Raw genomic sequence first — 72,089 nt, 5'->3', positions numbered from 1 at the left:
AGGTTTAGCAGGTCATCTTACATGTTCTTTCACATTTAAACAAAAGTAATGGCAAGATAACCTTAGGCTCTGGTGCTTTTTCTGGCAAATCAGCTATAAGACTATCTTCATCATTTACTGTTTTTCTACACCAACAGAACATAGGAATACAATTTACCACTGGCGATATTCATAGATAAATGTTTAAAGAAGATTAAATATGACTAATTTTTCTTCCACTTGAGAGAAGGTGGTAACCAATTTAAAATGAATCCGTTAATAGTACATTAAAACAGCAGATAGAAGAATGCATGTGTTAGGTATTTGACCACGAAAGCAACAGCAAATTCTAGGGTGGGATTTCAAAGGAGTTTCCAGTGTATGTGAAATTTCAGCCTGCAACCTGATAGTTTGACATATAAGGCACTGCTTGTAAAAACAGTCAGTCCAAACAGCAAATGCCCAAATGAACATTACTTTCCCTAGCACAGAGGAGCTTGCACCTTAACTTATTGATGTGACTCATACCAACTTTGAAGCCCTATATAAAGTCAAGTAAAAGCCTGGATCTCCTCATCCAACCAAGAAAATAAGTCTCACTGCCCTTTGAACTGCTGGAATATCCCTCAACAGGTTGTCTCAGGATTTTCAATTGAACAGCCCTTCTACAATGTGTATCGCAATCTGTGAATACTGTGTCAACTAGGTATGTGTAAAATGTTTGCTCCTAACCACTATCACTATACTTCCTGCAAATCTTTTTCCCACTTTTTGATACATTTGAGAGTGCATCAGATACAAAAGACAAGCACAACAAGACTGTGCTTTCAGATACAATTATTACTATGTCACAGTAAGTCTGTGATGACTGTAATAAATGGAAACTAATTTAAATATTTGCTTCCTCCTGTGCTCATTTCAGCTCACCCACGTCCGCAATGGAGCTTTCAGGTATCCTTTAACATGTATCTTCCTGTTGGGGTTAATGAAGTATTTATGACACGGAAACTGTTAATTGATGAATTTCCTTTATGTAAACATTCACTGTAGATCTAAATTGCCTTCAGAATCATTTGTATGCATAAAGTCTGCAGCAGTGATTAGGTGGTACGATTTTACCACTTGGAAGTAGATACGTTTTTATTGGTGCCACGATAGGCTACTGGATTCTTGGCTTTATGCATGGAACCATAGAGTTCAAAAGCAAAAAAAAGTTATGCTAAACCTTTTAATATTATTGGTTAGTTCTCAGCTGCAGAATTTTCTCCATTTCTGGGCATTGCACTTCAGGATGAATGTCAAGGTTGTGGAAGTGTCACAAAGGAGATTTACCAGAATTGATAACAAGGATGTGAAACTTCAGTTATTTGGATTGAATGGAAAAGTGTTCTTCTTAGAACAGAGAATGTTAGGGGGAGATTTAATAGAAGTGTTCAACATTTGTTTTAATAGAGCAGATGGAGAGAAAATATTTCCACTGTAAAGAGGATTGTTAGCCAGAGGACACAGATTTGAGGCAATTGGCAAAGGAACCACAGGGGAAATGAGAAGAAATTCTGTTATGTTGTTCAATTGGTATGATCTGCAATGCACTGCTTCGAGGGTGGGTCTGGGGGTGAGGGGGGTGGATGGTGGTAATGGTGGAAGCAGATTCAATAGTTTGAAAGAAGAAATTTTCAAAAGGAAATTGGATATACAGTTGAAAAGGATATGTTTTCAGGGTTATAGGGAAAGAGTAAAGGTTTGGGACTAATTAGATAGCTCTTCCATTGAGCCAAAACAAGCACTATGGGTCAAATGGGACAATTACAGGCTATGCTGTAATATTCTATGACAAACACTTAAATGTTAAATGACTTCCCCACATTGAAAGAGGATGTTCCAACTCCTCTCCATTCATGAGCCAACACTTCAAGTGCGGTGTTCCAAACTTCAGATCCTGTCTGTCCCCTTTTCAGACATTTCTGTAAAAACTTCCTTTCTTCAGATTGCGCCTCGCCTTTATGAGGTTCATCATGCCTTCATGCGGCATCATGGATGTTTAATAACCGTCCCTTGCAATAGGATTGGAGCCAATGAGTAGCACAGGCTCCATGCACATGTACTTTAAATAGGTAGCACAAATATCACACGTTGCTTACATCTTTTCAAAGTAGCACATGCAGTCCATGCTACCCAGGCCCAAATATAGTGCCATCTGGTTTCCAGGCCAGAATGTCTTTATTCACACTTTCTTCCAATATTTAGCCAACTGGGATTTTCCCCAAATTATTTTCTGATCCTATTTTCTGAATAAAGAAGAACCTGCTGGTTTCAATAATTCTTGAACTATAGAATGATCGGCAAGTCAATGGGACATCTTTGCAGCTTGTGCAAGTCATCATTGGATTAGATGGGTGAATAGTCCATCAGCCTGTTTCCTTGTATTGTTGCTCTCAGCAGGTCCAACAAAATTTCAACACTGATAATATAGGGCATTGAAAAAGCAGAAAGAGGTTTGCATTTTGCAATGTATTGTAACTGTTTGTATACTTAAATGTTCATAATTGTGAAATTATTTTATTTTATACTTTATTTTTATTTTAATGATTGTCTATAATCATGCTTTGAATTATGATGACTTGTTTTATTTATATTGCCATCACAGTTCGATAATTGCCATGATAATTTTTCAATAAACCAATTATCTATCTAACTTTGCATAAGTGACTGAGGCACTTTCCAAAGGGTTCCATTGTTTGCACAAAGAAGAAGCTCTTGACAATGTCGTAGGCCTGAATTTTACCCTTGGTGGGTGTGCGCAATCAGTGGGCCGAGGATCGGTCGGGAAACAGGCCCCTCCCCGCGATTGACCCCTGATCGTAATTTCACACTGGTTGGCCAATTAAGGCCCACCCAGCGAGAAACACAGCTTCCCAATGGCCGGGAAGACCTAGGTGGGCTGTCAGGCGCAGGGTCCAATGGCAAACCAATGGGCTGTTTAAGAACGGCACAGGGAGCTCCTTGAAGGCTGCCAGGGAAGAACATATCTTCTACCTTCTGGAGAGTGAAGCAATGGCTTCAGCAATGGATGGAGATGCCAGGTGGGAGGGCAGGTCAGGTGGTCACTTGGGGGTAGCTCCCCAGAGATGGAAGGAGGAGGCCACCACACCAAACCAAAGAAGCTTGGGAGGAGCCCAAGGTCAGCAGCCATAACATAGTACGGTGCACATGGGTACAGTGCCGGAAAAGATTCAATGACGTGCTGTGCTTGGCAAGGGTGAGTACCGTGTTGGCATGGATCAGTGTGGTGAAGTGTTAAGGACTGGCTGTCCTCCCGTGGAGCTCAGGGATGTTAGAGTCTGAGTGCCAACTGTCAATGATACTGGAGCTGGCTAAATGGGTGAGCCCTGGCTGCCTGGACTGAGTACCTTGTGGCTCGAGGACCATGACTTGAATGTGCCCTGCAAGGTGCTGCTCAAGTGTGTTTGGCCAGGCTGCAATGGTGCTGCAGGTACAGAATGTTCCTGTTTCCTTTCAGGAGAAGATGAGCTATAACAACATTGGAGGTCACGGACAGGAAGAGGCCCCCCAAACCTCCAAATCCTGACAGATTTGAGCAGGATGCCTTGGAGCTTGAGCGGCACCACGGTCCTCGTTCAGGCAGTTGTGCAGAGGCTGGGGCGTCAGACGAAGCTAAGAGTGCAGTGCATAGAGGTGAGAGTTTTGGACGGTGTAAACATTCTTGTGTAGTCTCATCACTGATGCGAGTCTCAAAATTGGAGTCCCCATTGATCATTGAAAGAGGATGGCATCATGATGGAGGTCTCCACTATCTCACCAGGGTGCCTGGCATGCACAAAGACAGAGTGATGACTTACACTAATGACATGTCATTCTTCTCCCTTAGATTCACCAGCAGGCTCTTCTTCGCAGGACCTTGAAGAACCACCCCTTATGCCAGAGGACCACCAGGCTTCAGGTGCATCTGTGTCACACCTGCTCTCTGAACTAGGCACCAGCGCAGATACCAGCAGCTCGGTGGGCGTTAGATCTTCAGCTAGAATGTCGATGCACAGTAATGAGAACACTTCACACTCGCTTGAAGTGCAGATGGAGGCAGAGAGTGCCCAGGGCGCCTGCAGTTGGGGGACTGCTCGAAACCAGGACGATGCTCAGTCAAAGGCTCTGGAGTCATCCATTAGGCGGCAGATGCTGGATGTTCAGCGGAATGTGCGGGAGGATCTGGCGGAGATCCATGAGGGTATGCATGCCATGGTCTTTGTTGTGGAGGAGTCCATGCAGAGCATAAGCACTGCAGTTACACTCATGGCTCAGCACACTGCCTCCTCCATTGAGAAAGTGGCAACACTCATGGAGAGGCAGTTCCAGGTGTTCCTGGGTTTGCGCTTAGCCCTGAAAGCCTCAGGTCGTCAGTGTCAGTGTGGGAGATAGATCAGGCACCTAGTATCTTGGCTAGGTGCCCATCCATCAGTGGTGAGCAGGTAGGTCCAGAGTGAACTCATGTTGCCGCATGAGCAGCTTGTGGTTGCTGCAGGCTCCTCTCAGGGTGCTCTGGGTGATGGCAGCAACTTCTCTGCCCCTCTGCCAGTGTCCATGACACCTGATGAGGCTACAATGAGAGATGCCAGCCATGGCACTGGCCACTCCCTCCCAGGTGGGGCCAGCACAGCCTCCACTGGCCAGAGGATGACAGCAGGCTGTCTCCAATGCTGGTGCCAGCGAGGGGTGGGGGGCACCAAGACTTAGCACTCGTATATGTAAGATTAAGGCACCATGAGCACAAGAGGGACTGGTCCACGGGTGATCTTCTGTTCTATAATGTTTTGTTTGTGTTCACTAGCATGAAAATGAACACCAGAGATGGTCATGTTGCTTTTTTTTTGATTATGAAAAGTACACAAATTTTGTATTTGTCATAAGAGCCTGAGCGTGCTTCACCCTTTTTTTTCTGGTGCAGAGTACGCCAGTGTGTAATGCTGGGCGTGAGTGGCTATAAACTTTATTGCACGGTATTGAGTGGACTTTGGGTTCAAATGAAAGGGTCATTTCAGACATCCCGGATGAAGGCAGCAGCCTGGCATGAGGTGGTAGCAGAACTTTAGCAGCCTAGCTGAAGGACCATTGGATCGAGGCGTCCCTGCTGTCCCTGCCTTCCTGAAGGATACAGAGATCTGCCACCACACCCTCAGCGTTCACCTCACCATGCTCCTCTTCTGACTCTCCGCTGGATTCATCATCTGTGGCCTGTGGAGCTGCGTCAAGATCCCCTTTCTCCAGAGGGTTCACCCTTGCCAGAGCCAGATTGTGGAGAGTGCAGTATGCAACCACTATCAGTGACACTCGCTCTAGGCAGTATTGTAGTGCTCCCCTGAATGGTCCAGGCAGCAGAAGTGCATTTTCAAGACCTATGGTTCTCTCTATCACCATCCTGTGGAGGCATGACTCCTATTATAATCCTGCTGTGCCTCAGTCCTTGGGTGGCAGAGAGGCATCATGAGCCACCTCTTCAAAGGATAGCCCTTGTCACCCAACAGCCCAAATATCCAGTCAGGTTGCAGCACTGAATAGCCTTGGGACTGTCTGAGGATATAAGTGTCATGGGAGCTGCCTAGGCTTTGCACAGACTTGCAGAATCTGTGTCCTGTGGTCGCAAGCTATCTGTATGTTCATGGAGTGGAATCCCTTCCTGTTAACAAAGGCACCCAGCTGACCCGTTGGCACCTTGATGGCCACATGTGTGCAGTCAATTGTACCTTGAATGTGGGAGAACCCAGCAATCACTGCAAACCATCTGGCTCGCTCAGCCTGGCTGGCCTCATCCATATGGAAATGAATAAATGTCATTAGCTGCCTGAACAGAGCTTCTGTCACCAGCTTGATGCAAATATGGACAGTTGATTGGGACACCCCCCACAGATCCCCCACTGATCCCTGGAAAGAGCCGGAGGCATAGAAGTTGAAGGCCACTATGACGTTCAGAGCCACTGGCATGGGGTGTCCACCTACTCAGTTGGAGATAGTCTTAGGGCCTATCATCTGACAAATGGAGGTCACTGTCTCCCTTGAGAGTTGGAGCCTCCTTCATCATTGCACCTCAGACATATTGAGGTAGCTGAATCACTGCCTGTAAACCCTGGCAGCAGGATAGCGGCATTTTCCTCAGCCCTTTCCGCCTTGGGCTACCTGCTGGCCTTATGGCCCTTGTGCCTGCGTCTCTCCTCCCATAAGTTGCGCCCCTGAAAGCTACATTGGGACACCTGGTCTCCTCTCCCGCCCCTCTCTTTCTCCTCAGAGGAGGTGCCTCCAGGGTAACAGAAGGTTGCCCGATAGTTGGAAGGGTCCACATGATCAAAATCTTCATGGGGCTTGGAGACATCAAGGAGTCCTGAAATGAAGCCTGGAAATGCTAACAATGAAGTTCAGAACTGAGATGAAACTGTCAAGTACTAATAAGCAACCAGCAGCAAGCTATCTCCTAAACTCCTCACTACCCATAGTGGCTGCTGACCCTTTTTATCCCACCCTTGGATGAGGTTTTGCAAAATGTGGGCTGCCCAAATGCCTGTTTTGCCCGTACGACGAGCCCAAAATTGCATGGGCAATGTAAAACATTTTTGGTTCTTGTTCTTTGATACCCATTATAGATATAAAACTCTTTATGTTGAAATTTGAAGCCTCTTGTCTTCAGGATCCTTAGCTCCTCTTGCATCTTGCGATTTTCATTGGTAAAGACATCAAATGGCAATTTATTAGAGAAGGATCCTCCGTCTGTCATTAGGAAATGTACATGGCATATTTTCCTCCTGTTTCCTGTGAACATGTTTCTTTGATGAATCTCATGTTTTGTTAAAGGAAGATGATTTTATCAACACCACTGGTCTGCGAGTCAGTTCATTTAACCTTATTACTCAAGGGCGTACAAAATCCCAGCTCTCATAAGACTAAACAACACTTTGTACTAATCATTCTCTCCTGCTGGTAGTAGTGTCTTTCAGGGTCTTCTTTGCACAAGTCACAGATATTATTATTTGAAGGACAGCCCTTTCTTTTGTTTGGACAATCACAATTACATGATTTTTGACAACATTTCTTAGCTATTTTAGTCAATTTCTGTCAAGGTTTGTTTTGCCTGTAATGGATGCTGGAGTTAAATAAAGAGTTATAGTATAAATAGATTGAACTGAAGTGTATTAGCCTAAGAGCCAGATCTGTGCCACCTGAGGGTAGAAGCGGTGAGATTAAAGCCCATACCAATGTTATCCTGCAAATAAATTATACAAATGCAATCTAATTTTCATTTAGCTATATCGACTAAAATCAGATGGCATTCTTGTTATCAATGTGCTTTTCTATGGAAGCTTTGCAAGACAAAGGATTGTAAAGGCTAAACATTTTTCTTTTCTCTTCTGAACTTCCAACTATTTGCCTTTCTCAGCCTATGCACAGGTCTTTGGACTGAAGATATGATACTTAATCTTTCAGTAGCAACAGATTGCCTGATAGATCATCTTTGGACTTTCCATTGCTTCATGCACTGTAGTCTTATGGGATTATGTGATATGAAAGGTATTTAACTCTGTGACAATATGTTGTAATGTTCATGCATCCAGATGAATATATCATTTTGAATCTGGCAAACTTTTAGGAAGGTGTTCCAGGATTCAATATCATTAAACAAACCAAACAGGAGGTAGGTGGGTGACATGCAATGGAAAAGATTGGATCAAAATGCATCTCACCAAAATAAAGACAACTTATTTACATATACCACAAAATTACTTCCTTAATAAAAGCAGTGATTATACTAACTGGAATATTCATAGTAACTGGTTTCAGCAGATTAAGTTCTTCATTAGGAAGGGTTATAAAATCTAGATTGTTTTAATTTCATTGCATGAAAATAGTGACATGGATGTCACTTCCTTACACACATACCCAGTCTATCCTCCCATCTGAGTCAGAAAGTTCTGGGTTTAAGTGCCACTTCAGAGATTTGAGTACAAAACTCTAGGTTGACAAAATGGTTCAGTGCTGCGAGTTGCTACACCGTCAGGTGTGTTGTTTCTCGGATGAGATGTTAAACCAAAGTTCTGTCTGCTCTCTTTGGTGGATGTAAAGAAAAACCCTGGCACTCTTTTGATGAAGAGTAGCAGAGCTATCCCAGAGTTCTGGTCAATATTTATCTCTTAATCAACATTATTAAATAAAGCTGAACTTGCTGTGTATAAATTGGGTGCACATTTCCTACATTACAACAGTGAAAGCCCTTCAAAAATACTTCATTGACTGTAAAATACTTAGGGACATCCTGGGGTCATGACAGGCGCTATGCAAATGCAGGTTGTTTTTTTCTGGTTCAGAAACTAATACATTTCAGTTCAACCTGTTGGTGCTGTTATGCTTTATTTGATGATGACTTCAACTGTAGCTAAAACCAAATTGAAAAAAAACAGAATAAAACCATCCTTCTTAACATCCAGATGTATACATCATATAGAATAGCATGTATTGCAGTGAGGTCCATGGGCATTACATCTCGCAGGATTGAAATTAAACAGATTAATTGCTGGAAATGTATTCTTTATGATGTCAGTATTATCCGACTGTAGCCCCATGTGTTACTGGTTTGTAATGCTCTCTAGCTTGTATTACTTTACCAGGGAGACTAATGAGGTGCAGATGATATCAAATGAAAAGACCAAATAAAAAGATATAAAGGCATTTAAGATAGACAGTGGGGGGATAATTGATAAACTAATCAAACTTAAGAGAGATTCGGAAGTATCATGCTGGAACATGACATCTTACAGCACCATCGACACTAAATCCAGCAAGTCCTTTGAAGTAATGGGGAGGATAAGGGCATGATGCTATTTGTGTGAAGCAAATGGTGGGGCGATGTAGATCAATCAGCAATTTATGGCAATTCACAGCTCGTGGCCCATCCCTTAATCCCCTGAATTTACTGATCAATTTTTACATTAATAACAACATGTGTTGTTAACATACCATTAATTTTCCAGAAAGATCTGGCCTGACAAAGAAGTTAGGGAAAATATAGTATGACTACCGATAGATAAAATGTAATTAGGCAAGGGAATAATGCCAGCAGACTTACGGACAGCTAATATGATTTTTAAAAAACACAGAAATTTGTTGGTACAGGACTTGAGTATTGCTGAAAAAAAGACATTTTGTCAAAGCTTTTCACCTTGCACTCATCAGGACAATGGCAATACAGTGGTATTCTTGAGATTGTCCTGATGAGTGCAAGATGAAAAATTTCAGCAAACTGACTTTTTTAAGTACTCAAGTAATATGATAACCTATATTTAAAAAGAGAGATTGCACATGCACAGGGAACTATAGGCCAGTTAACTTATTTCCAATTATTGTCACGCCCCCATTACCACTGCAATTTTCTCCCCTTCAAGTACTTATCCAATTTCCTTTTAAACTGTTAAATCTACTTCCAGCTCCCTTTGAGATCCTGAATTCCAGACCATAACAATATGCTGCATAAATATCGTCACCTCATCTTGCTTCTTTCTTTCATCAATTACCTTATCTTACTGAATTGCTTGAAGGAGTCAAAGACAGAATAGATCAGGATAATGTAAAAGATGTAAACTATTTTGATATTTAAATGATAAATTAATGACAAGATGAAAACAAGCTGGGTAAAAGAACATTTGACAGAGATTATGGGTTAAGGATAGTTACAAATGGTGGGAAGTGGTGTTCCAGAAGTTCTGGGGCCACTGTTGTTCACCATTTACCTAAACAATTAGAATTTTGGAACCAAGTCTACAATTCAATATTTGTGGGCAACAACAATTTGAGGTATATCTCATTGCTTGGTAGTACAGAACTTGAGTACAGCTGAAAAAAGAGATATGCTGCCGAAGCTTTTTGTTTTGCACTCAGCAGGATAGCTTCACAAGAATGTCAAATTTCAAAGGGAACAACAATTTATACTGCATGAGAAGAGGGTGCAATGAGGAATTGTTGTCAAGTGGGCTCTGATTGGTAGAAGCACAGTTAACTGTCAAGCTTTTCTTTAAACAAAGCAGGCAAAGTAATTCCTTGCTCCCAATGTGGTCTCCTCTACATTGGAGAGACCAAACGTAAACTGGGCGACCGCTTTGCAGAACACCTGCGGTCTGTCCGCAAGAAAGACCCAAACCTCCCTGTTGCTTGCCATTTTAACACTCCACCCTGCTCTTTTGCTCACATGTCTGTCCTTGGCTTGCTGCATTGTTCCAGTGAAGCCCATGCAAACTGGAGGAACATCACCTCATCTTCCGACTAGACACTTTACAGCCTTCTGGACTGAATATAGAATTCAACAACTTTAGATCTTGAACTCCCTCCTCCATCCCCACCCCCTTTCCATTTCTTCCCCCTTCCTTTTTTTTCCAATAATTTATATAGATTTTTCTTTTCCCACCTATTTCCATTATTTTTAAACCTATACCCTTTATGCCCTGTTAGTCTTTCCACCCCACCCCCACTAGAGCTCCACCTTGGGTGTTCTGCCATCCATTCTTAATTAGCACATTCGTTTAGATAATATCACCACCTTCAACACCTCTTTGTTCTTTTGTCTGTGACATCTTTTGATTGTCTGCTCCTATCACTGCTTGCTTGTCCCTACAACCCCCACCCCCCACTTCTCTCCCCCCAACCCCCCCCCCCACCTTAAACCAGCTTATATTTCACCCCTCTCCTAATATTACTCAGTTCTGCTGAAGGGTCATGAGGACTCAAAATGTCAACTCTTTTCTTCTCCGCCGATGCTGCCAGACCTGCTGAGTTTTTCCAGGTAATTCTGTTTTTGTTTTGGATTTCCAGCATCCACAGTTTTTTTTTATCTCTAAAGTACTGACTGTACTCAACCAGCCTGTGCTGGCGAAATGCAGAACATGGTGTCCAACATTAGAGGTGATTCTGATTGGACAACACTTACTATACAAAACAAAAACAGAATTACCTGGAAAAACTCAGCAGGTCTGGCAGCAGCGGCTGAGAAGAAAAGAGTTGACGTTTCGAGTCCTCATGACCCTTCGACAGAACTAAATAGAAAACAATCCTGATTGTGCTAAGAATTACATTACACACAACCAATTTAAGATTACTATACAATCCTGATTGTGCTAAGAATTACATTACACACAACCAATTTAAGATTAGCAGTCGTACATGCAGTATGGCTCACTTACAGTTGCTGGAAGATACATATAATCACACACAGAGCCATGTCCTTTACAAACAGGAAAAAAATATACCTGTCCATTGTGCCTTTTACAAGTAAACAAATTCTTGGGGGACAGCCATTCCCTGGTTCATTCCCCATGCCAATGCCTTGACCAGAGTCCACTTGTCTAGTTTGAACTTAAACAAAAACTTGGCAATTAATTGTTCCCTTGTGCATTCTCCATGACAACACCCCCATAATCAGAGCCCATTTGCCAAACAGTCACCATCCTCTTCACATACAGTATAAATTGTTGTTCCCTTTGAGATTTTTTATTCTTGTGCATCTGTCCTGATGAGTGCAAGATGAAAAGTTTTGACAGCATGCCTCTTTTTTCAGCAATACTGAAATTTGTGGTATGGTTGAAATGAAGGAGGACTATGATTAAATACTAGAAGACAATAAACTTGCTTGTAATTAGTGCATTTTGATAGGATTATTGAGGAGGCCAAATACTCCTTAGAAAATAAGAGTCTTTGGCGTGAAGGAGCAAAGGGATCTATGGGTAAATAAATCACTAAAATTAGCAATGTAGGTTAATGAGGCCATAAAAAAAAACAAACACAGCACTGGTGTTCATTCCTGGAGAACTAGAAGGAAATAGCTAGAAATCTATGTTAAATTTGGAAAGAAGCTTGGTAGTTCCAGACTTGGAGTACATCTATTGTGACAATCTTTGACCTGGAAGCAGTATAGTAAGGAAAATTTGCCATCTCTTTAAAAGGTCTGTGGAATCTGTAATTGTTTTTAAGATGGTTTGAAAAGGGTCTTTTGAAGGGCCTGGCCTGGAAGCAGTACCAAAAGGGAGGAAATTAAGAAAGAAGCCATATGGCTAGCTGACAGAAAGGAGAGCTGCAGAAACAAAGGACAGCTACAAGCAGAGGATTTGGAGGGTAAAGGCCCTGATACAGATACAAAGAGAAAGCAGACAGGGGTAGTAAGGAGGAACACTAAGGCCAGGAACTTATGGCCCCACCGCAGCATGTCTCCCCCAACCCAGGTGGACACAGTGGGCCATTTAAATCTCCATTCAGTTCAGCGGGACTGTAATATCCCGCCGGGCAGGAGGGACATACAATGGTGGCCTAGGAATTCTTGAGAGGAGAAGTAGCAAATCGCCCTGATAAAGAGGTTAGTTTTTTGAAACTGGTAGTTCCGCACTTGGAGTACATTTATGGCCCATCTATTGTGACAATCTTTGACCTGGAAGCAGTGTAGTAAGGAACATTTGCAATCTCTTTAAAAGGTCTGTGAAATCTGTAATTGTTTTTAAGATGGGTTTGAAAAGGACCTTTTAAAGGGCCTGGCTTGGAAACAGTACCAACAGGGAGGAAGTTAAGAAAAAAGCCACATTGCTAGCGAACAGAAAGGGGAGCTGCAGAAACAAAGGACTGCTACAAGCTACAGAAAACAAGCTCTTGGAATCAATGTGCAAGCTGGCTAAAAATGTTTAAGACCTGTAAAGCTGGAAGAATAGCTTGGGGCTGCTAAAGTACAGCATGTTTTCGCAGAAATGGCCAAACCATGAACCAGGGTGTTAGAGATTGGTCATTTGAAAATGAATAGTGGAAAGCTACACCATCAGGACTGTTGTGGGAGAGAGGGTTGACAGAAATGTGCCTTGCTGATGATGATTGTACCTGTGAAATGCAAAGGTGAAAGATGTTGTCGGATAGGACATGACTTAGCCGGTATGAACAAAGAACGCTATTTCTTTTTTAATTCATTCATTCATAGGATATGGGCTTCACTGGCAGGGCCAGCATTTATTGCCCATCCCTAGCTGCTCTTGAGAAGGTGGTGGTGAGCTGTCTTCTTGAACCGCTGCAGTCCATGTGATATAGATAGACCCACTGTGCTCTTCGGAATGGAGTTCCAGGATTTTGACCCAGCAACAGTGAAGGAATGGCGTTGTATTTCCAAGTCAGGATCGTGAGTCGACTGAAGGGGAACTTGCAGGTGGTGGTGTTCCCATGAGTTGGCTGCCCTTGTCCTAGATGGTAGTGGTCGCGAGTTTGGAAGGGGCTGTCTAAGGAGCCTTGGTGAATCCCTGCAGTGCATCTTGTAGATGGTACTCACTGCTGCTACTGTGCATCGGTGGTGGAAAGAGTGAATGTTTGTGGATGCGGTGCCAATCAAGCGGGCTGCTATGTCCTGGATCGTGTCAAGCTTCTTCAGGGTTGTGGGAGCACTCATTCAGGCAAGTGGGGAGTATTCCATCACGCTCCTGACTTGTGCCTTGTAGATGGTGGACACTCCTTGGGGAGTCAGGGGTGAACTACTCTGCACAGGATTCCTTGCCTCTTAGCTGCTCCTGTAGCCAAAGTATTTATATAGCTAGTCCAGTTCAGTTTCTGGTCAATGGTAGCCCCCAGGATGTTGATGATGGGGGATTCAGTGATGGTAATGCTATTGAACATCAAGGGATGAGAGTTAGATTCTCTCTCACTGGAAATGGTCATTGCCTGACACTTGTGTGGCGTGAGGGTTATTTGACACTTATCAGCCCAAGGCTGGATATTGTCTCATTCTTGCTGCATTTGGACATGGACTGCTTCAGCATCTGAGGAGTCACAAATGGTGCTGAATATTGCACAATCATCAGCGAACATCCCTACTTCTGACCTCATGATGGAGGGAAGGTCATTGATGAAGCAGCTGATGGTTAGGCCAAGGAGACTACCCTGAGGAGCTCCTGCAGTGATGTCCTGGAGTTGAGATGACTGACTTCCAACAACCACAACCATCTTCCTTTCTGCTAGGTGTGACTCCAACCAGTGGAGAGTTTTCCCCCTGATTGCCATTGACTCCAGTTTTGCTAGGGTTCCTTGATGCCACACTCAGTCAAATGTGGCCTTGATGTCAAAGTCACTCTTACCTCACATCGGGAGTTCATCTCTTTTGTTCATGTCTGGACCAAGGATATAATGAGGTCAGGAACTAAACGGACCCTGCAGAATCCAAACTGGGTGTCAGTGAGCAGACTATTGTTGAGCAAGTGCCACTTGATCGCACTGTTGATGACCCCTTCCATTACTTTTTGATGATTGAGAGTAGACTGATGGGGCAGTAATTGGCTCAGTTGGATGTACAGCTACATCACTGGCATATACCTGGTTATGTGGAAAATTGCCCAGGTACATCCTGTACACAAAAGGCAATTTTCCACATAACCAGGTATATGCCAGTGTTGTAGCTGTACTGGAACAGCTTGGCTACGGGTTTGGCAAGTTCCGGAGCACAAGTCTTCAGTACTATTGTGGAATATTGTCAGACCCCATAGCCTTTGCACTATCCAGTGCCTTCAGTGGTTTCTTGATATCACGTAGAGTGAATCGAATTGGCTGAAGACTGGCATCTGTGATGCTGAGGGCCTCAGAAGGAGGCAGAGATGGATTATCAACTCAGCACTTCGGGCTAAAGATTGTTGCAAATGCTCCAGCCTTATCTTTTGCACTGCTGTGCTGGTGTCCCCCATCATTGAGGATGGGGATATTTGTGAGCCTTCTCCTCCAGTGTGTTGTTTTATTGTCCACTGCCAATCATGATGGGACGTGGCAGGACTGCAGACCTTAGATCTGATCCATTAGTTGTGGGATCGCTTACCTCAGTCTATCATTTGCTGCTTATGCTGTTTGGCATGCAACTAGTCCAGTGTTGTAGCTCCACCAGATTGATACCTCATTTTTATGTATGCCTGGTGCTGCACCTGGCATACCCTCCCACACTCTTCATTGAACCAGTGTTGATCTGCTGGTTTGGTGGTAATAGTAGAGTGGGGGATATGTTGGGCCATGAGGTTAAAAATTGTGGCTAAGTACAATTATGCTGCTGGCCCACAGCGCCTCATGGATGCCCAGTCTTGAGTCACTAGATATGTTCAAAATCTATCTCATTTAGCACAGTGGTAGTGCCACACAACACGCTGGAGGGTATCCTCAATGTGAAGGCGGTACTTCGTCTCTACATGGACGATACGGTGGTCACTCTTACTGATACTCTCATGGACAGATGCATATGTGGCAGGCAGGTTGGTGAGGATGAGGTAAAGTATGTTTTTCCCTCACCACCTGCCGCAGACCCAGTTTAGCAGCAATGTCCTTTAGGACTCAGCCAGCTCGGTCAGTAGTGGTGCTACTGAGCCACCCTTGGTGATGGGCATTGAAGCCCCCCACCCAGAGTACATTCTGCACCCTTGCCACCCTCAGTGCTTCCTCCAAGTAGTGTTCAACGTGGAGGAGCACCTATTCATCAGCTGACGGAGGATGGTGCATGGTAATCAGCAAGAGGTTTCCTTGCCCATGTTTGACCTGATGTCATGAGACTTCATGGGGTCCAGAGTCGCTGTTGATGACTCCTAGGACAACTCTCTGCTGTCTGTACACCACTGTGCTGCCACCTCTGCCGGGTCTGTCCTGCTGGTGGAACAGGACATACTCTGGGATGGTGATGGTGGTGTCTGGGATATTACCTGTAAGATATGATGTCATGAGGATGACTATGTCAGGCTGTTGCTTGGCTAATCTATGAGACAGCTCTCCCAATTTTGGCAGTTGCCCCCAGATGTTAGTAAGGAGGGCTTTGCAGGGTCAACAAGGGCGAATTTGTTATTGTTTTGCATTATTGTTTCTGGTGCGTCAGTCAATGCCAGGTGTTCCGTTCAGTTTTATTCCCATTTTAAGACTTTGTAACAGTTTGGTACAACTGAGTGGCTTACTAGGCTATGTCAGAGGGCATTGAGGAGTCAACCACATTGTTGTGGGCCTGGAGTCACACATAGGCCAGACCAGGTAAGGACAATAGATTTCCTTAGGGCATTCATGACCCAGATGGGTTTTTGACAATAATGTGATGGTCATTATTAAATTTTTAATTCCAGATCTTTATTGAATTCAAATTCAACCATCTGCGATGGTGGATTTGAACCCTGGTCCCTGGAGTCTCTGGATTATTAGTCCAGATACAATACCACTGCCTGTGGCACTGTGTAGCTGCAAAATGCCATACATGTTGAAGGGGAATGCTTTGGTTGTGTAAGATATATCTTTGTTCTTGAAACTATTTAAAGTGAAATTTATCTTCTTATTTGAAGTATCCCTTGCCTGTTAATTCATTTTTACTTAAATTGGTTGTGATTCACATTAAAGTGAAAGTTAAAAAAATATGAAATCTTGCTGGTAATTTCTTCATTTGGGGGTCAATCAGCAAATTTGGTTATTTTGGGGTTTACAGTTTCCCCAGGGTTTGAAACAGTATTATGAAAGTGATATTGGAGGCACATATATTATTTACAATAATGATTCAACAACTAAGCCATCTTTCTCTAGAAAAGAAAGGTTGAGAGATGACCTGATGGAGATCTTCAAGATTTTGAAAAGGTGGGATAGAGTAGACACAGAGAAGATGTTTCCACTTATGGCAAATACCAAATCTAGGGGCCATTAATATAAGACGGTCACTATTAAATCCAATAGAAAATTTAGGAGAAGCTTCTTTATGGAGATAGTGGTTAGAATGTGGAATTCATTGTCAAAAGGAATAGCTGAGGCGACCAACATAGATCCATATAGAGAGATGTTGTATACGCACACAAAGGAGAAAGGAATATAATTTTATGCTAGTAGGGTTAGTTGAAGAAGGGTGAGAGGAACCTTATGAGGTGCAAAAGCCCACGCCTAGACCAGTTCAAATGAATGGCCCATTTCTGTGCTGTACATTCTTTGTAATTCTATGTGTGTTATTTATAATGAATACCTAAGTGCAAACCTGTTGCGTAAAATGTTGCCTGCTGCCAGTGCATATGCCAAAATGGCTGACTCACTGCCTCAGTTTTTTGCTATGATATTTGGTGGTGCGCACAAGATTCCTGTCATTAGTGCACACTGCAAAAACTATTCCCAATGCATCACTGTATTACGTTCTATGTGTCTCACTAAATCCCTCAGATTCCTTGTCTTGGCAAGCAAATCTTGGAGATTTTTCATGAAAAGTCTTCATGGAACTTAATAAATAAATACATAAAATTTGTATCTGTATTGTTTTCTAATGAGAATTCCATAAATAAGCATTTCATATTCAGATCTACATGAGATATATGCGAATCAAACCACTCCTAAAATGATTCAAATGGATGTATTTTCTGGCAGCAAATGCTTGACAAGGCTGTTTTAAGGCTTTCGTTTGTGCACATGTGGCATCATTTTGCCAAAATTACATTTGCATTAAAGTCTGTTGAACATTAACTTGTTCTAGTTGAAAGTGCTTTCCCCAAAGTGTGAAGGCTGTGGGGGTTATTTTGGTAAAAAGTGTGAAAACAGGTGCTAAGCGGGTGCTGTGCTAATAAGACACCTGTTTAAAAATCTGGTCTCAGCACTCAGTTGTGGGGTTTATTGGCAATTGCCATGATTTAAATATGCCTGGAACTGCTAAACTGGAGACCTGCTCATTTAGTACTCAAGTGCTGATTAGGAGCAATTTCTGTGGACAATGTTTATAGCTTCCATGGATATACTTCTACTGAAGGAGTAGAGTGCAGTGGATGATGGACAGCAACATGTATCAGGTGGCTCTGGGAGAGAGAGAAAGGGCCCAAATATTCTCAGATGCAGCACTGGATGTCCTGTAGGAGGAGGTACAGATGAAGAGCAATTACATACCTGCAAGGAGGAAGCAGGCCAGAGACAAATAATGCAGCTACTGTCAGGAGCCCTGCCCCCAGGACATGGCTCCAGATGCAAGAAATGTAATAATTTGATATGAGTAGTCAAAACAATATTTGATCTCACAAATACTCCCAGCATTACACTCCATCCACCATAGAACTATACAGACATTAGCACACCCAGACTATGCATCCTTCACAGGCACCACTCACATCTTAGATGCATCTGAAAGCTTTCCAACCATGAGGCATCACACGTACAAAAACACACCTGCAAAGACACTTATTCATAACCACCGCTCTTTCGCTTCCAGGACAAAGTAACAGGTGCCAGCTGAGCGTGACTGGGGAGGGAAGCATGACTCTTGAGGAAGTAGTGCTGTCAGTATCAGGAGGAGAATGGCAGATGCTGTGGTCAAAGAAAGAACAGGTGATATCTAGAGGTATGGGGCCTCTCGAAATTCCTTCCATATCCACAGCTGTTCCTGAAGTTTAATCCCAAACACTAAAATGCTCCATACAATTTCATCATACAAATGCTCCTGTAGTGGCCACACATGCTGAACCTTATCATTTTGGGCTCCCAGCAGCATCATCCAACTTGTCCTTGCAGGAACTGGAAGAGGGGGAAGAGCTGCCTTGCTCCCATACAGGAAGAGGAGGAGAGTGGAGACCAAGGAAGGTGAGACTATGTCTATTGTTAACATTGCCAGTTCAGAGACCAGCACCAAATGTAAGTTAGAGGCTAGGATGGAACACAGATCTTTATAATCACACGTACTAGGGGACAGCAGCCATTTCGGTCACTAGAGCTGGGATCATAATGGGGTGCAAGGTTGTGTACTAGTTTGATGATAGAGGAGCCAGGCCAGTGCTTGTTAACAATGTTCAACAATGCTTGTTAAAATGAACAACCTCCACTAATAGCTTACAGGTCATGTTGAATTAGGGCTTCACCTCCAGCTTGGCCTGTGACTTGATTTGGGGCCTGGAACCCATCTTCTCCAGTGTTGAGAAGCTGGTCAACTCCATCCAACAACCTGTGAAGCTCAACATCACACAATGTCTGATGATTGAGTTTACTGCTTCCACTGCATGCATCACAGCTTCCATGGAATGCCAAACTGTTTCCATTGAATGACAAAGTGTTGTAATGGAAACTCAAACAGCTTCCATTGCACTATGCATGGAATAGAAAACAGCTGCAATGGAAGCACAGGCATGTGGTATGGTTGTTCAAGGTTCCTGTAGTGAAAGGACCTTGCAGAGTGTCTGAGCTGTCAATTGATCTGGCCTTCTGCAGATCACTGGGTTGGCTGAGCTGATGCCCCACAGTAATGGGAATAATAGAGCACAGACCTTCAGGCCTCCAGATGCTCCCTCCCTTGCCATTAACCTGTTGTCTTTGAAATCTGTCAGTCAAGTGGCCTGACCATTGAAGCCCATTGTGAAATGGAAGTAGGGGAACCATCGCTGCCCACACCCTCTCAAGGGACACCCAGGAGAACTTCTGAACTACTCTCATCAGATTCTCAGCAGCCATCCAATTCACCTGCTGCTACTGGGGTTGCACTTCCCAGAAGTATTAGAACAGACAAGAGAACTTTTAGGGCTGCCACCAAGAGTAAGCAGCAAGGTGAAGAGTTTAATATTTGTAATGCTGTTGGTTATGTATTCATGCTTGTTCTTGTTCTAGATAAAGAGTGAATAAGATGACTGTTGTGCTGGAATTGGCAATCGTTTTAGCATAACAACAAAATACTCCAGATGATGGAAACGTGAAATAAAAACAAAATGCTTGAAATGCTCAGTAGGTCATTGGATGGAATTTTCCATGCTTGCTGGTGGTGGGCCTGATAGGTGGCGTAAGTGGACAAATGGCGTGATCCGTTTCATGACGCTGGGAAGGCACGTTACCACTGTCCACTTAGCCCGCTGATGTTTACCGCCATCAGTCATCGGGAAGCTCATTGTAATATATTAAAATACCATTATCAAGCCATCCCACCAGGGTCTTGCACCCCTGCTGGATCGTCCGTCCTTGTCAGTGGGAAAGCACGCTGATGTGTTTCACAACAGCAAAGAGGAAACGTGCACTTGGTGGCCTGCACTTTGGGTGAACTGGAGGCGAGTGCACAGCAACGCTCTGCAGAGCTCGCCAGGGTAGCCTGTTGCTTTGCTGGCTTCAGGGGCGCCAGGGGGTTGGAGTTAAGTGCCGCCCTGCCTGACTGGTGGTGCAGTGCGAAATCAGGGGGCAAGTGCATGCCTGCCTCTGAGGTGACTACTGAGGGTGAGGAGGAGCGGGGGGACAAGTACAGCCTTGCAGTTGAGGTGATTTGTGAAGGGGGGGGGGGTAAGAGCAGCCTTGCCATTGAAGCAACACAGAGGCATCAAAGTGCCACCATTTTCTGAAGAGCTCACCACCCCCCCACACCCCTACATCCCACCACCACCCCAATCCGCCTCCCATCCCAGCACAGACAGCAAATCCACGAGCACTTTAGTGGACTGTAGAGCAATTGGACTGCAAACGTTGTACAATCTCCTCACTAAAGCAGTCACTTCTGGAGTCGCTCACAGCCCCTTGCAATGTCAGCATCCCGGTTTGGACCAGTGTCCCCCATGGTTCAAGCTAACAGGGCAGCCATGCAGCATATTAATCTCTGGCAAGTGGGGCCAGCACTCTCAGGGAAGTGTTAAGGGGCCACCACACTCAACCAGGACAGGTTCTTAGCACCCATGGTAACCACGTGTCTCTCTCTTGCAGGAGGAGTACATCAGGATCATGGAGCCTGGTGAACTCACTGTATGCTTGATGGCCTGCAGAGAACGAAGAGGACGGAGAAGAGAGTGACTGAGGCTCCTGCCCGCGCAGAGGGAAGGAGCAGCAACCTCAGGAAGAAGGGGAGGCCATGGCTCCCACAGACGCCACCAAAGAGTGACAGCTGGTCAGTACCTGGTGACTCCTAGGGTCTCTAGATACTGGCTTTCAGATGGTCGGGAACCAGTGTTATCAAAGACTGCACATGTCTAGGGAACTGGTCACTCACATCCACCATTTACTGCAGGACTTGGTGCCAAGGGGACATGGAGGGCATCCACTGCCTGTGGCCATGAAAGTAACTGCGGTGCTCAATTTCTATGCCAGTGGCTCCTTTCAGGGCTCCCCAGGTGACCTCAGTGGGATCTCTCAAGCCTCCACCCACAAATGCATCAATGAGGTCACAGATAACACTCAGGACGGCATAAAACTTTGTGCATTTTGACCAGGACTAGGACAGCCAGGATGCAAGAGCGATTGGATTCTCCCAGATCTTGGGTTTCCCACAGGTGCAGGGTGCGATTGAATGCACTCATGCGGCACTCAGATCTATGTCACAACACATGGTGGAATTAAATCAACCGCAAAGGCTTTCACTCACTGAATGTGCAGCTGGTGTGCGACCACCAGAAATACATCTTGCAGGTGTGCGCAAGATTTCCAGGGAGGGTGCACGATGCCTACATCCTCCGTTGGTCAGAGATCCCTGCAGTCTTCCAGGGTCCACAGAGGCTGCAGGGATGGCTCCTCAGGGACAAGGGCTACCTGCAGAAGACATGGCTGATGATACCCATGCGGCAGCCTCACTTACTATATGGTTTTCTGATGGATGTTGCACTGCTTCACCTTCACTTGGTAGAGCACTGTTGGCCTCACTGTTGCACAGGAACAGTCCAGATCCTCGCTGGTCAGCTGGGTGGCTCTATTTTCAAAGTCCATGAGGAACTTGAGTTCGGGCATTCCGCCACTGGTCTGCCAGCTCTCCGTCTGGTTGTGTGCCAGCTTGACCTGCATGGATTGAGATGGATAAGGTGCAAGCAGGACACCTGCTAGGCCAGATGATAAGTATGCCTGGCCTGTGAAGGTGCTGAGTGGTCCCATGAGCGGGATGAGGACAATGATGATAAGTGTGAGAGAGTGAATGGCGATGTCCCTTGAACCAGCATTGGGTGCGGACAATGTGGATGTGTGATGGGTTTGTCAGTGTGTGAGTGGAATGATGAGATGAGTGACTTCCCTGGTGGAACGGAGGAGATCATTCATCCTCTTGCGGCACTGGGTGGCTGTCCTCTTTTGTAGGGCATTGGCACTGACCACCACTGCCACCGCCTCCCAAGCCATGTTAGTACTTTTGCTGCCCATCCTGCGGCCAGAGCAGGGGTAGAGGACATCCTGGCGGGCCTCCACAGCATCGAAAAGTCGCTCAGGAGGTGCGTCGCTGAACCTGGGGGTTTCAGCTACAGGGCCATGGGCATAATTTTCCCATTGGCATGCGGGGCAGGCCCTGCACATACGTGCGTATAATGATGCATGGTGACATCGGGTCAGCGTCCTGACATTACTGCGCACCATCATGATATTTCATTGGGCGGGCCTGCGATGCTCTCCAATGCACGCCCACCATTAATTAACGGGCCACTTAAGGCCCCTGAGGCACCAAGCAACCACGAATTTTCGGCAAACTTGCAATCTTCGGGTCGGTGCACAGGCGCAATGGGCAGGCAGGTAGGACACATTTGTATAAACCTCATCCGTGGGTGTGATAAGAGGGCTCAGTGGGGTTGCGAGTGTGCTCTGTCAAATATTGATGTTTCAAAGTTACTGATACTTGCCTGTATGATCTGCAATACTTCAAAACAGCTGCTTGGTCTTGACTCACAACCTTCAGGTGAGCACTCTGCAGTGAGGAATCATTTTTGGGCCTGCATATTTCATGAAGCCTTTCCTTAGTCTGGGAATGGGAGCTGAACTCTCCATTGGAGGCAGCTCCTCTGAGGAGGAAGGGAAGGCTAGGATAAAGTGGAGGCCAGGAGTGCAAATTCAGCCTCCAGGGGAGCCACCTTTGGGAGGTGAGGCGCAGGTGCAAGGGGTGTAAGGCCAAGAGGTAGTCCAAGGCAGAAGGGGCCACAGAAGATGCCTCTCTCCTGCTGCCAGGATTTATAGGCGGCAAAGCAACTACCTCAATATGTCCCAGGTGCAGTGCCGAAGGAGACTCCATCTCTCAAGGGAGACAGTCAACTATATCTGTCAGGTGATTAGGCTTGAGATCTCCGTGAACTGTGTGGGTGGACACCCCATGCCAGTGACTCTAAAGACCACAGCTACCCTCAACTTCTTTGCCTCTGGCTCCTCCCAGGGCTCGCTGGGTGATCTTTGCGGTGTCTCCCAATCAGCTGTCCACACTTGAGTCAAGCAGGTTGCAGATGCTTTGTTCAGATGTGCATTGACCTTCATGCTCTACCATTGGGACCAGGCAAGCCAGACAGAGTGAGCCAGAGGCTTCACGGCCATTGCTGGCTTCCCCCGTGTCCAGGGTGCAATAGACTGTACACATGTGGCCATCAAGGCACCAGCAGGTGAGCCCGGTGCCTTCGTCAACAGGAAGGGCTTCCACTCCATGATCGTGCAGATAGTGTGTGATCACAGGATGCTGATTCTACAAGTCCGTGCCAGTTACCCAGGCAGCTCCCAGGATGCCTACATCCTCAGACACCCCCAGGTATCGGGGCTCTTCAGTGCTCCAGCCCGGCTGCATGGATGGCTGCTGGGTGACAAGGGCTATTCCCTCAGAAGGTGGCTCATGATGCCTGTCAGCCATCCAAGAATAGAAGCTGAGCAGCGGTACAATAGGAGCGTTGCCTCCACAAGGGCTGTGGTGGAGAGAACCATTGGTCTTCTCAAGATGCGCTTCTGATGCCTGGACCGCTCAGGGGGTGCACTCCAGTACCCCCCAGATCGTGTGTCATGTGATAGTGATTGCATGCTGCGCTCTCCACATGCCTGGGCTTTATGCTCCATGTTCGAGACCGAAGTGCAAAATCTGCCTGGTTAGGAACATTAACTAAGGTCCTTGTTAATAAAGCTGAATGTCCCACAAAGCACTCATTACATAATTGGAAACCATCCACCTGCAGAACAAAAGCCATGGTAATGTGTCTGAATTTAATATTGCAACCAAAGAAACTTAATGAAACAAAATGAAAAATGTGTTAAAGATCACACCAACTCATAAAGACCTAATTGCAGGCCAGCACAAAAGCACCAGTGAAAAATCTATGGTGTGCCCAAGATGCCTTATGTTTATGTTTTCGGGTGCTACATCTTGGTGCTGACCCCTTGCTCAGAATGACATCTGAGACAGCCTGCTGTTTCTGCTGTCCCGTCAGCCTCAGTGACCTTGGCGGTCATCCTCTGGCCCAAGGAGCCTGTGCTGGCCCCGCCTGGGAGGGTGCGGCCAGTGCCACAGCTGGCATCTCCCCACTCATCGCAACCTCACTGGATGCAACAGTCACTGGCAGAGGGGAGGAGGAGCTGCTGCCCTCATCCAGAATGCCCTGAGAGGAGTCCGCAGAGACGACAGGCAGCTGCTGCACCGATGTGAGGTTGCTTCGGATGGATGGGTACCAAGCTGGGAAACTTGGTGCCCAGACCATCTCCCACACTGGCACTGGCAAGCTGAGGTCAATGCTGATGTGAAAGGTTGCTGGATCGAGCGCGTCCCAAGAAGCCCTGATTGATCTCCTGGAGGAGCCTCTCCACGAGAGTCACCACTCTCCATGGAGGACTCATGGCACTCAGACATGAGGCTTATTATATTAGTGATAGTCCACTACAGACGCCAAGCCAAGCATAGCCTCATGGATCTCCCCAGGTGCTCCCGCACACCCGGCCACACTTCCTGCACTTGCTGAATCGCAGATGGCTCCAGAGGCACATCATCAGGCAGCAACTGAGCATGTGCCTGTCCCATGCAATCCTCTGACTGCTGGCGTCAAGAGAACTCTCTGCCTCTGCCAGCTCCTTCAGTGACTGTGATGTGCCCTCACCGCTGTGCCCCAGGACACTAGCTGATGTTCCAATTCCCACTGAGGAGCTAGTATCTGCGTTTGTGCCTGTCTGGCAGAGATGGTGTGATGCTGGTGAGACTTCAGGGCCCTCAGATGTAAGAGGGGGCAACTGTTGCTCCTCTTCCCGGCCCTGCTCCACCGATGCTGAAAGGAAGAACAAGGGCATTGGATCAGTTAATGTGGAGACAATGTCAATGGGCATCCCTCTCCCCCAGATCATTATGCACTCATCCTTCCATAAGCAATGGTCAAGCCATGTTGCAAACTTCAATTACTGAACATTCAGCACTGCCATGACTGTTGGGAGAACAATGGTGACCTCACTGCTGGGCATACATACAGGTACCCAGCCTCACTGACACCGGTGGATCTGGGTGCATGGCACCTCTCCAAATCTAGGGCCTCCTGCTCGAACCGGCTGAAAATCGCTAAATGTGCCAGCCCGCTGCCAGTCCTCACCTGCTCAGTGGCATTATATGCATTTTTCTACTGAAAACGAGAGAAGAGCATTGATCAGTGCTACTTGTACCTGGATTCTCTTCGTGGACGGCCCACCCCAACTAGAGTGGGACATTGCAGGGCTCCAGCGCCTCCTCAGCCCACTGCTGCCGAACACTCACACAAAGATGCTAGACCTGTCCCTCCACTCCCCACACCCTTGGCCAAATGCTGCCTACATCGCATTAGGCACCACATGGTCCAACCTTCTATAGCAAGGAGGCACAAGCACGAGGAGCACAGAGGACAGCAGATCGATCATTGCCACCCCACTTTGTAGTTCCCCTCCCAGCATGTCATCGCCCTGACTTTGACATGTCCTGGAGTTCCAGCACTACGCCTAGGTGCAGCTCCTCCAGGTTGCCCCCAAAACAGTAATGTGAGTCTCAGAGTACCACATGCTGCGGGTGCAGAGCCCATCTCTTCACCACCCTATCAGGGTGACCTCGGCATGAGCAATATCTGCTGGCCCGCCCAGCGAAAGACACATGCTGTCAGTGATTCAATGCAGTCACGACACTCAGATTTGGGCTGGCGGGGGCCACCAAGGGGGAAAGCCTACCTGCTGGGTTATGTGAGCAATGCCAACATGGTACTCACCCTTCCTGAGCAACAGATCGTTGAAGCACTTGCGTCAGTGAACCCAGGTGCACCGCTCCATGTCGCGGGAGCTCACCGCCTCCGACACCTCCTCCCTGGCACGTTTGGTCATGTGGGGAGACTCTTTCTCCCAAATTGGCATACCAGGACCTCTTGCCGTGCTGCCACCTCCTCGAGGAGGGCAGCAAGACAATCATGGGAAAAACGAGGGGCACAGTGCCCCCTGTCCTACCCTCCTGCCTTGCCTGCTCACCAGCAGTGCTCTGGGGAGCCCTTCCACTGGCCATGATTCGCAACCTTGGAAAGGCTGCAGGAACTTTTTAAAACAGGCTGCTGGGTTGCCATTGGTCCCGGTGGCCATTGCAGACCTGCCGAAGCCCGCCCACTCCCGCTGTCCCCTGGAGCCGCGATTCACATTGGGCGGGCCTTAATTGGCCCGCCCGCATAAAATGGCGGCACGGACCCAATTGTGGGTGGCGATCAGGTCTGTACCTGCCTGCTCCTACTCCGCACCCCCCCCCACCCCGATAGCCAGAAAATTCAGCCCCATGTCCTCTGTGCAGCAGCGGTGAGCTGGAAGCACTGAGATGTGTGCTTGAGGCTGGAGTTCAAACATGGTACCCGGCTTGATGCAGCAGTGGGGTTATGGCGAGTGGGTGAATGTAAGCCTGCCCACCATGGAAGCGGCATGTTTTCCAGGAGTGCATAAATAATGAGGTGGATTCAGGATGATATGGCGTAAATACCTGCCATGGTGGCTGGCAAGTTTACTTGCCCACTACTGCAATTAGTGTAAATTTGGGAAAATTCTGTCCATTGAGTCATTCCCATGCTGGCTCTTTGTAGAGCAATCCAATCAGTTCCTACCATTGTAGCTCTGCAAGTTTATTTCCTGCAAGTGCCCATCTAATTTATTTTTGAAATCATTGATCTTCTCTGTTTCTACCACCCTGTAGACAGTGCATTCCAGGTCATTACCATTTGCTGTGTAATAAAGTTTTTCTTTATATCACCCCTCCATATCTTGCCCAAAACTTCAAATCTGTGTCCTCCAGTCCTTGTACCATCAGCTGATGGGAACAACTTTTCTTTGTCGACCCTATCTGAACATATCATAACCTTGTACACCTCTGTCAAATCTCACCTCAATTGCCTTTTCTCCAAGAAGGGCAACTCCAACTTCTCCAATAGAAATTTGTAGCTGAAATCCCTTAACCCCAGAACCATTCTGTTAAATCTCCTTTGCATCCTCTCTGGCAGCTTTTATGGAAGAGAGAAGCATTTCAAATCTGTGACCTTTCATCAGAGCTTTATCTTTATTGTGATGTCCATGAGGAAGGGACTGAAAAGATAAAGGCAAATGGTGGAGTACTTGATGTTCAATTTTAGAGTCTGATTAGAAATCTGATGGTACACTGCCGTTAAATGTCTGCAAGTTTTAAAAAGGTGATTTATTACATTTAAGACTTGATTGAAGTTATGATATGCAGCCTAATTATTGGAACTCCTTTACACTGAGTTCAACAGAGGTATAATCATCATGAAAAGGCTTAGACATTGAATTAGCAAATAATACCAAAGTTTATCGAAAATAAGCAGAATAAAACAACAATACCATCATCAATCAAATGTTTATCAATCAACTTACTCAATGTACTAAAATGTTATCAATTAACTAATAATGGAAAATAAAGGCAAAATATACTTGTAATATAAGGGTCTGGCACATATAGGCCTGAATTTTTAGGGTGGCAGGGGCTCAGCGAATGCAGCTGAGGGAACTGAGTGCAGACTTTGAGTTTGGTGAATGGGGGAGTTTAGTGAAGCAAGGGGGAAGTATATGATTGTTTACCTTTTCTCCCTTTCTCACCATAGGAATCGGTTTTTCCTCTACTGCAGGGAAAGGAGCTAGCTGTTTGGTGATTGGGTAACTTCAATTCTATCCCTAAGGTTTAAAATAATACACAAATTGGTGGTAAAGATAATAAATATATAAAAAAGCAACATAAGTTAAGTGAATAATATAACTAAGTAATCATTTAAAACACATTAAGGATGGCAGGGCAAGTGATGTGTCAAGGCTGCAGCATGTGGGAGCTCTTGGATAACATTGTGATCCAGGACAAAAATGTCTGCAGTAAATATTTGTGGCCTGAGGAACTTCGGCTTAGAGTCATTGAGCTGGAGGTTCAGTTGCAGACTCTGTGACACATCAGGGAGGAGGAAAGTTTACCTGGATGCTTTGTACCAAGAGGCAGTCACACAACTTAGGATAAGGTCTCCTGATTTGGTCAGTGGTCAGGGACTGGAGGGTGTGACTGCGAATGAGGCAGGTAAGGGGACCCAGAAGACAGGAGTGCAGGAGTGTGAGCCTCTGTAATTGTCCAACAGGTTTGAGGTTCTCTCAGCTTCTTTGGATGAGAGCGGGGGCTGCAGGCTGGGCGAACAAACTGACCATAGCGCCATGGTACAGGAAGCCATTCAAGTGGGGGGAGCAAAAAGAAATGTAATGGTAGTAGGGGATAGTGTAGTCAGATGGATTGACACTGTTCTCTGCAGCAAACAGCAAAGGTCCAGACGGCTGTGTTGCCTGCTCGGTGCCAGGGTTTGGTACATTGGCTCAGGGCTAGAGAGGAGTTTGCAGAGGGAGGGGGAGGATCCAATTGTTGTGGTCCATGTACGTACCAACAACAACATAGGTAGAACTAGGAAAGAGGTTCTGCATAGAGAGTATGTGGAGCTAGGCACTAAATTGAAAAGCAAAACTTCAAAGGTTATAACCCCTGTATTATTATCTGAGCTGTGCAAATTGGCATAGAGTACATAAAATTAGAGAGATGAATACATGGCTCAAAGACTGGTGTGGGAGAAGTGGGTTTCAGTTTGTGAGGCACTTGCACCAGTACCAAGGAAGGTTGGGGCTGTACAGTTGGGATGGTTTACGCCTGAACTTTGCTGGACCCAGTGTTCTTGCAAACCACATAACTAGGGGAGTAGAGTGGGTTTTAAACTGAATAGTGGGGGCAAGGGATCAAACATGAAAAAATGTGATATATTAAAGAGTAGAGACAAGGTAAGAGAGAAAAATAATAATATGGGAAATGAAGGTCGGAGAAGGGCAGGAAGGGACAAGGAGTAAAAAAGCTAAGAATGCACAACGAATGGAGATCAGATGTTACTAAGGTAACAAAAAGATCAAACTAATAGCTCTGTATCGGAATTCACGTAGCATTCACAACAAAGTAAGCAAATTGATAGCACATGCTGAAGTAAATAAATGTGACCTGATCGTCATTGTGGAGACTTGGCTGCAGGATGACAAGGATTAGATCCTGAATACTGAGGGGTATATAAAATTCAAGAAGGGTAGGAAGCTAGGCGAAGGTGGAGGGTTAATCAAGGATGGCATTTGTGCAATAGTTGGAAATGACCCTGGCTCAGGAGAACGGGATGTAGAATCGGTTTGGGTGGAGATGAGGAATAGTCGGGGAAAGAAACTACTAGTGGGAGTGGTCTACATGCCCCGTAACAATAACCACAATGTAGGACAAAGTGTACAAGAATATATTTTGGGTCCTTGTGATAAAAGGTTGACAATAATCATGGGAGACTTTTAATGTACATATAAACTGGAAAAATCAAACTGGCAGTAATAGCCTGGATTAGGAGCTCATAGAATGCTTTCAAGATAGTTTCTTAGAGCAGCACATTCTGGAACCAACTAAAGAGCAGGTTATATTAGGCTTTGCAATGTGTAATGTGACAGGGTTAATTAATGACCTCAGAGTGAAGGCACCCCTAGGTAGCAGCGACCACAATATGATTGAATTTTACATCCAGTTTGAAAGGGAAAAGAGTGGGTCTAAGACTAATATTTTAAACTTAAATAAGGGCAACTATGTGGACGTGAAAGCTGAGGTAGTTGACCTTAACTGGGATATTAGGTTAGGGGATAGATCAATAGAGAAGCAGTGGCAGACATTTAAGGGGATACTTCAGAATACTCAGAATAAGTATATACCTGCTATAAAGAAACATTCTAAAGGAAGAACCCACCATCTGTGGTTAACTAAAGAAGTTAAGGGAAGTATCAAACTTAAGGAAAAAGCACATAACTGCAAAGATAGGTGACAGGTCAGATGATTGGTGCAAATATAAAGAATGGCAGAGAATGACGAAAAGGTTAATCGGGAGAAAGAAATTAGAGTATGAGAGGAAGCTAGCTAGAAATGTAAAAATAGATACTAAGAGTTTCTGCAGGTATTTAAACAGGAACAGGAGTAGGTAAAGTGAGTGTTGATCCTCTAGAGTGTGAGAATGGAGAGTTAATAGTAGATAACAAGGAAATACCTGATGAAATGAACAAATATTTTGCTTCTGCCTTCACTATAGAGGATACAAAAAACATTCCAGTCATAGCTGTAAATCGGGAGGCGGAGGGAGAGAGGAACTTGGTGAAATTACATTCACTAAGGAAGCAGTTCTGATGAGACTGCAGGCTGACAAGTCTCCTGGTCCTGATGGACTTCATCCTAGGGTCATAAAAGAAGTGGCTAATGAGATAATAGATGCATTGGTATTGATTTTCTAAAATTCTCTAGATTCTGGAAAGGTTCCATCAGACTGGGAAGTAGCAAATATAACCCTTACGTTCAAGAAGGGAGGGAGGCAGAAAACAGGGAGCTATAGGCCAGTTAACTTGACATCTGTCGTGGGGAAGGTGTTAGGATCGATCTTTAATGAGATTATAGCTGGGCACTTAGGAAAAATTCAAAGTAATCAGAAAGAATCAGCATGGTTATATGAAAGGGAACTTGTGTTTAACCAATTTGCTAGAGTTCTTTGAAATAATAATGTGCGCTGTGCATTGAGGGACCCTGCAGATGTACTGAACTTGGATTTAGAGCAAGCATTTAATAAGGTGCCACATCAAAGGTTATTGCAGAAAATAAAAGCTTGTGGTGTAGGAGTAACATATTAGCATGAATAGGAGATTGGTTGACTGGCAGAAAACAAAGTATACACAAATTGATCTTTGTTTGATTGGCAGGATGTGATGAGTGGAGTCCCATAGGGGTCTGTGTTTGTGCCTCACGTTTTTACAATTTACATCAATGACTTAGATGAGGGGAGCGATGGCATGATAGCTAAATTTGCAGATGACACAAAAATAGGTAAGAAAGTATGTTGTGAAGAAGACAAGGAATTTGTAAATAGATACAGATAGGTTGAGTGAGTGGGAAAAATCTGGCAGATGGAATATAATGTGGGAAAATATAAAGTTGTTCACTTTGGCAGGAATAATAACCAAGCAGAGTATAAATTAAACAGAAGACGACTGCAGAATTCTGAGGTGCAGTGGGATCTAGTTGTTCTCGTGTATGAGTCACAAACAGTTAGTATGCAGTTACGCACTGAGGGCTGAGGGTGTGTAAAATTCTGGCCATAGGGTTAATGTGGGACTGAGTACAGTACCACCCACACAATGCTGTAAGAGAGCATATGACCACCCCCAGGCTCACTTGAGTGTTGGACAGAGCCATATGTGCCAGCAAACATGGATAAAGCTTGAGGCAGGAGTTGGGAAAACTCAACCAGAAGTACAGCCAGGCACAACGGCAGGCAGAAATGTTATTCAAAGAAGTTGCAGTCATGAAAGATTCTGAGGAACCAATACCTGCCGATGGAAAAATAGGAGCTAAAAAAGATGTTGAATGCTACTTCAGAAAAAGTGGCATTGGAACTATCAGTAGTGATAAAGCAATGATGTAAAGTTCTGAGTGAGAAGGCAAGGGCTGAACAAGAAAATACACAGTTGAAAGAACAATTAATTATCCTTTAAGATCAAATTCAAAACGAGTGTGAAGTGTCTCAGAAACAATTTGCAGAAGTGCAAATACAGAATATGAGTATTAAAGATTGTGCAGAGGAATTATGCTCTCCTGAAGAAAAACTAATCAGCGTAGAGAATCAACTTTCACGTATGAAAGAGGACTTGAAACGCTTAGATGATGAGCTTGTAGAAACAAATTCAACAGAAATGGATCTTATATTAAATCATAATGAACTTCAAGCATCAGAAGGAGCAGTCAGGAACCATGGAAGAAACATTCCAAAACAAACTGAATGGCCAGGTGAAGTTGTTAAACTTATGTAAGATTTCTGCACAGAACTCTGGAACAAAAATAATTCAATTTACCTGAGTACTTGCTGAGCTAATGAAAAGATTCATAAGCTCAAAAAACAACTGAAAAAGAAAACAAATCTAAAATTTGGGTAATATTGTGAAACAAGTGGCAATGAAGGTTCCATGGTTGAAACATGAATTTCCACATACATCATGATAACCCACATAATGACAGAAGAAGTGAGGAAATCAACAAAGACAATAAGCACGTTCACCCATCCCACAAGAAAAGGCAGGGTAGCAACCACCAACCAGCACAACAACCAAACTGACCAAGTGCGGTTCAACACGAAAGAATGGAAGAAAAGGATTGAACATACCCCAATACCAGTACAATCTTCAAACCTACAGGAGGAATCAGCAGCAACAAAGTGTACCACTCCTCCAGTAGTAGAGCAAACAGATATGGAAAGGTTATCCACACTGCCTAAACCTTTGAAGTCAAGGACTCAAAAGTTTTGTTGATCAGTATTATTGTAGGGTGTTGGTTACAGTTCAATAGGTCTGAAGAAGTCTTTGTAGTCATACGTAAGTTAACTGTAAGTCTTTATTTGCTCTTAAACTATTTATAAATATACAGAAAAGGGCACAAACATGTGCATGAGTGAGCACTTGAGAGTCTCCCTGAGGCACAGAGCTACCTCAGGGTGATGAGGAGTTTGAAAAAAATAAAGAAATTAAAAATGTTATAAAACATGTCCCCTCATGTGACTGTCACATGAGCAAGGACATGTTATTAGTTAAGTTTTAAAATTTCAGTGCTTTAGGAAACCTCATCCCGCCCGTGTCTTTTCCCTGTCTCTATCTTCTCTTCTAAATGGGGCACCCCATTAATTACCAATCTATCTCATTCATGAGTCCTGGAGAAATTTTGCAGTCTAATAAAATATTCTCCTACTATCTTTAAAATGGAAGCCAAACATTTCTGTTCAATTCCAGGCATTAACGTGTTTTGCTTGTTCATTCTATATTTGATACGATATTTTAATTTCTCAAAAGTAACTTATTAAATTACACTAGACCTTTCAAATCTCAAAATTATTCTAAATTCAAATGACAGTGTTGCTGGGCTAGTAGGTTTCCTTTAATTTTTAGGCCAGGATTTATTTATAGTGAGCGGGCTGTTCAGGAGTGGGTGTGGAGCCGACTGCTGCCCGCGATCAGCTCTGCGCCACCATTTTATGCGGGCGAGCCAATTAAGGCCCGCCCAGCGTGAATCACGTTTCCCGAGGGCGACGGTCGGAAGCCAATGACCACTGGGTCCAATGGTGACGGGGCAGCCTATTCAAAAATGCCACAGGCAGCCTTCCAAAGGCTGCCACCGATGTTGGAGTGGAGGATGTCCGACAGCATTCTTGGAGAGCAGGCCAGGTGGGAGGGCAGATCGGAGGGGGTGTGTGTGTGTCGGAGTGACTGGGGGGGGGTGTGTGTCAAAGTGACTGGGGGGGTGTATGTCGGAGTGATTGGGGGGGTGTGTCGGAATGACGGGGGCGGTTTTCGGATGAGTGCCTTGCTGCCCTCCCCGAGGAGGTGGCAGCACGCCGTGACATCCTTGTGCCAAGAGACTGGAGGAGGAGGACCCCCCCAAGTGATGAAACGTGCTTGGGAGGAGGTGGCAGAAGGAGTCAGCTCCCATGATGTGGTGAGACGCAGCTGGGTGCAGTGCCACAAGTGGTTTAGTGACCTCCTGCGATTGGGAAGGGTGAGTACCATGTTGGCAAGGGTCACTTAGCACAGCAGTTAGGTTGGCCCCCCCTGGCCTTCACCCCCAACTCAGAATTTTGTTTTTGCATTGATTCATTCACGGCATGTGGCCTTTGCTGGGTGGGCCAGCATTTATTGCTCATCCCTAGTTGCCCCTGAGAGGCTGGTGCTGATCTGGCTTCTGTATCCGCTGCATGTGGTGCAGGACCACCCACAGTGCTGTTTGGGGGCAAGCTCCAGAGTTTGGACCGAGGCACAGTGGTGGATTGCTGAAAAATTTCAAAGTCAGGATGCTGAGTGACTTGGAGGGGAACTTCCAGGTTATGGTGTAGCCATCCACCTGTGCCCTTGTCCGTCTAGGTGGTGGTGCTCATGGGTTTGGAAGGTCTTAGAGGGTGAGTGGCAAATGTGATGGAGGCAGCATGTGGACAAGGCGGTCAACTCTGGCTTCTTGGAGTGAGTGTATGGCAACTCCAGGGTCACCATTTGGCTGAGACCTGCAATGTTTCATTCAGGCTGCAATGGCAATGCAGGTACAGGGTGGGCTAATCAATATTCCTCTCTCCTTTCAGGAGAAGACAGCACGCAATAATGCTGAGCGGCTGCGGACTGGCGGAGGGCAGGCCCCCCTTTGCAAACTGACCAGATACGAGCAGGAGGCTCTCAAGCTGGAGAGGTTCCATGCGCCTAGATCAAGGGCCGCAGTGAGGTTGGGGTGCCACTGGGACACAAGAGTGCCATGCACTGAAGTCATAATGTCTGTCAGTGCAAACCTTCCACTGTTGACTGTATATTGATTTCAGCCTCCAACATGGGTTTCCCATTAATTATGGAAGGAGGAGCGTATCCTGATCCGGGTGCCAGGCATGCACATTAACAGTGTAATGACTTCGACTAATCAAATGACCTTGTTCTTCCTTTCAGCCTCACCAGAGCATGTCCAGACTCAGGAGGCAGGGGGTCTGCTACTGACTCCTGAGGGCCCAGAAGATATAAACACATCAGTCTCACACCATCCTAGTCAGGCAGGCACCAGCACAGATAGCAGCACTTCAGTGGGGATAAGATTGTTGGCTACTGTCTCAGTGCACAGTGGTGAGGGCACTTCACACTCAATTGAGGTGCAGGTGGAGACAGAGAGTGCCCAGGGTGCTGGCACTTGGAAGAATGCTGGGGACTAGGAACATGCTCAGTTGGTGGCTGATGACGTGTCTCTGGAGCCGTCCCTGAGGCAGCAGATGCTGGAAGTCCAGCAGGGTGTGCGGGAGGATCTGGCGGAGATACATGAGGGAATGCGTGCCATGGTCTCCGTGATGGAGGAGTCCATGCGGAGCATGAGAAATACAATGATCCTCATGGCTGAGTGCACTGCCTCCTCCAGGGAGAGAGTGGAAACTCTTATGGAGAGGATCCTCCAGGCGCTGAATCAGGGCTCCCTGGGGATGCGCTTGGACCTGCAAGCCCTCTCAACGGCATTAACCTCAGGCGGTCACTGTCCGTGTGGGAGATAGATTGGGCCCCCCGTATCCCAGCTGGGTGCCCATCCATCAATGATGAGCAAGGAGGTCCGAAGTGACCTCACGTTGGCACACAAGCTGCTATCATCTCTGCAGGCTCCTCTCAGGGAGCTCTGGATTAGGACAGCAACTCCTCTGCCCCTCTGCCAGTCACCGTGGCATCCGTTAAGGCTGCGACAACTGGGGAGGTGCCAGTTCTGGAACTGGCCGCTCCCTGCCAGGCGGGGCCAGCACAGCCTCCATGGGCCAGAGGACAGCCGCCAAGGTCATCGAGGCCAACAGGACAGCGGAGTCAGCAGGCTGTCTCCGATGCCAGTAACAGCATGGGGGGAGCACCTGGACATAGCACCCGAAAGCATAAATTTAAGGCACTTTAGGCACACCACAGGTTTCTTACTGGTGCTTTTGTGTTGCCCGCATTTGGGTCATGATTAGGTTGTGTGCTGTTTAATACTTTTGTAATTTTGTTTCCTTAAGTTCATTTTGTTATATCGTTAAATATAAACATGTGTTCATGGCTGAGGGTATCTCTTTTCTTCTGCAGGCAGATGGTTACCCATGATGTTATGAGTGAGTTCTGTCACATTGAGCTTTATTGACTTGGCCCTTAGTTAATGTTTCTATCCAGGCAGATTTAGCACTCAGGTATCGAGCATGGAGCCTGCAGCCCAGGCTTGTCCTGAAGGTCCAAATAAGTTGTGTTAGCTGAAGGTTCATTGGATTAAAGCCTCCTGGGTGTCCCTGCCTCCCTGGAGTATGCCCGGGTCATTGTCTACCCCCTCAGCATTTCCCTGTGCGTGCTCATCCTCGGACTCACTGCTGGACACATCATGTGCAGCTGCAGCAACTGGGTCTACATTTTCTTCGTCCACTGCGTCCCCCCTTTCCAGTACAGGATTTTGGAGAGTGCAGCATGCAACCACTATCAGTGAGACACGATCTGGGGGGTACTGGAGTGCGCCTCCTGAGCGGTGCAGGCTTTGGAAGTGCATCTTGAGAAGACCGATGGTTCTCTCCACCACAGCCCTTGTTGTGCCCTGGCTCCTACTGTACCGCTGCTCAGCTTCTGTTCTTGGATGGTGGAGAGGCATCATGAGCCACCTTCTGAGGGGATAGCCCTTGTCACCCAGCAGCCAACCATCCAGCCGGGCTGGAGCACTGAAAAGCCCCGGCACCTGGGAGTGTCGGAGGATGTAGGCGTCGTGGGAGTTGCCTGGGTACCTTGCACAGACTTGCAGAATCAGCATCCTGTGATCACACACTTTCTGCACGTTCATGGAGTGGAATCCCTTCCTGTTGATGAAGGCACTGGGCTCACCTGCTGGCACCTTGATAGCCACATGTGTAAAGCCTATTATACCCTGGACGCGGGGAAACCAACAATGGCCGCAAAGCCGCTGGCTCGCTGTGTCTGGCTGGCCTGGTCCCAACGGCAGTGGATAAATGTTAAATCATATCTGAACAGAGCATCTGTCATCTGTTTGACACAAGTGTGGGCAGCTGATTGGGAGACACCACAAAGATCATCCACCTACCCCTGGAAGGAGCCAGAGGCATAGAAGTTGAGAGTAACTGTGACCTTTAGAGCCACTGGCATGGGGTGTCCACCCACACAATTAGCAGAGATCTCAGGGCCAATCATCTGACAGGTACTGTTGACTGTCTCCCTTGAGAGATGGAGCCTCCTTTGGCACTGCACCTCAGACAAATTGAGGTAGCTGCTTCACCGCCTGTATACCCTGGCAGCAGGATAGTGGAATCTTCTGTGGCCCCGTCCACCTTGGACTTGCTCTTGGCCCCGCATCCATTGTGCCTGTGCCTCTCCTCCCAAAGGTGGCTTCCCTGGAGGCTGAATGTGCACTCCTGGCCTCTTTCTTATTCTAACCCTCCCTTCCTCCTCAGACAAGGTGCCTCCTGTGGAGAGCACAACTCCCATTCCCAGGCTAAGGGAAGGCTTCCTGAAACCTGCAGGCCCAGAAAAAGATCTTCACTGTACAGTGCTGACCTGAAGGTTGTGAGTCCTGTCCAAGCAGCTGGTATGAGCTTTGAAGTATTTCTGCTCACACAGGCAAGTATCGGTAACTTGCCAAATTAAATAACTGACTGAGCACATTTGCGACCCCACTCGCCCCCCTTATCCCGCCCGTGGATGAGGTTTATACAAATGTCCCCTACCCGCCTGCCTGTTGTGCCCGTGCGACATCCTGAAGGTCACACGGGCCCCGAGAAATTGCCGTCAATTGGCGCTTCAAGGGCCTTAAGTGGCCCGTTAATTAATGTGGGCGCTCGCCCGGCGTCACCGTGCACCCCCACACACCAACAGGAAACTGCTACCCTAAATGTTTTGGTTCTCAACAAGCCTTGAGGTGCTTCATTAGTTCTGCAGGCGAAGGGGAACCCATGATGTAATGAGTTGACTTGTCTGTCATTGAGCTTTATTGACAAGGCACAGAGTTAATATTCCTAACCAGGCATATGTTGCTCTCAGGTATCAAGTATGGGGCCTGCAGCCCTGGCATGTATTGAAGGTTCATCTTTCGTAGGCTATCTGAAAGAACATTGGATCAAAGCCACTCTGGAGGTTGCCCAAGTTAGCATCTATCCCCTCAGCATTCCCCTGACCATGCTTGTCCTTGGACTCACTGCTGGACTCATCATCTGCAGCCAGAACATCTGCCTCTATACCTTCTTCCTCCACTGCATCCCCCCTTTCCAGTGCCAAATTGTGGAGAACGCAGCATGCAACCACTATCAGTGACACAATCTGGGGGGGGCGGGGGGTAATGCAGTGCGCAACCTGAATGGTCCAAGTCTTCGGAAGTGCATCTTGAAAAGAATGGTTCTCTCTATCCCCGCCCTTGTGGTGGTATGGCTCCTATTGTACCACTGCTCGGCCCCTGTTCTTGGATGGCGGAGAGGCATCATGAACCACATTTTGAGGGGATAGCCCTTGTCACCCAGCAGCCACCCATCTAGCTGGGCTGGAGTACTGAAGAGACCCGGCACCTGGGAGTGTCTCAGTATGTAAGCGTCCTGGGAGCTGCCTGGGTACCTTGCACAGACTTGTAGAATCAGCATCCTGTGATCACACGCTATCTGTACGTTCATGGAGTGGAAGTTCTTCCTGTTGATGAAGGCACCAGGCTCACCTGCTGGCATCTTGATGGCCACATGTGTACAGTCTATTGCACCCTGAACACGGGGAAAGCCAGCAATGGCCCCGAAGCCTCTGGCTCACTGTGTCTGGCTGGCCTTATCCCAGTGGTAGTGAATGAAAGTCAATGCACGCCTGAACAGAGCTTCTGTCACCAGTTTGAAGCAACTATGGACAGCTGACTGGGAGACTCCACAAAGATCACCCACTGAGCTCTGGAAAGAGCCAGAAGCATAGAAGTTGAGGGCAACTGTGACCTTCAGCACCACTGGCATGGGGTTTCCACCCACACAGTTGGAGCTGATCTCAGGGCCAATCAACTGACAGATGGAGGTCACTGTCTCCCTTGAGAGACGGAGTCTCCTTCGGCACTGCACCTCAGACATATTGAGGTAGCTGCTTGGCCACCTGTAAACTCTGGCAGCAGGATAGTGGCATCTTCTGTGGCCCCTTCTGCCTTGCACTTCCTGTTGGCCTTACACCCCTTGTGCCTGCGCCTGTCCTCCCACAGGTGGCTCCCCTGGAGGCTGAATATGGACTGCTGGTCTCCTCCCCCTTCTGGCCTTCTCTTCCTCCTCAGAGGAGGTGCCTCCAGTGGAAAGTTCAATCCCCATTCCCAGGGTAAGGGAAGGCTGCCTGAAACCTGCAAGGCCGCAACAATTATGTTTCTGCCAGAGTCACAGAATCACAGAATCACACAGTGCAGAAGAGGTCCTGAACTTTCTGTCAAAGAAGCTCTGAAGAGAATTGAAGTTGTCCTGTTCACACAAGCAAGTAGCAGTAAGTTTAAAAAGTAAATTACGAACAACTCGAATTCGCAAGCCCGCGAATGAGGTTTATAAAAATGTGGCCTACCTGTCTGCCTGTTGCGCCCGTGTGACGCACTGAAAATCGAACAGGCTGCTAGAAATCACTGTCAAATACTGCTTCAAGGTCCTTAACTGACCCATTAATTAATGGTGGGCACGACTCGGAAGTCATCGTACGCCTGCCCTCCGAAATATTGTGATGGCACGCAGTGATGTCGGGACGTAAGCCCAATGTCAGCACACATCATTTTACACATCTGCGTGTCGGGCTCATCCCCACACACCGATGGCAACATTGTGTCCTTAATCTTCCTAAATCCATAGAAGCTACCTGAAGTGTGTGTGTGTGTGTGTGTTCGCGCGTCTGTGTGCGTGCACATGTATGTGTATGTGTGCGCGTGTATGTGTGTGTGTGTCTGTGTGTGTATGTGTGTGCGAGTCTGTGTGTGTGTGTGCGTATGTGTGAGTGTGTGCGCGTCTGTGTGTATGTGTATGAGTGCGCGTTTGTATATGTGTGTGTTTGCGGTCTGTGTGTGTGTGTGTGCGCGCGTCTGTGTGTGTATGTGGGTGTGCGTCTGTGTGTGTATGTGTGTGTGTGCACGTCTGTGTGTGTATGTGTGTGTGCGCGTCTGTGTGTGTTTAATTTCTTTTAAATTTCTTGTTTTTCATGTCATGCTGCCCGACATCACTGCGCATTATTCCAATCTTCAGCTCAGCAGGCGCGCACTGGAGCCAGCAGCACGCTTGCTGAGCTGTCAAAGGCCTATTATGGCCATTTAACAGCTAATTAAACTAGTTGTCTGGACTGATCGTCCAACCATAAGGTTGGTGGGCAGGCGAAGAGCCCAGGCGGCTTTTGCATTTATCATGAAACCTCATCCACGGGCGGGATGAGGCTTCATGAAGGGCTTATAAATTGAATGAAGGTTTTCACTAAAATTCATTGACATGTCCCAGTTCATGTGGCACTGTCACATGAGGAGAAATGTCTGAATAATTTTTTTTTCAAGCTTGCATGATGAAAATAATCTCCCTGAGGCAGCTCCGTGCCTCAGGGAGATTTCTGCGCTCTTTCACATGCATATACAAAACAGCGCAGACACTGACTGTCCCTCCGCAACCACCACCCCCCCACCCCCCCCCCACCCCCCCACTGCCCGCACAGGTAGTGCTCAGCACTTCCGGGTGTGCATCACGCTGGGCGGGCCTTAATTGGCCCACCCACGTAAGATGGCGGCGTCGTGGACGGTGATTGGCTGTGCGCCCGCCCGTGCCCACTCCCACTCAACCCCCCCCCCCCGACCAATGCCGATGGGGAGAAAATTCTCCCCCTGTTTTTTTGAACAGTTCCATCATGGCTACGTTCAAGAGCCTAATGAGTCAATCAATATGTTCAATCATACCTGTCAAGAAACTTCAAAACAAATAAAACAAATAACAATGCCCAATATATAAAATTACATTCAAATCTGAAAAAGCTGTGTGGAATTAAAAAAAAAAGCCAGCTGTCATCTGAATTTAACCAGAATCAATTTTCACTTCACACAATTTAACATTTAAAATTTAGACTGGCAAGCAGACGTGTGTGTCTTTTATCCCGAATTAAAGACTCCCAAGTATACCTCGATGTTAAGGGCGAAATCGTCCCAGATTTGCACTACGTAGGGGAGCGGGCGGGAGAAACAATGTTTTACCCGCCGGACGCAATGGCGGTTTCTCACGCCGTATCATCCCAGTGCCGCCTCATTAATCATGCATTCCCAGGAAACACGCCGTTTTGCTGGCGGGCAGCCTCCAATTCACCCACCGTGCCGTCGCCTCACTGTTTCCTCACGCTGGCCGCCATATGTAAAGTGCAGCCGCGCGCACACCTCTCAGCGCTTCCAGCCCAGGACTACTGCAGAAGAAAGGGAAGAAGACTGCAGCCCCTGATTCAGTGACACATCCCTGGGACGTCTTCTGGACACCGTTGGAGCCCGCCACAATGTCCCCTATCCTGGCTCTGGCCGCAGGAGGCCCATCAGTGTCACCGCTCCGGTTTGGGAGGCAGAGGCAGAGGTTGTCAGTGCCGACGCTGGACATAGGAATTCAGCCATCCAGTGCAGAAAATGGATGAATGATCTCATCAATGCCAGCAGGTTAAGGCAATCATCTCATCACTCTAAACACACACACTCATAAGCCCATTACACATTCACTGGCATCTCACTCACTGTCAGCTCAAGGGACATCACCACTTATTCTTTCACACAAACCCTCACATCTCCTTCTGGCCTCATCTCCTCTGCCTCCTCAGCTCTCACCATCTTGAAACCACTTGCACAGATCAACACGTGTCCCCACACACATCCTGGGATACCCCCTTTCCCCAGTAATGCCCTAGCCCTGCAACCCCTTCCCTTTCCCCAAACAAGCCAAAGCCCTGCAGCCATTGAAAAACCATCCCCACCTTACAGCTGGCCTCATAAGTAGAGACCTGCCTGCGAGGCCCCCCAAAAGTGATGCGGTGCTGCCTGTGAAGCCTGATCCTGATGACTGTGAGTGCTGCCCGAAGTAAGGTAGACGTCCAAACCTCGAAGTCCTGAACAAAGTACAGATTGCCAAGCGCACATCGCTTATGTTCACTTGTGAAACATGTCAGTGTGCAATCATGCCGATATGCTCAGATGATCCAGCATGGGGCGATGATGCCGGTGGGTTGACCTTATAATAATATGCAGATGTTTTACAATGAGGTTCCCGACTTCTGACAGTGGGAAACGTGGCCCGCCATTGACGGGCAGAGCGGACGGTTGCAAACTGGTTTCCCGATGTCATGAAACCGATTTTTGTCCTCCTCACCATATTGTCCGCTCACACTGCCAAACACGCCCAATGCCAGTGGGCACGGAAAATTCTGCCCTTTGACTAAAAGTTTTCTGGTGGTCACTAGCAAGACTTCTAATTTACTCCAAATTAAATAAAACCTTCAACAGCAAGAATGTTTTGAACACTCTCTGATTGCATTTCTGCCAGACATCTCAAGGCATCAGACTAGATCTTAAAAGGGCAACACTCATTCTAAACTAAAAATATTGGCATAACTCCATGTTTTCCATGTCTTAACTTTAACTAACTCAACAATCACATTCATACAGTTTCCATGAAGATATATGTGTCCATAGATACCTCAGTAGAACTATTAACAAGCTTTTGCTTTCAACCTTAAAAAACAGGCAACAAAGGGTGAAAGACCTTATAATCATATACACTCACAAATAAAAACAGGTTCTTTTACAGTTTATCCATTCTCTCTCCAAGACATTTTTAAATCCCCATTTTCCACCAATTTCCAAGCAATCCCACCTGATGTATCCCCATTGCTTATTCACTTGAAGTGGATGATTGTCTTTAACTTTTCCTAACTCCCTGACACAAGTACGCACATCAGCTTGAGAAAGACGAATAGTCTGTGCTTTCTCACTTATTGATTGATGAGCATCGTGAGATACTACAGAGAAGGGAGCTGGTGTTTTCTCAAAAGGAAGTGCAAAATACATGGCTGGAGGGGCTAAGGGAGCGGGATGGGCTGGGTCAGACCAGGGTTCTATTTCTGGTTCTGGGGTCAGAGCAGGACAGTTTCTCCCTCGTAACTGCAGAAGCAACTGCACTCTGCCTTTTTAACTCGCTTCCCAGCTCATATATTTTGAGATAACTGCTTCAGTAGTCTGCCACTATCTTTTGCTCATTAGACTACTCTCTCAAAGTTCCTCTCACCTCTTGTAACTCCAATTTCAACAAAATAATTTATTGTTTATATTCATCAAGCTGTGTTTGTACTATCTCTCCATCAAGGATCTGAAGTTGCATATTGGTGTTTTGATGTAAATTGAGTTCGGCCTGCTCTTTCAACAACTGCTTCACTTCAAAGATTTCTCAAACCTTTAAACCAATAAAAAGTGACCAACAAATTGAAAAAAGGGAAAAAAATGACCGAATGGGAGCAAACTAGCCAGGAATATAAAAACATATTGTAAGAGCTTTTATAAAAGGGAGAAGAGGTAAAGTAAATGTTAGTCCATTAGAAGCAGAGACCAGAGAATTTATCATGGGAATACAGAAAGGGCAGAGACATTGTACAAATAATTTGTGCCTGCCTTCTCAGTAGAAGACACAAATAATACACCAGAAATAAAGGATAACCAGGGTGCTAAAATATCAGCACAGAAACTTAAAGGACTAACAGTGACAAATTCCCAGGACTTGATGTCCTGCATCCCAGAGTTCTAAAGATACAGCTGCAGAGACAGTGGATGAACTAGCTATGATTTTCCAGAATTCCCTATATTCTAGAACAGTCCTAGTTGATTGGAAGTTAGCAAATGTCATACCACTATTCAAGAAGGAAGACGAAAGAGAAAACAGGAAACTCCAAGCCGACTAGCCTGACATCAGGTCCTGGAAAAATGCTGCAATTTATTATTAAGGAAGTCTTAACAATTCACTTAGAAAATTCTAGTATAATTCAACAAAATCAACATGGTTTTACAGAAAGGAAATTGCATACGACAAAGTTATTGGATTTTTTGATGATGCAACAAGTAGAAAATGTAAAGGGAAACAGTAGATATGATTTCCAAAAGCCTTAAAATAAGGTGTCACACAAAATGTTAATATATAAAATAAAGACTCATGGAGTTGGGGATAATGTATTAGTATGGATGGAGGTTTGGTTAATGTACAGGAAGTGGAAAGTACAGTAAATAGAGCGTTCTCAAATTGGCAGGCTATAACTAGTGGAGTGCCTCAAGGATCAGTGCTAGGCCTCAACATTAATATCTATGTTAGTAACTTAGCTGAAGAGATCGAGAATAATATTTCCAAATTTGCTGGCAATACAAAGCTGGGTGGGAATGTAGCTGTAATGAGGATACAAAGAAGCTTCAAAGAATTAAATACAGCTTAAGCTTGAGGGCAACAAGGTGGAATATAAATGTAGGGAGATGTGAGCTTTATCATTTTGGTAGTAAGAGTAAGAATAGAAAAACATGTTGCTTTTTATTACAAGAGGATTGGAATACAAGACAAGGAAGTCTTGCTAAATTGGACAGGGCTTTTGTGAGGCCACACCTAGAGTGATGTGCATTTTGCCTCCATATCTGAAGACTGATATACTTGCCTGGGGGGGCAATACAGTGAAGGTTTGCTAGATTGGTTCCTGGGATGAGAGGGCTGTCCTGTGTTGAGATGCTTAGTAAATTGGGCTTACACTGGAGTTCAGAAGAATGAGAGGTGATCTCACTGAAGCATACAAGATTCTGATGGGGCTTGACAGGGTAGATACTAAGAGATTGTTTCCCCTGGGTGAGGAATCTAGAACACAGAGGCACAGCCTCATTATAAGGGGTTGAGCATGAGATGAGCTAAGCTAGAACTCAGATGGCAGGAGATGACACATCTATGTCATTGCCTCTACAGTGAATGTCAGTTTGCAGGGCAATAACCCGCCAACATTCCAAGCTGGGTGTCACTCTGCATATGTGCGTAAATTAGTTTCTTAAGTGATATGACTAGCCATGTATTCCTTTTTCTCACCCTCTAAATAACAGAACTAGACAGATGTACCATGAAAAAAATTGTAACAATTGAAAATGTAACAGCTCTTACTGAGGCAAAAGCCTCTAAAAATACAAAACCAAAGGAAAAAAGCTCTGAAGGCAATCCTGGGCTATCAATGGGCTCCATATGTTGATGCAGGGATTTAATGGAAGTGAGTAGCGGTCTCAGGGATAAGTTGTACACAAACTTAGTTTACCTATGGATGAATGCATGGAGTTAGCAACAATGGAAAACAGGCAAAAAGCAACAGCAGTAGGTTGGGAACCATTAGAAATACATAAGACTGTAGGATGATCTAATCTGCTCCCATCAAAGGAGCAGAAAAATGAGGGCATAGGAACATAGTGGCAGGAGTAGGCCATTTAGCCCCTCGAGCTTGCTCCGCTACTCAACTAGATCTTGTCTGATCTCTACGTTATTTTCCCATCTGATCCCCAGATCCCTTGATGTTATTAGTATCCAGAAATCTATCAATTTATGTCTTGAATGTCAATGAGTGAACTTTCACAACCCTCTGGGGTAGAGAATTCCAAAAATTTACTACCTTCTGAGTGAAGAAATTCCTCCTCGTCTAAGTCCTAAATAGCTTGCCCCTTATTCTGAGACTATGTCCTGTGCTTCTAGATGCCCCCCCCCACCCCCCACCCAGCCAAGGGGAAGGTACTTGCTGCATCAGCCCTGTCTAGCCCCTTAAGAATTTTGTAAATAGGAGCAACAATACAGCAATAGATCAGACAATGAAATTGTAGTAAATTGCAAGATCTGAACATTTTGTTAAAGTGCTTTCGCTGCTATCCTCTCTGTTGGGGAGGTTTAAATAAAGTTACAAATTCACCTTTGAAATGGAGCAGTCAAATGAGCTCCCTTTCCTCAACATGCTTGTTAAGTAATTTGCCAATGGGTTCTCTATTACTATAATAAAAACAAAAAAACTGCGGATGCTGGAAATCCAAAACAAAAACAGAATTACCTGGAAAAACTCAGCAGGTCTGGCAGCATCGGCGGAGAAGAAAAGAGTTGACGTTTCGAGTCCTCATGACCCTTCGACAGAACTTGAGTTCGAGTCCAGGAAAGAGCTGAAATATAAGCTGGTTTAAGGTGTGTGTGTGGGGGGCGGAGAGATAGAGAGACAGAGAGGTGGAGGGGGTTGGTGTGGTTGTAGCGACAAACAAGCAGTGATAGAAGCAGAATATCAAAAGATGTCAACAACAATAGTACAATAGAACACATAGGTGTTAAAGATAAAGTTGGTGATATTATCTAAACGAATGTGCTAATTAAGAATGGATGGTAGGGCACTCAAGGTATAGCTCTAGTGGTTTTTTTTTTTTTTTATTTTATATAATGGAAATATATTTCCATTATATAAAATAAAAAAAAAAAACCACTAGAGCTATACCTTGAGTGCCCTACCATCCATTCTTAATTAGCACATTCGTTTAGATAATATCACCAACTTTATCTTTAACACCTATGTGTTCTATTGTACTATTGTTGTTGACATCTTTTGATATTCTGCTTCTATCACTGCTTGTTTGTCGCTACAACCACACCAACCCCCTCCACCTCTCTGTCTCTCTATCTCTCCGCCCCCCACACACACACCTTAAACCAGCTTATATTTCAGCTCTTTCCTGGACTCGAACTCAAGTTCTGTCGAAGGGTCATGAGGACTCGAAACGTCAACGGTTCTCTATTACTGTCCACCACAAGCCCACCTCCACCGTTCAACATGCAGGTTGGGATTCCTACAGTTCCACACATGCTTTAAGAGCAGCTTTATTGACAACCTCATAAATAAGGCCTGGGCCATTTGCTCACCATGCAAGCTTGATGCCAAAATGGGGTGCACCAAAGCTATCCTGCAGGATAATAGCTACCCTGATCAGATCATTGCTCACTATATATCACACTAACTTATGAAATGGCCTAAAGCCTTTCAGTCCTGAAAAGTGCCCAGTCTACCTCAGATTACCGTGGAACATAAGATGTCTAAAAAATTGAACTACATTTGAAGCTGACCATTTCACGCTGCTACTTTGCAGTGACAACATGCATCTCCACTAACAGCATGCTGCCATCTGGCCAAAAAGACATTCTGCCTCCACACAAATGAGTAATGTGGTATGTGAATTTCAGTATTGGTGTTATGCCAGGTATGTAGGCCACATGTCCCAACAACTGGGGGGTTGTATCAAAGATCACATCCCTTTGGTTGTTTGCAACAAAGTACTGGCCGTACTCAACCAGCCTGTGCTTGCAAAACTCAGAACATAGTGTCCAGCATTAGATGTGATTCCATGATTGTACAACACTTAATAAATAATCTTGTTTGTGCTAAAAATTACACTAACAGCCATCAGTCAGCCTCACAGCGTGGCTCACTTACAATTGTTAGAAGCTACATATACCCACATGTGGGGCCCTGTCCTTTGCAGACAGAAACAATGTGTCCATGCATTGCACCTTTTTTTAAATTAAACAAAAACTTACAGGGTAGCCATTCCCTGGTTCATTCCTCATGGCAATGCCTTGACCAATCAGCGTTGACCTGCCTGGTTTGGATTTAAATTAAAGTTTGGCAGTTAACTGTTCCCTGATGCATTCTCTGTTGCAACTCCTCTACAAATCAAAGTCCACTTGCCAACTAATCAGTATCCTCTTATCATACAGTATAAATTGTTGTTTCTTGGGCTTTGGCATTTTTACTGATCTGTCCTGATGAGTGCAAGAGATAAAGCTTCAACAGCATGTCTCTTTTTTCAGCAATACTGAAGTTCTGCACTACCAAGCGACCATTTAAATAAAGTTATTTCAATAATTGCTGCTTGCAGTTACAGATAGAGATGAAAGAGAACTGAAACCCCTGTTCTCTTCCCTTACTGTCTGTAACCAGTGTGTTTTTGAAAAGGAAGATGTGTATGTGTTTCTTAACCCCTGAATATGTGGTCAATTTGAATAACCAGCAGCAAGCTTTTCATGTGTTTAAATAAAGACAATTGTTTATTCACACATTTGCCCTGAGCGTCTAATGCTACATCACTCACTCACCCATTCATACACACCTACACACCTACACACACACACACACACATACACAATCTCAAGGAAAATACAGTTAAAGAGAATAGTGGACTTATACAAGTTATAAACAAAAGAATATCTTGGAATTCATGTGATTGGCTTGTCCTGGAAAATCACATTTCCAGCCTAATGAAAAAACAGTTTTCAATCCGAAAGTGCAGTTAAGTGAATTCAGTTGCTAAAGTCAAATATCAGAGTTGTCATAAGATTCTCTCAAATAGATTGTTTTTCTGCAGGTCACAAAGTTAGTTACTTGTAGTCTTGTTACATGGAAGTCAGTTTTTCTATATTGGTGGACTTGGAGCAGACTTGGAGACCTTTTGATGTTACAGTCTCTAGCTCTTAAGGCATAGGTATTGCATCTCTTTTTTCTGCTATGTTTCTGCAGTTCTGTTCATGTGCAGACGCTATTTAAATATTTACTAGGGAGACCAACATGGCTGCCTTATCATGTGGCTTCTCACAGTTCCCCTTTCCAAATCTAGAGTTAGGCTTAGGTTGCTTAGACACAACCTGGATTATTGCTTGCTGACATTCACTGCAGAGGTTTGAGACAATCACCATCTTAGTTTCAGAAGTAAGATACTTTTTGGTTGGTTTCAGGACATGGGTAGTGACACCTTTCACCTGGAATGTATGCTTTTGTCCTTTTAAGACAATGTAGCAGTTTTTCAATCCACAGGTTGAGTGTCAGGTGACCCTCAGCAGCCATCTATTGCAGCCCATCATTGTCCATTTTTTAAAAAGTCAGCCCTCAAAGATTCCACACTGAGTATCTTTAATGTTATAAAAGTCATGAATATGACATGCCTTTACTAGACATGACACTTACTGAGTGCAATACACAACAAAAAGGTGACTTTGAGGGTAGGGTGGAATTTTTTTTGCTTTTCATTTGAGAAATTAAGGACTGAAAAACATTGTTATGCATTTTTGAACTCCTAAAGTTGATTTTGAGGAATTTTGAGCAACTTGAAAGATTTATCCATGTGCATATTGTATATAGGTAAACTGTGAATCGGTGCGGTATTTAACTGAAAAAAAGATGGCAATCAAGGCGTATTTGGGGACAATGGGAATTCAACCCTAACAAAGAGATCTGGTGCATTTATGAACAAAGACTACCTATTTGGTCGAAAGCAAATACAATTGGAGATGAAGATAAAGTAAATGTTTTCCTCACAATGATGGGGCCAGATGCTTCTGAGGTGGTGTCTAACCAATGTTGCCTGCAAGATTCCAATACTATGGACTATTCTGAAATTAATGAGATTCTGGACTCATATTATGCCACAACTAAGAATGAGATTACACTGGGAGTTGCATTCTGTGAATGGAAGCAGTTACCAAGTGAAACTGTTGCAGATCACTTTCTTGAATTAAAGAAACTCTCTTGTCACTGTGGGTGCGTCACAAACTCAGATATTGACCTCAGAGACATATTTGTCAGAGGCCTAAATGACAATAAAATCCAGGTCAAGCTTTTGAACAGAAGCAATAAACTGATATAGACTGAGGGCAATGAAAAGCCACAGCCATGGAAATGGCAAAACGAGATAGTTGCAAATTGGAAGGGATTTTTTTCCCTGAGGCAGCAGGGAAGGTCCACTGGATTTCAGTGAGATCCAGGCCACAACAGCCAAGTTCACAGTTTCAGAGTCAGGAATTCAGAAATTAGCATCGCCAGGGTAGCCACCAACAATTTAAATACCCCCATTTCCAGTCAAAGTGCTATGCCTTTGAGAAAGTCGGCCATATCCATGCAGGAAGAGAGGAAACAACAGTGCTTCAGGTTGTGGTAAAGTTTCAGGACGTAGACATGCACCAGGTCAAAACTGTGGAAGATCTAAAGCTAGTTCAGGAGTCTGGAAATCCTTGAATGGGCATATGATAGATATAGAAACAGAACTTGATGGTATTAAGCAGGATGATCAGGAGTTGTACTCAGTTAGACAGCAAGAAGATCAAATTCCAATGTCCGCTGTAGAAATGAAAGTCAGAGAGTCACAACTTACTTTCATTATTTCATTGTTTATCATTGCAGCCATGCCTGTTATCTTGAAAGGAGAACACAAAAAGTCACTAAGTTACATTCCTTTATGCAAAACTGGTGTACAACTGACTAGTTATTTCAATCACAGTATTCCAGTATTAGGTCAAGTTAGTGAAAGAGTGGAATATGATGATACAACCTATTACTTTCCATTGGTAATAGTAAGAGGGAGCAAAGCCTCTCTAATGGGAAGGAATTGTCTTAAGAAAATATGGATAAACTGGGCCATGTTATTTACAGTAGGGATCAGTAAGACTACATCTGGCATCGAGCACATCAGTGCTAAGGCAGCAAAAGTCTCTTTGAGCAAGGAGGGCCAAATGATAAAATGACAAAGCCGAAGTCAAGATAATGGACAACGTGCAGCCGGCATTTTGCAAGGCTAGGCCAGTGACTTATGCACAGTTAGAAGCAGTCAGTAAAGAGCTGAATAGATCAGAAAGAACAGGGACAGTTAAGAAGTTGAAGAACAATGAGCTACCATTTAGTAGTTCAAAAATCATATGGGTCAATTTGGATTTGTGGAGATTATAAACAAATGGTAAATAAGGTGATTGAGAATGATACTTACCCACTGCCTACCAGTGAAGATTTTTTTTAAAATTAACCAGTGGAAAGGTGTCCAGTAAGATAGATTTGTCAATCGCATATTTGCAAGTAGAATTAACTGACAAGAGCATGCAGCTGATTATCATTCATAAGCACAAATGGTTGTACCAGTATGAAAGGTTACCATTTGCAGTATCTACTGCTTCCACAGTGTTCCAGAATGTCATGGATCAGGTACTGATTAGGAAGAAAGGAATATTCTGCTTCTCATATGACATTGTAATTAACAGTAAGCCAGAGAAAGAGCACATTAAAAGATTGAACAAAGTCCTAGATCAACATCAAGAGTTAAGGCATCAAAGCTAAAAAGCACAAGTGTTGCTTCATGCTTTCAAGTGTAATATAAATACGTTGCCAAATAAATGGTGAAGGTATCCACTTAACACAGGAGAAGGTAGAGAGATTTTTAAAGCAAAGAGACCAGAGACAAATAAAAGAGTAATACACAATTCCCATGAGTGTTCTAAGTTCATCCTTTAACTAATAAATTGGTATCCAAAGGTAGATAGAGGTATTGAAGAGTTGATGAAAAGTCGTGAATTGTGTTGCAGAATGAGAAATGATCCAATCAACCTTCCTTTTATTCAATGGTCAAATACAAGAAAACTGCGGGAATGAGTACATGTCGATTTCTTTGAAGTGGAAAGAGTGCCTTATTTTGGTCAATAGCTATAGAAAGTAGATAAATGTTGTGCCCATGCCCAATAACACAAGTGCCAAATTTACTGAGGTTTTGGGAAGTCGGTTTGCTATTTATGGGCTGCCAGGTGTGCTGGTGTTTAAAAATTGCTCCACAGTTTATGTCAGAAGACTTTGAAATATTCCTGAGTAAGAATGGAGTCAAACACATTCTGGTACACCACATCACACAGCAGTGAATGGTGCTGCAGAAAGAAGTGTACAGATTGTGAAGAGGGCTTTGCAGAAGTACTTACTAGGTGACTGGCTAGGCAGCAATTTCTATGTTTCTCTTTGACACAGGCTAGACAATTTCCTGCTCTTTTACAGAATAACCCCACAGTCTACAACACCGTATGGCCAGAATTTTACGGCCCTGCCCCGGCACATCTCCCCCAATGCCTCGAGCCATTTAAATCTCCATTCAGTTCGGCGGGACCTTAATATCCCGCCAGGCAGGAGGGGCCATAAAATCCTGGCCTATGAGTTAGTGTTTAAATATGCTCCTCGGACAAGGTTTAATTTGCTTAAGCCTGACTTCAATAGCAAAATAAGAGAAAAGCAAGACAAAGTGAAGATAAGTTATGGATACATGGGGTGTGAAACTTATAGATTTCAGGTCAGAAGGTCATGGTGAAAAACCATCAAAGTGGTGAGGTGCAGTATATGATTGGAGTTTTTTAAAAGAAATAGGTGCATTTATATATCCAGTGAAGACTGGAGACATACTCCATCAGTGTTGTTTAAATCATTTGCCTGAAAGATGAAATCTGGCAAAGCGAGAGCACGAGAAACCTCCTATATTACAAATCCCACCTCCATCCCAATGTGAAAGTCAGAAAGAAACTGAAAATTTACTGGAGTCACAGAATGCACTGGTGGAGCAAAGTGAGTTAGTGCCTTTGATTAAGATAAACCAATCAATGTCACTGTGCCAACCCTTAAAAGGAGTTGGCAGTCAAAGTTCAGGTTTGGCACAGTCAGAGATGCTGAGAGAGCAGAGTCAAGCTAATGGAAATGCAAGTAGATACCCAGGCAGACAAAGGAACCAGATAGATTAATTGAAAAAATGTCAGAAGGAAGAAGAAATAAATTGTTCTTTTCATGATTTCCTGTCAAATGATGACATTTTTGCTCAACACATAACGGTGTTAGGAAAAACACTTTTTTTTACAGGAAAATCACTGTTATGATCAGTCATATGTGTTATGATTGTGATTACAGTAAAAACAGGTATGCAACCCAGCTGTTAAGTTTTCAGGTATTGTTCATATTGGTTTATTCATATTGTATTTGGGACATATGTACATGTACATTTTATATTTTAATATATAAATTGTGTTGTTTCAATTGGGGAGGGAGTGATGTAGCTTGCAAGAGCTGAGCATTTTGTTATATTGCCCTCTCTGCTACCAGCTTTGTTGGGGAGGTGTAAATAGAGTTAGTTCATAATGGCTGCCTGCCGTTTGAGCATGTGTTATTCTTACTCAGTACAATCCACAACACAAATCAAGAAGATCTAGCAGAGAATACAGACCCCTTAGAAGCAACGGTAAAGTTTTAAGTCACTAAGGTCCTGTAGCAGCAGAGAGGGACTTCGGCCGAAGTGGATTCCTGATCTGCACGCATACAACTGTCACCCTTCTCATGTTAACTTGCTATAGAATCCCTTGAGGTTTGTCTAACCTCCCCATAGGTCTCCCAGTCCATGATGTACGATTTTGCTGCAATTCCTCCACTTCCACAGTCTTTTGCAAAGAAATGTTTGATGTCATACCCATGCTCCTGAACTCAATGAAAGTCCTTTTCGAGAATACCCTTCTGTTACCTTTTATGCCGGCTTTAATTGTGCAATTTCAGTGTAACATGAACCAAGCAACTCTGCAGCAACATTAATTGCTGTTTAGCAAGGATGTCGTGGAAGGACTTCAAATAACAATGAAACCATTGTTAGGAAATTGATCTATGTGTCCCTGTGTGTCCTTGTGGAGATTGTAACATTTAAGGTACAGCAAGTTCCAATGTTATTACTGTGGTTCCTGCCTAGTAACAAGGGTGGTACCCACTGTGACTGTGTTGATAGGTTCCCCAGGTCAATTCAAGGGTCAGTGAGGAGCAGCTCTAGGGCCATTCAAGTTTAGTCAGTCAGTTAGTTATAACAGGTGAAGAAGTTGGTGATTAGTTTAATGAAGTTAAAGTGCTGCTATTAGCCTTGGGAGCCGTTTGGTAACTCTGTGCAGTTGGGGCTCAGGCAAAGGCTCAGTAGCCATTTGCTTGTTGCGTGCTGCTCAGAGCGTTCAGCTTAGAAGAAGCTTTGGGAGCCATTGGTAGCCCGGTGCAGCCAAAAGTTGGGGCTCGAGGCGACTGGTTGTTTTCAGAAGCAGGGGGAAGAGGTTCCAGGCAGCAGAGGTGTTGTGGTGAGCAGTCTCCCGGCAGTCAGGGTCTTGAGGGGCAAACCCTGGAAGGGAGATGACATTAAGGCAACCTGAATCAGAGCAATTTTTGGAGGGAATTCAGAGGCTGGAACGTCGAAGGTGAAGACTGGAAATTCCTCAAAAGGACCGAGGCAGAGTTTTCAAGAGATTGTGTAGCTCACAGCGATTACTAATGTCTGGGTGGTTCTTGAGAAATCCATTGGTTGTATCTGTCATTTACTCTGTAGTGTGTGTTCAGCCAGTTTGTCTGTTAGTTCACACGTACCTTAAATTAATTCTGAATGTTAGAGTATAAGATATATCTTGTAAATTGTTTTATCTTTCTAAACTTGTATAGGAAATTTTGTTTTGTTTGTTCAAAACTCATAGAATCTTGTGGCTTTATACCAAAAGCAGGGGTCTTGATTCTACTTTAAACAAAGGGCAGAATTTTCCTGTCGGCGATTTGGGGGCGGGGCCCGCTCACCAACAGGAAATTGGCACGGGATGATGTCAGGATGAACCCCAATGTCATCCCGGTCCCTTTAAATTTTAAGGAAGGCGGGTGGACAGCGAAATCAGCTGTCTGCCCACCGACCTGTCAATGGCCAATTGAGGCCATTGACAGGGTAATTATTGTAATTAAAGACCCTGCCCGTCCAACCTTAAGGCTGGCGGGCAGGCCAGGAGCCTCAGTGGGATCCTAATATTACATGAAACCTCATCCACTGGCGGGATGAGGTTTCATGTTCCTTTTTAAAAACTTTAACAAATGTAATGTGATATTTATTAACATGTCCCATCTCATGTGACATTGTCACGTGAGGGGGACATGTTAATAATATTTTTATTTCTCTATTTTATAACGTTTTGTACACTGTCACTAGTCTCCCTGAGACAGCACTTAGTCTCAGGGAGCAATACGCTCTTTTGCACGCATGTGCGAAAGAGCACACTTTGACAGCTGGGGATTCCCTCCCCTCCCCACTCACAGCAGGCACATAGCGCTTCCTGCCGGGCAGGCCGCTGGGCGGGCCTTAATTGGCCCACCCACTCAACATGGTGGCAGGCACCGTTTCGATGGCGGGGGTCGGCTGTCCGCCCGCCTCCGAGCAGGTGGGGCCCACACGCCCACCAAGAGCAAAATTCTGCCCAAAGTGTTACTGGTCCCTAACTGGATCTCCCCCCCACTCCCAGGGGTCCAGCCAGGATATTGTAACACCATTAAGTTAAATTTAGCTCTTATGAGTTAAGTTCACTGAACACAATTGCAGGATGTTGCGTATTAGAATCAGATTTGCCATTTTGTGAAGTAATGCATATAGCATTAGCCCCAGAAAATGGAAGTTTACTAGATTTTCCTGTGGGAGACCAGCCAGGAGCACATGGCATCAGGGACAGAATTATGGTATCCAGTTTAAATGTGTTTTGTTTGATATGACCAACCCTGACCAATGGTATGATTAGACATTCTGGAGCTCAGCTTGGCTGCACATTGTTAAAAAAGAAAGAATGTCCAGTGATTTGACATCTTTCACAGCTAAGGGACATTACATATTCTTATGGAAGAAACTGTTGATGCTGAATCTTACAGAATACTTAGCAACAATCTTAAGTTGTAACAAACTAAAAAGGACTGTTTGGCTGTTTAAAATAAACTGTCACACAATACACATTTTTGACTTCAGTTTTATATATTTCAGGTAGCTGGGGTTTTAAAGAGCTAAGGATTTTATGTGGCAAAGGAGCAGAGACATTGGCTCAACTGCCCTTTGCACCTTTCAGAGCATCCTCCCACTATATTTCTATCCATCAGTTTTCTCTCTTGATTGATTCATGGATCTTTATATGGACTCCCCGCTTTTTCACACAATTTTTGTCTTCGGGTTCGTATATTTTAAACTAATTTATTTGCTTCTGCTAATGAGTAGGTACCAATACCTGGGTTGTGTAATATCCCATTACGTCTGCAGTGCAGAGACTTCAGTGAATTATTGCCATTTATAAAATTTTCAGTTAAAAAATTGAAACGAATAAATTACCTCAGAAGATGTTCAAGTTTACTGTTTATGCAGATTTCAAGTATTTTAAGCCTCAAGAATTATGATTTTTTAACTGAATATATAATTAAAATGAAGCAGTGACTAAGAGAGGAGACCCATTCTATAATCAATCTCTTTTTTTTTCTAACTTCCAATTAAACAAAATCTCATACAGATGTTGCTAATCACAGGTGTTGCCTACTTGAACAGTTCATAATATATATTGCCTGAGATAAAGCTTTGAGAATCCAATATCCAGTTTCTTTCAATGTCTTTTGGGGTAAAAAAAAGCACAGTGAAGTTGTCAAATACTCAGAGGATGAGTGTGCATGCTCATCACTTCCTACTTATGTGCAAGTTGTATGCTGGGAAATCCTGAAATTGCATTCTAAACACATCCAATTTTGAGATAAGCTGAGGTTATGAAGTAAAAATTTACATTTAAAGTTTTAAATTGCTGAAGAAGGAAATAAAGAAGATTGGCTTGTAAATACCAATGAATTCTTCACATAGAATTTTTCAATTTTAAGTGTATACACCTTTTCCATTTTAAATTTTAGCATATTAAGTATCACAGGAAATAATGTTTGCAGCAAAAACATATATCTCATACACAGGATTTTCAAGAAATAGAAGCAATTACACGTTCCTTTTGAATGAATATCTTCAATTAACTCTCACCAAACTTGTTTGCGAAGTTGGTTGAAATTTTTGAGTATTATCAATTACAGTGATACCAGAATAGAAGTCTGTTAAAGCTTACCATTACAGTTTGGAATGCAAGAAATAGTTCACCCACTATCACAGTGACCGAACATGCTGTGTGCTCAAGAATTCCTTAGAAAATATAAGGTCAAATGCTGCTCAAGGCAGCTGAGGTACTTTTCTTTACAAGGTTACTTGTGCTTCATTGTCAACCTGTGAGCGTGAAGAATGCCCTGTGGAGGTGCTTCAGTTGGAGGCATTTGATTCAATAGCATGCTTGTCTTACACCGTCTAGAAATGACAAGAGACAAGTCCCTGCATCACTGTCTCTTCATCATCCTGGATCGCAATGGTGAAGTACATTTTAGTATCTCTCCTCTATATTGGTTATTCCACTCCAGGTGACTTACTATCATCAGCATGGAAATAGTCAAATGCAATGCAACAAAAGTGGATGCTTTATTTGCAGATAATTAACAATTGATTTCTGGGAGACAGTGAAGAGGGAACTAGTAATTTATTGAAATATGTTTAAGCATTCTCTCTTAACAGCTTTTTTAAAAAAAAATTCTTTCACAGGATGTGGGCATCACTAGCTAGACCAGCATTTATTGTCCATCCCTAATTGCGCTTGAGAAGATGGTGATGAGCCACCTTCTTAAACCGCTGCAGTCCATGTGGTGTAGGTACACCCACAGTGCTGTTAGGGAGGGAGCTCCAGGATTTTGACCCAGTGACAGTGAAGGAATGGCAATATTGTTTCAAATCAGGATGGTGTGTGACTTGGAGGGGAACTTGCAGGTGGTGATGTTCCCATGCATGTGCTGTCCTTGTCCTTCTAGGTGGTAGAAGTTGCAGGTTTGGAAAGCGCTGTCAAAGGAGCCTTGGTGAGTTTTGTGTATCACTTTATTCTGTGATGCATTGATGTGGTTACATCCTTAAATGCAAATACCTAGCAGATTCCAGAGTGGCAGTGCACCTTTGCATTCTATTTGTGAATTAAGAAATTCAACTCACAAGTGCATGTTCTGCACTTAAACAACTGACAGCAAGCAGTTGAAAATTAGCACCAACGGTGGAAGAGTGTTGGAGCTGGGTGGAAGATGAAAATTGTACAATTTGAGTATGGTACCCACCAATTGGAACTATGTATAAAATGGCTTAAGTATGTAATTTGTGTTCTGAACTAGTCTAGGAACCTTGGGAAAAGATTTTTTAGGTGGCAGGGTTTCCTTCCCCACCACCCAAATGATCAACAGGGTATGTGTTTCTGCTGATGCCAGTCACCCTGCAGCCATTTAACACTCAGCAGGGCATTAACTGGCTTAGCGTGAGACTTCTGCCCCATCTGGGGAGGACGTCCCATCTAAGAGAGCTGCCAGCCAATACAATTTTGTTCAGCAGTTCTATAGTCCCAGCAGCCAGATTACAGCGGTGGCCACAGCTGGGACTATAGGTTGTCCCTGAAGAAAAGGGAGGCAGAACAAGTCCAGGGTATCCGCGTGGCCTGGCTGGCAGGTCCGAGTGAGGGTGCTGAGTGTTTGGGAGCCTGGGTTTCAGAGGCTGGTTGGGAGTCTTAAATGGAGGGATATGACCATGTGAGGGTCCCTCCAGTGGGCACAGGGTAACCTCTCCTTCCTGACATCAGCTCACCCAGTAAAAGCTGCCAGCCTACTGACCTGGCGTAGAACTCTTCCCCCTGCTCTGGGTAAAATATTAGTGGCAGGGGTGGAATGAGGCACTTAAGTTGCCATTAATTGCCCACTTAAGGGAGCCTATGTGAAAAATAGGAATTCATCCCAACACTGCGCATTTTGCATATCACTATCTACAAAGGGAGGCTGGAGGCTGAGCTGCAGACTCTGCGACACATCAGGGAGGGGGAAAGTTACCTAGATGTTTTATACCAGGAGGCAATCACACCACTTAGGATGGGTTCTTCTGATTTGCTCAGTGGCCAGGGACAGGAAGGTGTGACTGTGAGTGGGGCAGGTAAGGGGACCCAGAGGGCAGGAATGTGAGCCTTTGCAATTATCCAACATGTTTGAGGTTCTCTCAGTTTGTTTGGATGTGAGTAGGGGCTGAAGGGTGGATAAGCAAACTGGCCATGGGCACCATGATACAGGAAGCCATCCAAGTGAGGGGAGCAAAAAAGAACATAGTGATAAATTGACATAGGACAAATGAGATAATAGAAATGAATGCATGGCTCAAAGACTGGTGTGGGAGAAGTGGGTTCTGGTTCGTAGGACACTGACATCAGTATTGGGGAAAGAGGGATCTGTACCGTTGGGACGGTCTACACTTGAACCATGCTGGGGCTGGTGTCCTCATGAGCTGCATAACTAAGGAAGTAGAGAGAGTTTTAAACTGAATAGTCGGGGCAAGGGATCAAATTTGGGAAGATGTGGCCAACCAAAGAATAGAGCCAAGACAACAGAGAAAGTTATTAATATGGGAAATGATAAACATACTGTGACAGGAAGGGGCAAAGAGTACAATCCTAAGAGTAAATCAGCAGATAAAGCTGAACACTACAAAAATAATAAAAGGACAAAACTAAAGGCTCTGTATCTAAATGCATGTAGAATTCAAAACAAAACAGATGAACTGATAGTGCAAATAGAAATAAATAATTACGATCTGATGGCCATTACAGAAACATGGCTACTGGATGACATAGATTTGGACCTGAATATTGAAGGGTATGTGACATTTAGGAAGGACAGGAAGTTAGGAAAAAGTGGAGAGATGTCTCTGTTAATTAATGATGGTATTCGCACATTAGAAAGGGATGATCCAAGTTCAGGAAACCAGGATGTAGAGATGGTTTGGGTTGAGATGAGGAATGATAAGGGCAAGAAGTCACTTGTGGAAGTGATGTACAGGCCCCCTAATTGTAACTACACAGTAGGACTGAATATAAAAGAAGTGATAATGGGTGCTTGCCCGAAAGGTACAGCAACAATCATGGCAGACTTTAATGTACATATAGACTGGAAAAATTAGATAGGCAAAGGTGGTGTAGATGAAGAGTTCATATAATGTTTCTGGAGTAGTTTCTTAGAAGAACATGTTCTGGAGCCAACCAGAGAGCAGGCTATACTAGGCCTGGTTTGAACAATGAGATAGGGTTACCCATAGGTACCAGCGATCATAATATGATTGAATTTTACATTCATTTTGGGGGAGAAATGAGTGCATCCAAAATTAGTATTTTAAACTGAAATAAGGGCAATTATGAGGGTATGAAAGTGGAGCTAGCTAAAGTGAACTGGCAAATGAGGTTAAGGGATAGGTCAATAGAGGTTCAATGGCAGGCATTTAAAGGGATACGAAATGATTGTAAGTTAAACCATTTCTTAGTGTTATGAGGATCATGTGACAGTATAGACAAATCAGCCCTAAGCGCAGGGAATTTTGGGGTGGAGCTTTTTAGCCTTGGTCTTGGAACAAGCATGTAGCCTCATTGAGAACCTGTAAATAAAGTTCACTGTTTCTTATAAGAAACTAGCCCTGCATTTCAATTTTGTTACAATTGGCGACAAGGATAAATAGCGCTGAAGTAGCACCTCGACTGTGAGTATTCCCATATTGTAAGGGAAGAAAGAAAAGAAGTATACTCCCCAGCAATGCCTCTCTTTGGTAGAATTAACCTGTACAACTCATCCATCAAGGACTGGAGTCAATATATTGAGTAATTAGGGGCAAAATCTTCTTCCCATTGTGGAGGGGGAGGTGGGGGGGAGAGGGGGAGAGAGCAGGCGTGAGTGGGCAGGTTCCCGATTGGGGGAGCTCCGCCATTTTACGTGGCTGGGCCAATTAAGGCCCACCCAGTGTGATGTCCGTCAGGAAGCACAATGCGGTCCCTGTGCGGGCAGGGGGGGATTTCCTCAGCCGGGAGTGCGCTATTTTGCACGCATGCATGCAAAATAGCACACAGATCTTCCTGAGGCTAAGTGCTGCCTCAGGGAGATTGGATCAGATTTTCAACTTTTAATCTTTGACATGACCCAGCTCATGTGATAGTGTCACACGAGGGGACATGTTTTAAAAGTTTAAAAATCCTTTATTTAAAGGTTTAGCACTGAAACAAATCTCTTTGAGGCGCAGGATCTCTGTGCTCTTTCACGCACATGCACGGAAGAGCGCAGGGAACCACTCATGGAATCCCCCCACCCCACCCCACCCGCTCAGCGCTTCCGGGGGTGTCTCACAATGGGAGGGCCTTAATTGGCTCGCCCACGTAAAATGGGGGTGTGGTCCCAATCGGAGGCGCCAATCAGGTTTGCAACCACCCCCGCACAAGTCCCCCCCAATGGGTGGAAATTTCTGGCCCTAATGATCGTATGTGTTAATTCCACTATGGGTGGAATTTTACAAAGGCAGGATTTCACAGTCCTGCCCAATTGAATTGAGTTTAGAATGGCTCAACACAGTTTCCAGCCCGGTTCCCACCATGAACAGGCCATAAAATTCTGGCCTACGTGCCTTTGACATTATATTACTTTACAATATATATAGTATCTGTACATATTTAAGAAATAAAGGTGTTTTAGTGAATTACATTATAAGATAAACTCCATTATTAGGACACTGTGGCTAATCAAATGATCTGAAACATGAGTTTGGCCCGTTTAAAGCTGAAACAAAATCTAAGTTTAACAGCCCTGTTCAAATCTTGATTTCCACAGTGAAAGAAATTGGCCTAGATTTTGGCTGGGACTTGGGAGCCCTTTAAAAATGATGGGTGGGGCCCAATTGCAGAATTCCTACCCCTTTCCTATTTCTGGAAACTTTTGCCAGTGTGGGATAAGGGTACAAGTAGCCAGCCTGCACACAGCACTCCTGCCCTGGGGTAGACAGTTGAAATACCCCTATATTTTTTGTGGCATTGAGCGCCTTCTGCAAGAAGGCATAGGTCATGGCACCATGGAGGTGCTGTGAACCCCAGTTAAGTGCAAAACTAGAAAAAACAGCCACCTGTTCCTAGGATTTTTTGGGGGTGACAGGACATTTGCTTTGAATTGGAAAAAAAAAAAACAAATCTGCTCTTTCAGTTTCAAAGGCTCCATTGGAGTTGTGATGGTTTGTTTTGACAGCTGAACCCATTATGAATGCTTGACTGAGTTTCAAAAGATAAAGAAGCACTAATCTTAGCATTGGGGGGTTTACACAGTTTGCCTGACAGTTTTATAAGGATATTAAAGGATTACCTGTCTTTGGCTTAGTTACTGAATAAATGTGTGTTTTTAGAACTGAATGGCCGCTTGAAGAGATTTAACCTTTTTCTGGAGATTAGATATGGAGATTTTTTTCAGTATGTGATGTGTTTGAATGGGAGCTGGAGTAGATCAGTAGGTAGCTCACCTACCTCTGAGCCAGAAGACCATAGGTTCAAATCTCACTCCAGGATATGTTAGCTTTGAAAGAATCCAGCCATTGTGTGGGTACACAGTTGTGATATCTTTGGCAAATGAATCGTAACAATTGGCGTAGTCAGCAGGATACTCAGATCGGATCCTTGGGACAGCTTTGTAAAGTGGGTGAGTATACTTTATTTACCACGCATAGTTAGTGCAGTGAGCCTACCTGAGAATGGTCTGGTTGAGTATCAAAAGAATCCGGAGGAGGACTCGGGAGAGGAGGCAGCGGGGTAGGAGGTGGAGCCGCGCTGGTGGACTAGCGTTGCCAAAGCCGCGCAGAGAGGCCAGACCACTACCGTGAGAGGAGGCAGAGCTGTGCTGGCGGGCTACAATTTGAAACAGAACCATAGTTGAAGCTGCATATAGGCCAGACCCCTGGGGAAAACAAGTGGACAGCAAGTAACTAAATTTTCAGAGTTGTGCGAATTAACTGCGCAGATGCAGACAGAATAGAATGCCATCAGAAAAACAGGAAAGTGCTATGGAACTCGACTGGGAAGCTGTGGACTCCATCACGAGGTTCATAGCAGAACAACAGTCAAAATGAATCAATAAAATGTGGAAGGCTGATTGGGACCCGACAGGTCCCCTATTGAATTTTATGTAACTTTTCAAAACTGAATTGATCTATGTTACAAATACTCTTTGCGCTGAAGAGAGAGAGAGGAAGGGAGGGTATCCCTGGGATGGTGGGGGGTGGGGTAATGAGCAGTAGCAGGCAGGAGCAGAGGAAATGTGAGCTTCAGTCAATTTGATTGACCCTGTAGGTGGAGCCTCCAGGTCCCTTTATTTCCTCCCACTGCTACTTGAAGTTTCATTTAGAGTATGAGAGTTTTAAGTCATTAAGTTCAATGTTATAGGAAGATAAATACATACCTTTATATATGTGTGTGTTTGTGTGCAAGGAAGCATTTGTAAGTGAGCTTTAATGTGTTTTCTTCCCTAAATTGTCATTTGTGTGTGTAGTACAGCACCTTAGGGTCGAAAGCTCCATATTAGATTAAAGGAAAAGTGTAATCAAACATTCCAAAGTTTTGAGTATAAGGTTTGAGTTGAGATTTCTGGCAAAAATCGCAATTTGAAGGTCTTGTAACGATGAAACAGGGTTTGCCTTTGTTTGAGATGAACCAACCAGTGTACCACCCCCTTGCAGACTAGTGGGGGGTAACCCTCATCACTAGCTTCCAAGCTGTTGGGATTGATACATATGAATTACATTAGCTCATACGAGTTGCTATTCTAAAATTCTGAGGGAAAAGAAAATTATCTGAAATTCAAAAGGAATCTAGGAAAACCATAAGGCATAAGCACACAGCCTAGGTAGCTCCAATGGATAAAAAGGGGTTTATTTTGAAGAGATGAATTAAATATGAAAGGAAATCTGTATCCCAACAGCACTGTTATTTGAATCTGGGACAATCTTGAGATGTAAAGTGCAGTGTAATTTAGGTTACTTTTGAATAACTAGGATGCTATCCAAGATAAGCAATGTGTCGGTAAACATATAGAACTTTTAATCTAGATACAAATAATTACACATGAGAAAGAGGTTGTTTTAATTTTGATAGTGTAAATTACAGTTCTTACAAAGTTTAAAAAAATTACGGTTTGGTTTCCGATAAATTCTCAAAAGGGAATTTTTATTTTAAAAAGTTTGACAATTGACACTAATTCAAATGCTGCAAGCTTTTTGTAATTGTCAATCTGTTCCTAAAATATAAAGTTAAGCTCAAGACCTCGACAAAGTTTGGCAGAAATCCAATTTTTGGCCGAGTTAATGAATCTGAGATAATTCTAAAAGAAGGGTCAGAAACAATTTAATGGATTGCTTTTGAGACAAAAAAATGTTGCTTGAGAAGAAGATAAGGAAGCAAAACATGTCAATGCCTGATTTCTGTTTTAAAACTGTTATGAGAATACTTTATTGGACTGTAAAGTCTCTCCAGACAGCCTGAACAAGATGGTAGATATTGCATGTGTAAATAGAATGAGGAAAGAATTAAGAGTAGGAGAAAGAGTTAGGGAAAGAGGATATAATATACAAATCATTTTAGGGGAACTGAATTTGATAATCTGGCCATCAACTGAGATATTGGAACCGCACAGAAGGAGATAAGCAACAATCTAAAGACAGAGATCCCTGTTGACATGGAATAGTTAATATGGCCTAAAGAGTAAGTAAACATTTTAAATGATCAAGACAATAGAGAAACTGACCTAAAGAGAATCTTAGGATGATCATGGTCAGGAAAATAAAACTTAGAGCTAAAACTATGTGGAATCTGTAGTTGAGGCAATTGAAGGGTAAGGAGAAATAATACTTAACAACAATTTATCACAATATAGATACGGGTAAATGGAAAGCTAGAAAAAGGCCAAATAGATGTATTACTGATGATATTAATGTGCCTGTGAGCTACAAAAAGTAAAACCACAGGATTAGCACCCTAATGACAGGTTGACAGAGTTAAGCGGCTCCCAGAGAGAACCGCCACTGGAAGTGAAGATACTGAGCCATTGAAAGGTAGGATAAGAAGCTGCATTGTAGAGTTGTGTAGACAGCTTAAGGAATTGAGGCCCGACATGGGACAGCAGCAGGAGATCGTAGACTGGAAGGAGTAGGAGGTGCCTACCCAGATGGATTCAGATCAGGGAACTCATTTCACAGGAAGAGTCATTAAAGAAATGTGTAAACTTATGGAGATTAAACAGAAATTCCACATTCCCAACCACCCTCAGAGCTCGGAGATGTGAAAAGGATGAACCAAACTTTAAAAACATCAACAGCAAAAGCAATTCAAGAGACAGGGAACAGCTGGGCAACAGTGTTGCCCAATATTCTGATGCACCTTAGGGCTACCCCAAGCAGGACCACTGGGTTCTCCCCATTTAAACTAATGACAAGGAGAGCATTACAGTTACCTGAGGGAATCATAGTAGGAGGGAGAGATGTAGGACCACTAAAAGGAAGGGTGCGAGACTATGTGAGGAAAATGAGTAAGCAATTGCATGAATTAAGCAAGGAAGTCAGGGACCGACAGATGATTAAGGACATGGAAACAGATAGATCCACAAGGCAACAACCTACACCCCCGCTCCAGGTGGGGACCAAGGTGATAATTAAGATAAATCCAGAATGAACAGGGTTTGCACCCAAGTGGGTGGGACCGTATGATGTAATCATGACCAGCGATACATGCGTGTGTGTGGACTTTAGGGGAAAGGGGCGCTGGAAGCACTGGTCACAACACAAGTGTTTTATTAACTGATTCTATCCACAGAACTAATCTCAACAACCGACCAGTGATGACTGGGACGGTTATCTACTTAAGTTCACAGAATGTTAATTGCAACGTTGACTCTCGTGGCCATGGCGATACTGGCAACAAGATCGGGGATCATCACCGCTCATCCCGCACCGCAGGAGGGACTTTGGTAAAGCACGAACTGTGCTGAATGCGACATGCAACGTGGAATGCTAAATTTAACAGTAGGAGAACAAGTGCTTTTGAATTGTAGCAAGGGTTTGCTTCAGATAGGGCGTGGAAGTGTCAGGGATATCACACACATGGGCGGTTGGTGGGGGCTGCTTGGGAAAGCTGGCTCTTATATTAAGTTTCCAAATCTAACTACTGTGTGTTTTAAGCACAAAGAGTGAGCAAAGAAGTTCGATGCTGTCTGTGAAACAGAGTTATGTTTACGTAGCATGTATGCATCGATGATTACTCATTCCCACCCTAAGAATTCCAAATGGAACACTTGTGGCCCAAACAATAACGATGTATCGGCTTGGGGAAATAGTGATGGTAGATGGACATGGGAGATACACCCTAGAGGGAAGATTAGTACCACTAGCCAGCTGCCTCCCACAACTGTATCAACAAACCAAGCAGAGGCAATTGAAGCTTCTCAACCCACACCAACTGACCCACCTTGTCTGGCTATGAGTCCAGGTCCGACAAACAGTCTCGTAATGGTTAATCATAATAAAATTGTGTATGATAATGTATATCATGAGCTCGTACCGGTAGTTTTGAACATATCCAACATAGCCCTGCCCCAGTGGTGCTCAATCCAAAGTCGTGCACTGTATATGGCTCAAATGGGCCAGTTAACGACTGAAGCAGAAGAGTTTAATGGCGGGATACGATCAATAGTTATAGGTTTAGGAGGGAACCGAGTTAAGCGCAGCCTGATAAATGACGCCTCTACGATATTCACTACAGAGACGTCAATGGTTAATTAAATTGACCTGGCAACTGTTGACCAGTCGTTCTGGACCTTGAGCTCCAAGCTTAAGGAAATCCTAGAACAGGGACAGGGAATTCACAACACCCAATTAACCACAGACCAGGACATGACACAATTCAAATCCTGGCTACCGTGCTTGAAAGTCATGCGGGGACTATCAATAAACTGATCGGGATAGAAAAAGATATGTCAGATGAAGCAAGCAGAAATGATGTTAGCAGCAACTGTGGATCCTGGGCACTGGAACAAGCCCAAGAGAATTTAAGACAGATTAATGAAGGAGTAGTTCCTTTATGGGTAACTAATGAACATTTATTTAATCTTTCATGACATAAGGATCATGACTTGACTGGTTGCCAGCTCAGAGATTGAACACAGGTATAAAGAATGAATGTTGAATGTATAATGAATAATAATATGCTAATAGGCATTATCTTAGTGATACCTGTTATACCTATGTCAACACCCGGCAGAACATTATATAGAGCAGAAAATATTGGGGTGATTATCGGGGGATTATTGTACTAAGTACCATGACATTCTGCCATATGCAGTAGGCATAGAAAGGAATATAGTTAGCATCACATTAGAAGGGTGTAGTATAGAGGCCAACGCAGTAGCACATATCCAATATATGAGACGGAAGAAGCAAGGTGCGGATTTAAAGCAACAGCAAATTGAACAAGGGGCTGCAAAAGAACCGATCAATGTTGCATATATGGGGCAAAAACAGAAACAGAAATACCTGGAAAAACTCAGCAGATCTGGCAGCATCGGCGGAGAAGAGTACAGATGAGGTTTCGAGTCCTCATGACCTTTCAACAGAACTAAGTAAAATTAGGAAAGGGGTGAAATATAAGCTGGTTTAAGGGGGGATAGTGGTTATGTTGGGACAAGCAGCCAGTGATAGGTGGAGATAACCAAAAGATGTCACAGACAAAAGAACAAAGAGGTGTTGAAGGTGGTGATATTATCTAAAGGAATGTGCTAATTAAGAGTAGAAGACAGGACAGATAAGGTGCAGATAGCTCTAGTGGGGGTGGGGGAATACTAAAAGGTAGAAATAAACAATGGTGGAAATACATTTAAAAATAATGAAAATAGGTGGGAACAGAAAAAAACTATATAAGTTATTGGAAAAAACAAAAAGGAGGGAGAAGAAATGAGAAGGGTGTGGGGATGGAGGAGAGAGTTCAAGATCTAAAATTGTTGAACTCAATATTCAGTCTGGAAGGCTGTTAAGTGCCTAGTTAGAAGATGAGGTGATGTTCCTCCAGTTTGCGTTGAGCATCACTGGAACAATGCAGCAAGCCAAGGACAGACATGTGGGCAAGAGAGCAGGGTGGAGTGTTGAAATGGCAAGCAACAGGGAGGTTTGGGTCATTCTTGCGGACAGACCGCAGGTGTTCTGCAAAGCAGTCACCCAGTCAGCGTTTGGTCTCTCCAATGTAGAGGAAACCGCATTGTGAGCAACAAATGCAGTAGACTAAGGTGAGGGAAATACAAGTGAAATGCTGCTTCACTTGAAAGGAGTGTTTGGGCCCTTGGACAGTGAGAAGAGAGGAAGTGAAGGGACAGGTGTTGCATCTTCTGCGTTTGCATGGGGAAGTGCCATGGGAGGAGGAGTAGGGGATGATGGAGGAGTGGACCAGGGTGTCACGGAGGGAATGATCCCTACCGAATGCCGCCGGGGGGATGAAGGGAAGATGTGTTTGGTGGTGGTATCATGCTGGAGTTGGCTGAAATGGAGGATGAACCTTTGAAAGCGGAGGCTGGTGGGGTGATAAGTGAGGACAAGGGGGAACCCTATCATTTTTCTGGGAGGGAGGAGAAGGCGTGAGGGCGGGTGCGCGGGACATGGGCTGGACACAGTTGAGGGCCCTGTCGACTAGCGTTGGTGGAAAACCTCGGTTAAGGAAGAAGGAGGACATGTCAGAGGAACTGTTTTTGAAGGTAGCATCATCAGAACAGATGCAACGGAGGCGAAGGAACTGAGAGAATGGGATGGAGTCCTTACAGGAAGTGGGGTGTGAGGAGCTGTAGTTGAGATAGCTGTGGGTGTCGGTAGGCTTGTAATGGATATTGGTGGACAGTCTTTCACCAGAAATTGAGACAGAGAGGTCAAGGAAGGGAAGGGAAGCGTCAGAGATAGACCATGTGAAAATGATGGAGGGGTGGAGATTGGAAGCAAAATTAATAACCTTTTCTTGGTCCAGACAAGAGCATGAAGCAGCACCTAAGTAATCACCGATGTACCAGAGAAAGAGTTGTAGGAGGGGTCCGGAGTAGGACTGGAACAAGGAAAGTTCCACATACCCCATAAAGAGACAGGCATAGCTGGGGCCCATGTGGATACCCATAGCCACACCTTTTATTTGGAGGAAGTGAGAGGAGTTAAAGGAGAAATTGTTCAGTGTGAGAACAAGTTCAGCCAGACGGAGGAGAGTAGTGGTGGATGGGGATTGTTCGGGCCTCTGTTCGAGGAAGAAGCAGAGAGCCCTCAGACCATCCCAGTGGGGGACGGAGGTGTAGAGGGATTGGACGTCCATGGTGAAGAGGAGGCGGTTGGAGCCAGGGAACTGGAAATTGTTGATGTGATGTAAAGTGTCAGAGGAATCATGGATATAGGTGGGAAGGGCCTGGACAATGGGAGAGAGAAGGGAGTCAAGATAGCGAGAAATGAGTTCCATGGGGCAGGAGCAGGCTGACATGATCGGTCTGCCGGGAGAGTTCTGTTTGTGGATTTTGGGTAGGAGGTAGAAGCGGGCCATCCGAGGTTCATTGACTATCACGTTGGAAGCTGTGGAAGGAAGATCTCCAGAGGAGATGAGGTCAGTGACAGTACTGGAAACAATGGCTTGATGTTCAGTGGTGGGGTTATGGTCCAGGGAGAGGTAGGAGGAAGTGTCTGCGAGTTGACACTCAGCCTCTGTGAGGTAGAGGTCAGTGCGCCAGACAACAACAGCACCACCCTTGGTCAGCGGGTTTGATGACAATGTTAGGGTTGGACCTGAGAGAATGGAGTGCAGTAAAGTTCAGAGAGAGACAGGTTAGAATGGGTGAGAGAAGCAGAGAAATTGAGATGACTAATGTCACGCCGACAGTTCTCAATGAAAAGACCAAGAGTAGGTAAGAATCCAGAGGGAAGGGTCCAGATGGAGGGATAATATTGGAGGTGGGTAAAAGGATCCGTTGAATGGGGAGAGGACTCCTGCCCAAAGAAGTGAGCACGGAGACGAAGGCGGCAGAAGAAGAGTTCAGCATCTTGCCGAGCCCGAAATTCATTGAGATGAGGGCGTGAGGGTATGAAACTAAGTCCTTTCCTGAGCACTGAACGTTCAGCATCAGAGAGGGGAAAGTCAGGGGGTATAGTGAATATACGGCTGGGGCTGGGATTGAAGGATGGGGTGGGGACGGAGGGACAGACGGGGTGGAGGGTCCTAGATGGGTGTTTGTGTCGATGAGTTGTTGGAGCTTGTATTCCTTAGCACTTGAGAAAAAGAGAAAAAGTTTCTTGTTGAGGTGTCGGATGAGACGAAGAATAAAATGAAACTGGGGGCACGCGCAGCTTTGAAAAAGCGTGTGGCAGTGCTGCTGGAGGGAGAGGTCGAGTGTGTTCATATGGCAGCGCATGGCACTGAGTGTGGATCTCAGAATGCGACGGGAACAGCAATCCGAGGAACGTCGTATATCCCGGAGATACCTGTAATCCTGGGTGGGTTCGAAACATGAGGGATGGAATTTCAGTTGAAATCCACGTGGGGTAAGTCGGAGATGGAGACAGTCACTGAGAAACGAAATACGGCTATGAAAGTGGGTTTTAGTGACCACCTTGTCAAACACCAGGAGAGAAATGGAAAGCAATGAAGGTGCTGTAAGGACTCCATCCCATTCTCTCAGTTCCTTCGCCTCCGTCGCATCTGTGCTGATGATGCTATTTTCAAAAACAGTTCCTCTGACATGTCCTCCTTCTTCCTTAACCAAGGTTTTCCACCCACGTTAGTTGACAGGGCCCTCAACTGTGTCCGGCCCATTTCCCCCGAATCTGCCCTTATGCCTTCTCCTCCCTCCCAGAAACATGATAGGGTCCCCCTTGTCCTCACTTATCACCCCACCAGCCTCCGGCATTCAATGGATCATCCTCCACCATTTCCGCCAACTTCAGCATGATACCACCACCAAACACATCTTCCCTTCACCCCTCCGGCGGCATTCCGTAGGGATCGTTCCCTCTGTGACACCCTGGTCCACTCCTCCATCACCCTCTACTCTTCCTCCCACGGCACCTCCCCATGCAAACACAGAAGATGCAACACCTGTCCCTTCACTTCCTCTCTCCTCACTGTCCAAGGGCTCAAACACTCCTTTCAAATGAAGCAGCATTTCACTTGTATTTCCCTCAACTTAGTCTACTGCATTTGTTGCTCACAATGCGGTTTCCTCTACATTGGAGAAACCAAACGCAGACTGGGTGACCGCTTTGCAGAACACCTTTGGTCTGTCTGCAAGCATGACCCAGGCCTCCCTATTGCTTGCCATTTCAACACTCCACCCTACTCTCTTGCCCACATGTCTGTCCTTGGCTTGCAGCATTGTTCCAGTGAAGCTCAACGTAAACTGGAGGAACAGCACCTCATCTCTCCAACTAGGCACTTTACAGCCTTCCGGACTGAATATTGAGTTCATCAATTTTAGATCTTGAACTCTCTCCTCCATCCCCACACCCTTCCCGTTTCTTCCCCCTCCTTTTTGTTTTTTCCAATAATTTATATAGATTTTTTCTTTTCCCACCTATTTCCATTATTTTTAAATGTACTTCCACCATTGTTTATTTCTACCTTTGAGTATTCCCCCACTCCCACTAGAGCTATCTGTACCTTATCTGCCTTGTCTTCTACTCTTAATTAGCACATTCCTTTAGATAATATCACCACCTTCAACACCTCTTTGTTCTTTTGTCTGTGACATCTTTTGGTTATCTCCACCTATCACTGTCTGCTTATCCCAAGATAACCACACCCCCCCCCCACCTTAAACCAGCTTATATTTCACCCCTTTCCTAATTTTACTTAGTTCTGTTGAAGGGTTATGAGGACTCGAAACGTCAACTGTGCTCTTCTCCGCCAATGCTGCCAGACCTGCTGAGTTTTTCCAGGTATTTCTGTTTCTCTTTTTGTGGATTTCCAGCATCCACAGTTTTTTGTTTTTATATTTGCATATATGGGGAATGAGAGATTTTATATTACCATGTGGCTGCAAAAGACCCAGTGTGGGAGCAACCAGATGTGCCCCATCCACAATCATTCAGTGTGCCTCCACCCGCAATGTTGGGGAAGGTAGAACTGGTCGAAATATACAAGAGGAGCAGCTACTATTCAGGCCATGGAAAGCTTTAAGGGTACCCTGACACAGTATTTGAACCAGTTCTCCTATGAAATTCCCTTATTACCAGAGCACCTCACCATAATTTGGAGACAGGCTCAGCAGATATATAGAACTTACTATACACTGCAGCAACAAGTTAGGGCCTTAAAAGGGGATATCGAGCAAATAGATTCCTCCACATGGTGGGAGGATCTGTGGAATTGGGGGCTCAAATGTACAAATACACCCGTGGATTCGACTTATTTCCCATGTCCTGTTGTGATTCAGCTGATATTAATTATATATTTAACATACTTGATTCATCATACCAGAAGGTCACAAAAGAGGTAGTGCTGGGGGAATTTTAACAGGTGGAGAAGAGGTTCAGCAAGTCAGAGGCCTGAATTGAAGGGCCAGATGATACAGATGGTCTGACCTAGTACCTTTACAATCCAAAGCTGAATACCTGGCCAGTATCAATGGGTCGTGGTACGTAAAGGGACAGACAATACCACTGTAGTTGGCTACCTTGGCCAAGGGTCAAAACGGGGGCAATGTTAGGGGGGACACAATAAGAATTTATAGAAAGGGAATTACTTAGAATCTCC

The sequence above is a fragment of the Carcharodon carcharias genome, chromosome 6, assembly GCF_017639515.1.
Source record: "Carcharodon carcharias isolate sCarCar2 chromosome 6, sCarCar2.pri, whole genome shotgun sequence".
Classification (NCBI taxonomy): domain Eukaryota; kingdom Metazoa; phylum Chordata; class Chondrichthyes; order Lamniformes; family Lamnidae; genus Carcharodon; species Carcharodon carcharias.
This window is presented reverse-complemented; position numbering follows the sequence as displayed.